Source organism: Xenopus tropicalis, chromosome 6, assembly GCF_000004195.4.
Source record: "Xenopus tropicalis strain Nigerian chromosome 6, UCB_Xtro_10.0, whole genome shotgun sequence".
Taxonomy (NCBI): Eukaryota; Metazoa; Chordata; class Amphibia; order Anura; family Pipidae; genus Xenopus; species Xenopus tropicalis.
Genome location: NC_030682.2, coordinates 129,302,436 through 129,363,383, shown reverse-complemented (window position 1 = coordinate 129,363,383; position 60,948 = coordinate 129,302,436). Strand labels below are relative to the sequence as shown.

The 60,948-nt window shown below is 41.8% G+C and overlaps 3 protein-coding genes across 6 annotated transcripts; 2 read left to right on the top strand and 1 right to left on the bottom strand.

Moving 5' to 3' along the window:
- The first annotated feature begins 358 nt into the window (after nt 1-358).
- Nucleotides 359-19,014, top strand: grp5l (glutamate-rich protein 5-like [provisional]). Of its 2 annotated transcripts, none has more exons than XM_004915124.4 (4): nt 359-849; nt 13,796-14,071; nt 14,840-14,996; nt 17,976-19,014. In XM_004915124.4, exons 1-3 carry the CDS (start codon nt 765-767, stop codon nt 14,971-14,973), a joined length of 495 nt encoding a protein of 164 aa, XP_004915181.1. In that variant the 5' UTR covers nt 359-764; the 3' UTR covers nt 14,974-14,996; nt 17,976-19,014. The 2 variants fall into 2 exon arrangements, with proteins under 2 accessions (XP_004915181.1, XP_004915180.1); XM_004915123.4 differs by having other exon boundaries at nt 362-849; nt 14,840-14,953.
- A 2,833-nt stretch (nt 19,015-21,847) lies between these two features.
- Nucleotides 21,848-32,602, bottom strand: rida (reactive intermediate imine deaminase A homolog). The gene is made up of 6 exons (NM_001278745.1): nt 32,459-32,602; nt 25,811-25,916; nt 24,590-24,644; nt 23,924-23,992; nt 23,234-23,289; nt 21,848-22,096 (listed from the first exon to the last, which is right to left on the bottom strand). Exons 1-6 carry the CDS (start codon nt 32,521-32,523, stop codon nt 22,028-22,030), a joined length of 420 nt encoding a protein of 139 aa, NP_001265674.1. The 5' UTR covers nt 32,524-32,602; the 3' UTR covers nt 21,848-22,027.
- An 86-nt stretch (nt 32,603-32,688) lies between these two features.
- On the top strand, nt 32,689-48,033 carry pop1 (POP1 homolog, ribonuclease P/MRP subunit). 3 transcript variants are annotated; one of them, XM_031903652.1, is made up of 17 exons: nt 32,689-32,798; nt 35,172-35,315; nt 35,637-35,768; nt 36,295-36,470; nt 37,296-37,544; nt 37,927-38,014; nt 39,687-39,874; nt 40,036-40,289; nt 40,790-40,883; nt 41,244-41,352; nt 42,740-42,859; nt 43,151-43,266; nt 43,964-44,155; nt 44,644-44,798; nt 45,419-45,712; nt 45,944-46,918; nt 47,002-48,033. In XM_031903652.1, exons 2-16 carry the CDS (start codon nt 35,174-35,176, stop codon nt 46,596-46,598), a joined length of 2,964 nt encoding a protein of 987 aa, XP_031759512.1. In that variant the 5' UTR covers nt 32,689-32,798; nt 35,172-35,173; the 3' UTR covers nt 46,599-46,918; nt 47,002-48,033. The 3 variants fall into 3 exon arrangements, with proteins under 3 accessions (XP_031759512.1, XP_004915184.1, XP_004915183.1); XM_004915127.4 differs by lacking the exon at nt 45,944-46,918 and having other exon boundaries at nt 47,714-48,033; XM_004915126.4 differs by lacking the exon at nt 47,002-48,033 and having other exon boundaries at nt 42,743-42,859; nt 45,944-46,876.
- The last annotated feature ends 12,915 nt before the right edge of the window (nt 48,034-60,948 follow it).

The window sequence follows — 60,948 nt, the reverse complement described above, 5'->3', positions numbered from 1 at the left end:
TTCTTTGGGATAGTGGCATGTATTGCACTCTGTACTTACCTACTACTGAAGGTATCAGATCATGTGACAAATAAAGGACACCTCTAAAAAATAGTAGGTAGAAGGGCTTTAAAGCCATAGGGGTTTGTTTTATTGTCATTAATTATTGATGATGATGTTTTTCTAATTTGTCACATGATGTGGTACCTTCAGTAGTAGGTAAGTAGAGAGTACAAGGCGTAAATAAATCCAAAGAAAACATAGTAACAGCGCCCTGAGCCTGCGCTATCAGTTTCCAAACAAAGCAAACTCTATAGCGGACAGTGTGTGGGGAAAGAGCGGACATGCGCAGTGCGGCCCCTTGCCATCCTCTCCCAGTAGCGGCGGCTCAGTGTTACAGGCAGGGCGGCTCAGTGTTACAGGCAGGGCGGCTCAGTGTTACAGGCAGCCCCGGCAGCTGCAGGACTCGGATCTCGGCTGCTGTTCTTATGGCAACCGCTGTGTGCCAGTAAACATTCATCTCTCTCCCAACTTCACTGCAACTCCGAGGGGCAGCGCTTAGGGGACCAGTGGGCACTTGGTACTTGCCTTTCACTGTGTCCCTAGCAGGACTGCCTGTAGGGCAGTGTATATCTAACCAGCTCTGCCTGTGTACATTGCTCCCTGTGCAGCAGCCCATTCAAGTTCCCATCGCTTGGGATGTGAAGGTTTCTCTACTGTTCCGAAGAGTTTTTTAGAACTGCGCTTGCTATCGGCCGATTCCCTCGCTTTGCTCGGAGGGAGCGATGGGCTGTTCGAGCAGTACTCAGACTCAGCCCCAGGGGGGGAACAGACCAAAGTCTCTGGAAACCAATGGACCCAAGAAAAGCGGTGAGTGACCTCTTACAGCAACTTGTTCTAGCCCCCATTATAACTCTTTTTTATCTGCAATTATCATAGCACCCCAGTAATGAGAGCACCCATCATGGGCACCACCAGGGCAATGTAGGGAGGGCATTAGCATGGGCCCCTAGTCTCTAAGTTTATTTTGTGCATATTGTATTGGTATTAACATCAGTTATATATTAGCCCCTTTGTTAAGATACAAACCATATAACACTTTAAACAAAACTAGTGGAGTCTGTGGGAATTGTAGTTTAAACTGATTGTACAGCAACTCTCTCCCTGACAAGCCTGTTTCCCTATACATGGATGTAATGAGTATAATGCTGGGAATTGTAGTTTAAACTGATTGTACAACAACTCTCTCCCTGACAAGCCTGTTTCCCTATACATGGATGTAATGAGTATAATGCTGGGAATTGTAGTTTAAACTGATTGTACAACAACTCTCTCCCTGACTAGCCTGTTTCCCTATACATGGATGTAATGAGTATAATGCTGGGACTTGTAGTTTAAACTGATTGTACAACAACTCTCTCCCTGACAAGCCTGTTTCCCTATACATGGATGTAATGAGTATAATGCTGGGAATTGTAGTTTAAACTGATTGTACAACAACTCTCTCCCAGACAAGCCTGTTTCCCTATACATGGATGTAATGAGTATAATGCTGGGAATTGTAGTTTAAACTGATTGTACAGCAACTCTCTCCCAGACAAGCCTGTTTCCCTAAACATGGATGGAATGAGTATAATGCTGGGAATTGTAGTTTAAACTGATTGTACAGCAACTCTCTCCCAGACAAGCCTGTTTCCCTATACATGGATGGAATGAGTATAATGCTGGGAATTGTAGTTTAAACTGATTGTACAGCAACTCTCTCCCTGACAAGCCTGTTTCCCTATACATGGATGGAATGAGTATAATGCTGGGACTTGTAGTTTAAACTGATTGTACAGCAACTCTCTCCCTGACAAGCCTGTTTCCCTATACATGGATGTAATGAGTATAATGCTGGGAATTGTAGTTTAAACTGATTGTACAGCAACTCTCTCCCAGACAAGCCTGTTTCCCTATACATGGATGGAATGAGTATAATGCTGGGAATTGTAGTTTAAACTGATTGTACAGCAACTCTCTCCCTGACAAGCCTGTTTCCCTATACATGGATGTAATGAGTATAATGCTGGGACTTGTAGTTTAAACTGATTGTACAGCAACTCTCTCCCTGACAAGCCTGTTTCCCTATACATGGATGTAATGAGTATAATGCTGGGACTTGTAGTTTAAACTGATTGTACAACAACTCTCTCCCTGACAAGCCTGTTTCCCTATACATGGATGGAATGAGTATAATGCTGGGAATTGTAGTTTAAACTGATTGTACAGCAACTCTCTCCCAGACAAGCCTGTTTCCCTATACATGGATGTAATGAGTATAATGCTGGGACTTGTAGTTTAAACTGATTGTACAACAACTCTCTCCCTGACAAGCCTGTTTCCCTATACATGGATGGAATGAGTATAATGCTGGGACTTGTAGTTTAAACTGATTGTACAGCAACTCTCTCCCTGACTAGCCTGTTTCCCTATACATGGATGTAATGATTGGATTAACACAGTAACTCATAAAATAGTCATGACTCCATTTGTGTGTAATTAAAAGTTAGCCCAGCATCAGGATATTAGGTCAGGTCATTGTATCTGCACTAACATCATTTTCTCCAACAAGCCTATAATAGGTGTGCAGTGTGCTTGAGAGGAGTCTCCCTGACCGGTACTGCCTGACCTGAGTGTCTCTCCAAAGCTTCTCTTATTATATTAATACTAACACTTATATATAACAATGCGTCCAAAGCTCAGAGACCATTCAGTACTATGGAATAAAAGCTTTTTTTATGGAAGCTCAGCCACATATTTAGCACATGAGATGCTTTAATTAAACTCAAGTATGATGCTCAGTGCCTTCCTTTCATTGCCTGACCTGCCAGGCTACTGCAAAAAAAGGGAAAGTTGTGCTCACCACTAAATGTTAAAGCATTAAGCTGCCCATACACGTGAAGATCTGCTCACTTGGCGAGGTCGCCAAGCAAGCGGATCTTCTCCCGATATCCCCACCTAAGGGTGGGCGTTATCAGGGAACATGTCACATCAACGAGCCAATGCGGTCCCCGATCCGACTAAATATTTTAACCTGCCCAATTTCAGGCCAGATATCAGACGGGCATGCCCCTTTTCCTGGCCCTGCATGGGCCGATAAGCTGCCGAATCGGTCCAAGGGACAGATATTGGCAGCTACAATCGGTCCATGTATGGCCACCTTTAGGCAGAAGATGCAGTAAGGAAAAAAAAAAAGGGATTGTTTGTCCACATATTGCAATGCACTCCAAGCTGGCCAACTGTGTTAAAGTTATCCCTGGTCCTGCCAATCCTACACTCACTTGCATCTGATTCATTAAAGGGGTTGTTCACCTTTGAGTTAACTTTAAGTATGTTGTAGAGTGTAACATTCTAAGACAAATTGCAGTTAGTCTTAATTTTTTATTATTTGTTTATTTTTACTTATTTCACTTTTTTTTAGGAACTCTACCGTTTGAATATCAGTAGTCAACTGGTTGCTAGGGTTCAAATTACCTTAGCAACCAATGAGTGGTTTGAATGAGACAGGTATATAATGATGACAGGTATATAAACAGGAGAAGACCTGAATAGAAAAATAAGTAAGAAAAAGTAAGAATAACAATAAAACTGTAGCCACACAGAGCAATAGTGTTTTGGCTGCTGGGGTCAGTGACCCCCTGTTGAAAGCTGGATAGAGTCAGAAGAAGAATAATTAAATAATAAAAAAACTATAAAACATAAATAATAAAGACCAATAAAAAAGTTGCCTAGAATTGGTCATTCTGTAACATACTACAAGTAAACATAAAGGTGAACCACCCTTTAAGAATTCTACATTTTATAGAGGGACTGAGTTTTTCCTGTAACTTGCTTTCCAAGGTTGAAACTGACCAGGTTACTGGCCAGTACTCTACGCCATACTCAGGAGAGACAGCTTAGTATTGCCTCAGTGTGGTCTTATGTAGCTGCCAAGCGGTGAGAATGGTGGAAATACCAACATTAAGGGGCACATTTACAAAGGCACGAATGCTCGAGTGTATTTTCGCCGATTTTTCCGGGCGTCCGGACGACTTTTTCGTACACCGCACGACTTTTTCGGACGCCGCACGACTTTTTCGGACGCTTGCGCGAAAAAATCGGAAAGGTTTTACCACTGTTTACAATGGTTTGGTACGAAAATTTTGTGACTTTTGGATCGCCAATACGATATTTTCGTGACTAATACGATTTTTTCGTAAGCATTTTCGTGATATTTGCGATCTTCAGAAATTTTCGTTTCCCATCCGATTTTTTCCCATTCGTGATTCGGATTCGTGGATTAGTAAATGTGCCCCTTAGTTGACATTTGTACTGATAGGGTTAAAGTCCCCTGACTAGTCAAAAAATCAATAACTCAGTCCTGAGAATGTGCTGGCAGTGCTTGGGAAACAGCCCTGACTTGTTCCGATCCTGACCCCAGGCTGTGTATTTTAGAGGGCAAGTTCACCTTTACTTTAATGATACATTAATTAAAAAAGTGGGTCTTTGCCCAGTTTGGTGACTAGTGACTAGGGCCTAATCCGGCTGCTTCTAATACAAGTCTGTGCAGACCCTGGGCCCTGACAGGATTTAGAACCCTGCCTGAAAGGTACCTGGGCAATAGTCTGCTTGATAGCTATCAGGTACGCCATCAATTTCCCCCATACATGTGGCAGTAAGCTGCCCACTCGTCCTGGTGGTCCATTTCAGTTGCAGATTATTCTTTGTGAGCCTGTGGGCAACAGTGCAAACAAAACCAGTTACAATCATTTTATCTGAAAATGATGAAATGTATTTAGGTTTATTATATAAATTAAGTAGCAACGCTACTAGAATTTTTTTACATAATTGACAACAATGCTGTTTGATAAACATTTCCAGCTTTCAAATGGGAGTCACTGACCCCAGCAATCAAAAAACTATTGCTCTGTGAGGCTACAGGTATATAGTTATTGTTCTTTCTTTTTGCTAGGGTCACATTTGACCCTAGCAACCTGATAGCTGCTGAAATTCCAAACTGGAGAGTTGCAGAGCTAAAAAATTGAAATGCCACAAATAATAAAAAATGGAGACTAATTGCAAATTGTCTCTACAAAATTGTGGGGTTTTCGTTAAGATTTGTATCTTGGCATAGAACTTTCGTACAGCTCAAAAATGTACATAATCCTCTTTCCTTTTATTTACAGTTAATCTGAACCCCATGATGAGTTTAACAATTAATTGGGGCCTGGTAGTAAGTACAACACAATGCAATGTATTCACTGGAGTGACTGCTCCTGGCTATCCATTGCACAGCATGCAGGGCAGTTATGACCATAAATCCTACCAGCCAGCTGTAGTGAACTGTACTGTGATTGTACCTGGGACTGTTAGCATGGATGCACAAAATAGCAAGTTGTAGAGCAATATCACCTGCAGGGCCACAATCAGATGGGTACTTTGCTTAGGCCCCATGGTAGAAGGGGCCCCAAGAGTCATAAATGTGCAATTCACGGGATGCCCATGGGAGTGGGGCTTGTGTGGAATTGGTGGTGGTGGGAGGATCAAAAGTGGAGTTTTTATATAAAGGGGCTTGGTTGGGGGAGATTATGAATGTGGCCATGTATGTGCAGGGCATTTTTTTTCATTGGGACACCATTCTACTCCATTGGCAGGGCTCACCACAATGGGCCCAGGTGGCTAATAGGCTAATAATTGGAGTGCTTTGAGAGAGGGCCCTACTATTAACTTGCATGGGGCCCTATGATTTCTGATGTGTCAGCGACACCCGCTAGCTTCATGGAATGTTTCTTATAGGATTTTGACCTCATCCATTGTGTTGGGCATGTTGGTCAGTCCCATGGGGTTTCTGTATTATGCACTATATCTAGCCCCAGAGTGTACCAGCAATAAGGATTTATTCCCTGTTCCACTGTGTAACACTACAATGCAATATTGGAGAGCTGGGTCTTTTGTTTCTGCAGTGCAAACAATTCAAAACTCATCGGCATTGGCATCCACTACAAGAAGCATCACTTAAATCACATCTGAAATGTTATACAGAGCATTTAGAATGAGGATCTGGGGACCTGAATAATTGAGATGGTGGCTGAAGGTTTTAAAATATTTAGTTTACATCTTGAACTGGTAACTGAATGGTACTGAATAGTAGACCACAAGGAGTAATTATTTACAGAAGTGCATGCCAGTGTAACCAAGTGCACAACACCCAGAGACATTGATATATATATCTCTCCCTGATGAAAGTTCCTATTTGGAACTGAAATGTCGGACGAATACAAAACCATGCTTCATCATTTGCTTTAAAATCTTTATTTTTTGTATTTCTTAAAGTCCTGTGAGTGCTGGCCTTCTTTGCAGTATTTTGTATTTCTATTTGCATTAGCACCCGGGCATTTAACTTTTTGTAAGTGGTGTGCTACCTTCTGCTTGGACTGTATATATATATATATATATATATATATGTGTGTGTGTGTGTGTTTCAATGTGCTTATGGCCCGTTACTTTTTTTTAAAACACGTGTTTTTTAAACACGTGAAATGAGCCCAGTGATACACTTAATTTTCAGCTCTGACAGCACAAACCTGTTATACAATGCTGAACATGAAATGAACCGAAAGTAATGGAAGTTGAATGTTCGGTAGTGTGACATGAAGTGTAGTTATGTAACTAAAATTAGCAGGTAAATAAGCTTTGGGCCCCAATTGTTCATGGAAAGAAGAGGCCTAACTGCAGTAATGGTGATAATTATGATATCTCTTGTGGGAGTTATAGCACTTTTTGTTATTAAAAAGGTATGTTGTTGAGCTCTACATTTTTAGGGCAGTGGTACATTTATTGGCATTGTTCAGGTGGCTCTCTACATTTGTCCTTTATTACCTGCCAGTTTCAATACAGACGTAAACTGCGGACTTGCTTAGCGTATAATTTTAAGACTACGGGGTGGATTTCGGTATACTCGCGCATTCTAGCACCAAAATCTGCTCCATGCAAACACAGTGGCTCCAGGCACATCCAAAAGCTGATCAGAACGTAGGGGCTGTATCTCGGCCTTTGTTGATCCGCAGGCCGAGAATCAGCCCTATGTTACTTAGGCCTAAAGAGTAGTTCAAGTCTCCCGCATCCATACACAAGTGAGTTTGCCACCTTTTTGTGAAAAATATTCTGGCTTTAATTAATCAATCCTCATTAATAATATTGGTATCAAGTACTTTTTTAACAGCCTGGCCATAGAATACAGGCCATGAGACAACCCTAGTGCTGGTAGGGTTGGTAGGGTTGCCACTAAGCTAGTATTTCACCGGCCAAGCTGGCAAATCACCAGCTAGGGCGGTTGGCAATAATCCAGTTTTACTGGAAATATATTTGCTGGTAAATTTGTAAGGGTAGAAACTCTTCCTATAGATTCCCTCCCTTCCCTGACCCTCTTCATGATGATCACCAGAAAAACATGGTGTAATATCCGGTAAAATGTTACATAATGGTGTAAAAAAAAAAAAACAGTGTAAAATGAGGGAAAACCTAAAATTATAGTACAGGTATAGGACCCATTATCCAGAATGCACGGGACCAAGGGTATTCCGGATAAGGGGTCTTTCCGTAATTTGGATCTCAATACCTTAAGTCTACTAAAAAATCAATAAAACATTAATTAAACCCAATAGGATTGTTTTGCATCCAATAAGGATTATTTATATCTTAGTTGGAATCAATTACAAGGTTCTGGTTTTTTTCTACATAGAAAAAGGAAATCAGTTTTAAAATTCTGAATTATTTGATTAAAATGGAGTCTATGGGAGACTGGCGTTCCGTAATTCGGAGCTTTCTGGATAACGGGTTTCCGGATAAGGGGTCCGATACCTGTACAGGTATCGGACCCGTTATCCAGAATGCTCAGGACCTGGGGTTTTCCGGATAAGGGGTCTTAAACCTAATAGGATTGTTTTGGCTCCAATAAAGACTAATTATATCTTAGTTGGGATCAAGTACAAGATACAGTTGTATAATTACAGAAAAAAAGGAAATCATTTTTAAAAATGTGAAGTATTTGATTAAAATGGAGTCTATGGCAGATGGCCTTTCCGTAATTCAGAACTTTCTGGATAATGGGTTTCCGGATAAGGGGTCCGATACCTGGATGTAAAATTAAGGTATTTCTGTACTTATGATATAGCTTAATCTTTGACATTTCAGTTAGAAGGATTTGTAAGAAAAAGACTGGTGACATTCTTCTCTTAATCACACCTCGAGCCATTAATACTCTCACATTTATGATGACAAATACTAAATATGGAGGTGTTGTTGTGTTACGTTCATTGTATTTGCAGTGTAAAATATCTGGAAAAATAGAAACCAATAATGCAAATTGCAAAAGTGCTCAGATTTGTTTTGAAGGTTTACATTTCCTTTAAAAGAGAATGCTACGTAGTAACATAGTAGATTAATGTGGTTGTTCACCTTTGCGTTTACTTTTAGTATGATAGAGAGTAATATTCCGAGACCATTTTCCAATTGGTCTTGATTTTTTATTATTTGTAGTTTTTTAATTATTTTAATCATTAATTGACTGATATATGAACAGGAGAGGGACAGAATAGAAAAAAAAATAACAATTACGCTGTAGCCAAACAGAGCAATCGTTTTTTGGCAGCTGAAAAATTGTAGCAGAGGAAATAATTAAAAAACTATAAGAAATAAAAAAGATAGACCAATTGAAAATTTGCTTAGAATTGTTCATTCTATAATATACTAAGTTAAATTAAAGGTGAACCATCCCTTTCAGTTAAAAAAGACATATGTCAATCAAGTTCAACCTTTTTGCCTAAGTGAAACCGCTTAAGTGCTATTTGATCCAGAGGTCGTGTGTACATTTATTACACTTGTAATTTAGTAACATTAGGGGAATGTAAATGAAATGAAAAAATGCCGGGCTGGTAATGACTGGTAATAAAAAATAATTCCACTTTTACCTCCAGTAGCTTGTTATGCTTTCAAAGTGAGACTGGAATCTGGGTTAGGAAGGCAATTAGACAAATGGCCGCCACCATGGGAATTCTCATTTAAGCAGCAGTTGCTTCATTAGTTTAATGTTTGTTGACTTCTTGGAATTATGACGTCAAATATATTGATGCTGCATTGCCTGTATTTCAGCTGGGAAACAATCTATTTATATATAGACATAAATGATGCAGTTTATTAATAGCTGCATAGGGAGCAGCAAATGTAAAGCAGCAAAGAGCTAAGCATTGCCATTGTTCTGGGGGTAATTGTTGTTGATATAAGTATAAAGCAGTAATAGGTGTAAATGGCATAAAAAAACCCTTGATCTCCAAAAACTGCTTTTTGCATATTTGAAAAAAATGAAATTCTAACTTTCCATTATACTATTAATTAAACATTTTAAGTGGTTTTAAGGTTGTTTGTAAATGCAAATGCTATTGAAACCAGTATCTGTCGAACTTTTTATATATTCTGCTCTAATGGCTATGACTCTTGAAACAATTTAGCAGAAGGCTGGCGATTAACAGACCAGGAGCTAGTCTGTTTCAAGATTCAGAACCAAAAACCAAAAGCAAAATCTGGGTTTAGGGCTGAATCGTCAGGTGGAGGTAGAATCCATATTGTTTCTGCCTCCATATCTGACGATTCAGCCCTGAACATCAGTGAAGGGAGCAAACAATCTTTCAGGAAATATCGAAATTCATACGTGTATGGCCACCTTAAAGCACCATCTCAAAGAGTTTGTTTGTGTTTTTAAGGGTTTTTCTATCACCCTCCAAATATGCAGGCAGGTAAATAAATTTCTGATAAAACTGACCATGATGTGTGTATGTGATAGGGATCCCAGATTGCAGGCTCCACTGGGGCAGAGATTGATGTGTATTATGCATTATATTATATTATTATAATGATAAGAGCCTATAAAGAGTGATAATAATAATAAGAGCCTGCTTCTAGTTCTCACAGATGGGCCGTCTCATTGTTCAATGGGAAAACATCAACAATAAAAAGCAGTGAATCTAGGAATTTGTTCCAGGGTGTGAGCGACAGTCTGTCAGCTTTCATGAGGCAGTCATCTGCAGATTGATATGAACAAGTGGAATTACTTATTATGATTATTTCTGCTCATGATTGGATGCCTGGGGACTTTCAGCATGAATGCACTTAGATGCCTCCGGAGCCTGGGTGCTGCCGTATTGCTCACTGATCTGCATGAAATCATTTAACTATTAAGAACAACTAAACCAAAAATACAGGTTGCTTGGCATGAAATCTCTGCGGCAACACTCACACAACTATAGATACACTGAGGGATTTAATAAGGGAATGGCTCTATAGGACTTGAGCTTCCTAAAACAGCCTCATGGGAATTTATTTGTTCATTTGGAGTTTTTCATTTTGCCTTTCTCTAGATCAGTCATTTTTGGATCATAACTTTTTTTAAACTTTGGAAACTATGTTGATGTGCAATTTTTAAGATTTGTTATCAAATCATGGACCCCAAAAGGGCAGTGCTTGCAAAAAGAATGGATGGGGTTTTTGGTGGACCAAGGACATGGCTGAGCATAACTGGGCATTAGTGATGTGCTGGGTGGCCCAAAACACACAGGACTCACAGGTTGGTTGGGTTCGTGCCGACTCGCACCACATATTTGGCTCGTGGACTGGTTCGGGCCAAGCTCTTCCTGCCACCCTCCCTGCCCGCTACCTAACTGTACCCCCACTTCCACTCCTGGCAGAGTCTATTTATTGGCATGCCCTGCCCCACCCTCTCCGTGACATCAGGCTGGGGCAGGTCAGGTGGGGGTATATACTGTAAGAGGGCAGGTTAGGGTCGGGTGCAGGTTGACTGTCAACTCGCGCACCACTACTGGGCATGGTCAGGGTCCTCGCAATACCACTTTTTTTTTATCTCAACTACCCTCAGTAGATAGGCTTGCCACATCACCCCTTTAATACCGGCCAAATAATGAATCCACATCCTGCATGGCTAGTTAGCAATCAGTTTAGATGCATGCTGTGTGGCTGCACATAAATCAGTTCAGTCTGCAGCATGCATCTAAAATAATTGCTAATAAGCCATGCAGGATGTGGATTAAATATGTGGTCTGTATTGAAGGTTGCATTCCTATGTGAGTAGACAATGGAAATATGCAAGACGGGGTGAACACAGGTCACAACTTTATTAACAAATATGTTAGGGATTATATAAATAAATTGTACAATGTTGAATAACATCAGTCATATCCAAACACCAGGAATGCTATCCAAGTCCAAAGGCCACCAGATGGGCTATCCACTTTCCAGAAAATTTTGGCAACCATAATACCTCCATCCTGACTGAAGATACCACAATTCACCAATAGCCCCCTGGTGATTAAAAATGGGGCATATGCACCACACCTGTGGCAAGCATTCCACCGCAAGCTGTGGCAATGACACCCTAATAGCCCTTAACCCCCACATATAAAAATAGGGTGGGTAAAATGCAACCTGGCTTCTTATTCATCCAACACCTTGTCCACCCTGCCCCTTAGAATCCTTGAAGGATTTTTCTGAGAGAGGAAATCAGGTACCAAAGAACATGTTTACAAAACATGTTTCTTTTGCAGCATTTCTGTGAGTGCTTATGGCTGTATTTACATAGACCTTTCCGATAAAGCTTACTTAGTTTTTACCTTTCCTTAAGCCATCAGTTAAGTTATCATGAGATTAATTACAAATATCATGAGATTAATTACAACTATCAAGAATATTGATATCCCATAGCTAATTATCTAAACATATATGGTTTATGAAATAATTTCCCAATGCAATTTATACTTATTATTTTATAATATAAAACCCAAACAAGCCCTGTGTTTATATTTGGCTCACTGTTTAATATATGTTACAGAGTCCAGGGTTATCAGTTGTGGCTTTAGTTCTGACTGTAGCCATGGCATACATAAACTCAGCCTCATGTACCTATAATCCGAGTTGGTACTTTATAGGTGATTTATTTAGGACATGGAGAAATCAGGATTTCGTTAATGTTTTATCATTTGTCAGTGATTACATCATGGGGAACAGCTATGGAATTTGTTTAACAAACAGAATTTTCACTTAGTAAATCGTTAACATGAGTATAAGCTCAAAAAGTTGGGTTTTCAGTAGAAAATGAGGCTGACTAGAGAATGCTGTGAGCAGCCATTACCCAGCAACACTTGCTAGTTGCTAGGGAAACACCAAGCTTCCTGTGCGCATTGCTGGCTATAGTCACCACTACTGAAAGGGGCACAAATCCACAGATGGATTCTCACCAGATTTGTTGCCGAATATAGGCAAATATGTTGGCAATTTTTATCGCTGCTACCCAGAAATTGTATAGTCTATAAAGTCAGCTTTTTAACAAGAACAGAGAAAATTAGTGACTGCACTAGTGAAGAATGATATCTTATAAATATCTATTATTAGTAAATGAATTTAGAATTTATAATATAATGTGAAAACAATTGATTCCTGATATTACTTCATTGTCCAGAATTATATTTAATAATACATCTATAAATTGCTAATAAATACTATTTTATATTAACTTTTCATTAGTGAGGCCATTGGCAGTGGCGCCAAAAGACGTACAGCAGAATATATAGTTAGGCTACAACCACATTGGGCTTTTTCTCATCCTACTGTAAATACAGTATAAGCACAGACAGGAGAGAGAGGTCCACGGAGCAGTTGATTCTTGTGTGGCTTTAGCGTTAACCTAAACAAGCACCAAATAACTTGCAACTTACAAGCAATAGCACTAACTGGTATGCTGAGGGTCAGACTGGGGTGTGAAGGGCCATCTGAGTTATAGACTATTTTTGTGAGCTTTAATAATTGAACACCTACGTGGGCTTATTGGTCCCTGCCAGATGCACAGTAGAAGTGGGATGGGATAGCCAATCACAGCACTCACACAAGCAAAGACAGGCTTCAGTTCCCTATCAGGCCCTCCTAGCTGGTGATTGGTTTCTATCCTACAGTGCAGTGTGTTGAGTGCCGCCGGCCCCCTGCACAGCGTGAGAAAGGACAAGGACAGAAGTTGAACAGAAGAGTGGGACTAGTAGGCTTTTGGAGGAATTCTCAATAAATCAGCTCAAAAAACATCCTTCTATATTTAGGGGCTGATTTACTAACCCACGAATCCGACCCGAATTGGAAAAGTTCCGACTTGAAAACGAATATTTTGCGACTTTTTCGTATGTTTTGCGATTTTTTCGGATTCTTTACGAATTTTTCGGATCCAATACGATTTTTGCGTAAAAACGCGAGTTTTTCGTATCCATTACGAAAGTTGCGTAAAAAGTTGCGCATTTTGCGTAGCGTTAAAACTTACGCGAAAAGTTGCGCATTTTTCGCGTAAGTTTTAACGCTACGCAAAATGCGCAACTTTTTACGCAACTTTCGTATTGGATCCGAAAAATTCGTAAAGAATCCGAAAAAATCGCAAAACATACGAAAAAATCGCAAAGTACCGATCATTACGAAAAAAACGCAATCGGACTCCATTCGACCCGTTCGTGGGTAAGTAAATCAGCCCCTTAGAGTTATAATGTATTGGCACAATCTTATTTTCACCCAATATGTCTCCCTTAAGGCAATGGTTTAGAAATGGTTATTATTGCATGTAGTAGTCATCATGTAGTTATTATGGCAAGTATATATAGGACAGCAAAAAACTGCTCACTCAAAATCTCACTCTAACTGTCCATCCTAGAAGGGTCAGCCCCACAATATACATTTGTTTGTTTTCTTGCCCTTTCAGCCTCCTCAGATATAAGTGATCAGATTGTTGATGACATTGAAACGATCCCAGACCAGACCAAATTGGAACCATTAACAGAGAATGAAGCATCAATAAATGAAGATCCCCCTGTGGAGGATGAAGTGGAAGCCATAGACACCGCAGAGTTAGAAGCAGCAGAAAGCTTGGCACCAGCTGAAGAGGAAAATGGTGCCACAAGTGAAACAGAAGATAAAGTAGAAGATGCAGAGGAGCCTACAGCAGACCAACCAAATGAGGAGGATGTAATGGCAGAAGGTAATACAATGCAATTGTATTGTTAGTTTCCCTAGACCTGTTGCATTGGGCTATCTGAGAGCTGTAGTTCAGCACTGTCTGGAGGGTCTGAAGTAGGGGGGATAATTTGAAATATTTGTGGGGCCTGTAATCCCTTTTATTATAAATGGCGGTTAGTGTGGCAGCCCCATAGAAGCACCACCTGAAGAAAACCCTTTTGCTCATAGCTTCTATTGAGAAATGCCATAAAGTTTGACACAATTATGGGCTAACTGCCCTTCCATAGAGTTGGCAATGCCTATTGTTTTGGGATAATGTTAATTTTAGGGCTGTATAACATTATTTCAGGTCAAAGAGACTACATTGTGTACATTGCCTATAGTTGTCTATAGTTTTTGTCTGCAATGTAATGTCAGGTCATACTCGCAGTTTTATATTCACTAGTTTAAACAGAGCTTTTGGACCTCGGTGATGATGAATCGCACACGAGCAGTTATATATAGCAACTAATTAGCCTTTTTTGCTTTCATTTTCACATTTGTATTAAACTGATCAGAATTAATTGCTGATTGGTTGCTATGAATTTGCTCCACTCTGCCGTTGCCCTCAGATGATCAGTTCGTTTCCCGTACAGTGCATTAGCTTGATGAGTTTTTCGGAAGGCAGAATTACAAGTATTGGAACAGCCCGATACGGATCACTGTACAGAGTAATGTCACACAGCACCCCCCACCCCCCTAGTGCCCAAACTAACTGCGCTGCTTTTATTTCTATGGTGACTGTGTCCAGGTGAGACCGAAGACTCTGAGGAAGTCAAGACGCTTGAAGAGATACCAAGTGAGGAGGCAGAAACAAAGGAGGAAGAAACAGGACACCTGCTGGACGAAGCAGAACCAGAGATTAGTATGTTGATAGCAGAGTGAATGACCTCCTCATTATCACTCAGGTGACACAAACATTGTAGGGCACCTAATGAGCAGATCTGTCAGTAGGAGTCTCCCGTTGCCTCGGTTAGGAGTGAAGGAAAGAGATAAACAGACTTAAACATATGCTCAACATTTTGCAGGTGAACGGAGTTCTTTGTACAGTGGACAGCGTATATAATTACTTTGTATAGAAGAGCATTCACAGCAAGGTCACATAGTTCCACTTGAAATACCATTTTTATATTCTTAATAATGGAATCATGATACCTATGGCCAAATAAAAGCCTAGTGTTTATTCTTTTGTCTTGCAAACAAAAGACATTCAGTTTAATCTGCATTCAGTATATATTTATGAGGGGATCCTGACTGCCTCTGCCTATATTGTACCTGAAAGCAGGCAATTGGCTTTCAAAGCTGGAATATATACAGAACTAGCCATAGGTATCCTGGGCAAAGCTACTAGCAGTATGCCCTGGCAGGCCTGGACTGGCAATCTGTGGGTTCTGGCAAATGCCAGAGGGGCTGCTGTAAGATCCCATAGACAGTGACTATTTATTGGGCATGTTGGGGGGCTGTCTCTGTGTACTTGAAAAACCAGAGCACTATTTAATCTCTATTGGAGCCTGTCCTCTGGAAATTGTCTGTTGTGACAATTGTCAATGGCCATAGGGGAACTTTGCCTGCATGAAAGGAAAAACTATACCTCAAAACAATGTAAGTCTCTGTAAAAATACCTCATATAATACAGCTAATGTGTAACACCCTACTTCATTTAATTAAACCATTTTCATAAAAACATACTTTTAAGTAGTATGTGCCATTGGGTAATCATAAATAGAAAATTGGCATTTCAAACACTAACCCCTTGGGATCATACGATTCACGATGCACACAACAAACCAAGAGCACACATATATGTTAGGTTACATCAGCCAATTTATGGAATGAAAGTCTGTCTTTTACTCCCACTACAGTTAGAGCTGCATTATTTCCTGAGGGAGCACACAGCCCATCACTAAATGGCGGCTCAAGCTAAACGATGTTTAGGCAATATTTACTGACAGATATATTTCAGTTTGGTAAGATTCTTTAATTGGCGCCTTAATATGCTATAAACTATCTGTTGGTTCAGTATTCATTCTAAAGGTATAGTTTTCCTTTACTTGCAGTAGGGCTTTGACAGTGGAATAGCTCCTAACCACCTTTTCCCACCTGACATTGGTTGCCTCCAATTCCAGGTATTTTGTCAGTGATAAGCAAATTGAGGCAGGCACTCCGGAACTCCAGGGTGCCTATGATTAAGTACCCAGTAAGGTACAAAACGCGTAAGGCTCTTTAGCATTTATGTGTATATGTTAATAAAACAATTTTGATTTTACTATACACCTGAGCTTTATATCTACTTTTTTTGGAGTTCTGGAGTGCCTGCCTACTTCAATTTGCTTGTTCCGTTTGGGCTCCCCCATGCTGAGGGTCTTGGGCATGAGCACCCGGACCACCTTGTACTATGGGTAAGATTCTTTTACTTCATCTGCTTAGACCTATATATCCATCGTAAACTCACTTTTGACAGTGATATTCCCCTTTCTTTCAGATTTTGGTTATATAGCAGTTTTAGGCCATAGAATCAATGGGAAGCACTGTGCCAGAGGTGCGAGATGGACCTCTGCTCAAAAAAGCAATGCTTTGGTATTTCTGAGGAGAAATCCGACTGTCATAGCTATGTACTTTACGAGGGGTCAAAAACCCCGTCTGACAATAGCCTAACTAAACACAGACAGCTACTGCAAAACAATAAACATTAAGTTGGCATATAATTAGAAGCACTATTGAGAAGCACATAATAAATTAAAACCTTATTTTTAAAGTGGGTCAATTTGCAACCAAAACAAATGAAAAGGAATTTGAAATTGAGAGCAATTTTCATTTTACTAAATGTAAAATAATGTCCTTAAGGACAAGCCCTAAGGCCAGTGCTATAAATAAGTGGCTCGAGGGAAGCTTTTGTGTGGTTAGGTGTGTGGGTAACTGGTAACCTGTGTATATGATACCAGCTACTAGCACAAGTGCCTGCCATGTTGACCTCCCAACACATCATTGGACATCTATCAAATCCGCATCCTTCAATTATTAGCAATTAGTTTGAAACCAGGGCAGCTGGCAGCATGCACCTAATTTAACTGCTAATTAGCCAGGCTGCATGCTGATATGATGTGTCAGGTTTTATAAGATTAAAATGGCAACTTTTTCGCCAAGGCCAATGCTCTTTTACATTTGAACAAGTGAGAAGATGCTGGTGTTGATTGACCCTAGAGGGCATATGTTATTATTGTTCCATACTCCATAGAGGTGTCCTCTCAGAATGTTCCTAGCAGCAGCCAATAACAAATGGACTTGTTTATCAATTCCTACCATTACAGATGGCCATACACAGACAGATTTTGGCTGATTCTGCAGCTTGTCTCTGTGAATGGGGCCCTCCGACAGGCCTCACTGACTGATATCTGGCTGAAAATCGCCCAGATGTTGATTGGGAAGGATTTATTTTCCTGACGAATTGAAGACCACATCGGCTTGTTGATGTGACCCTCACTCTGAAGGCTCCTATTCCCGTCCCCTAGGGGCAAACAATCAAATAAGCTGATATTGCCCACCTTATGTGGGCATATCAGGTGAAAGATCCACTCATATGGTGACCTCACCAAACAAGCGGATCTTATGGTGTATGGCCACCTTAAGTTATTTTTAGCTAAACTGCGCTCCAGAGTACTAAGACCTCTAGTGACTGCTCCAACATAACACATTACTGCATGGCAGTTACTTCATTTCTCACCATTGGGGTCACACCTCCTTATCAAATTGAAACACTTGCATTGTTGCACTGTTACTTGCATTTACACTAGTGGTCTGTCCAACATAAAAGACAAGAGCCCATGTCCATCTAATACCTACTTCTGTAACTCTGTGTGATTAACCTTCTTTTTTTCTCCATGTCCTAGCTGAAAGCAATGTAGAAGAGTGAAGCCTTGCACATTTGAGACATCCAACTGATGATGGGAAGGTGGACTATGCTTTTGCTTCGGGTTGGTTAGCAGCGCAGAAATGTGTGCACTGGGTGACATGGCAGGTCTTAAACCTTCTTCCAAAGCCACATTGCCAAGACTACAGCAAGAGAACTGCTGCTGCACTACAATGTTGTGCCGTATCTCTGAACTGAATGTGGGGTAGGGATGGGGGTATCATTTTTTAAAGTTCCCTTTAAATATATGGCACAATTGTGATATCTGCTTCTCTGTATCTCTTGGTAACACAAAAATTATTTAATGGGTTGAGCCCAGTTTGTAATCTGCGTGATTGTAAATAAATGGATTGTCTTTCAGGGTCCCATTTAGGCCAGCCTGACTATAACACAATGGCCCTCCACTTTGTAAATAAATAGGGCCCCTTTACTTGCTTTTCTTTGCTATACGTCATTACATGGTGTGTCCATTGTTGCAGGGTCTCGCTCCTTATTGTTACATGGAAAAAAGCTGAATAGTTTTTATGGCATTGTGTAGAGATTATTGGCGTCATAAAATCTTAGACCTACTAACAGCCAGTGAAAGCCAACAGATTAATAAAACCCCTTGCCTGCATTCACTAACTGTGTATTACTGGCCTGCGGTGTCAGACTGCGCTGTCGGGCCCCCCACATAGCGAAATGCACTTCTTCACCCCTTTCTTCCATCCTCTACTCTTGGTTTTATGTTTTCTCTTCCTTTTTCTCCACTATCCCTTTTTTCTGCCTTTTTTCTCTGTTTCCAATCTTCTTTAACTCTGTTTTCACTTCTGCTATCTGTTTATTCATTCTTATGCTATAAGGGGCCATGATACTGGTGTAGAAGTCCAAATGGGCTGGCAAACAGGTTGGGCCCACTGGGAATGGTTCTGGAGCCCTGGTGCATTTTTTGTGACTAATGAATTATTCTTGAAAATCCCTACTGCTGAAAATAAATATAACTATACTAAATTAAACTGTGTTACTGTGCCAATTATAAATTTATTACTAAAGTGTGTTTTTTTTCTTTAATGAACTGTTTAAAGAAAAAATAAACCCTCAAAACAAATTAATGTAAAATCACCCAGAAAACTCTTCTAAATAGCTGTTAAAATGCTACATTTGAAACAATATAAATATATAATAAAATATATACAGGTATAGGACCCATTATCCAGAAACCCATTATCCAGAAAGTGCCATCTCCCATAGGTTCCATTATAAGCAGATGATTCTAATAATTGAAACTGATTTCCTTTTTCTCTGTAATAATAAAACAGTACCTTATACTTGATCCCAACTAAGATATAATCAATCCGTATTGAAGGCAAAACAAGCTTATTGGGTTTATTCAATATTTAAGTGATTTTTAGCAGACTTAAGGTATGGAGATCCAAATTATGGAAAGATCCCTTATCTAGAAAGCACCAGGTCCTGAGCATTCTGGATAACAGGTTCCATAACTGTAAAAGTTAAACACACAACAGCACCACCTGCTGTTCATTATAGCGATCTGGCTTTATTCAGCTGAAAATGAATGTGAATCTTGTGATGTTGCATGGCTTAAGGTGACCATACAAGTTACAAAAATGATCTTTCCTGCGCCAACTGGCTGCCTTTTTTTCCCACCCTGCCCAATCGACCAGATGACCAATATTCAAGGCGTTATTAGTCACCTTGTCAACCCACCTTATATGCAACAAATATAGCCAATTTCATATAACAATATCAGTGCATGTATGGGCACCTTTAGAAATGAGGTTAATGACCATAGAAGAGCCCTCTGCCATTTCTCTGGACAGTTCTAAGCAGAAGAAAAATTCCAATAATTTGCCGTAACATTGACCTATGTCTAGGCAGACAATAATACCTTCTGGTTGGACTGAGGCAATCACTGTTTTGTGCAACCAGCCATTGGTCTTAGGTATGCAGATACTTATACAAGAACTGAACCCACCAATTCTGATGTGTATTTTTTTTATTAGGGGGTATTAAACCACAACAGCCAGCATCATCCGCAGCCAGTTGTTGGACTGTTTAGGTGCACAAGCTTCAGTTATTGTATGACTTTATATATATTAACGTAGTATTAATTTTATCTACAATATGCTGAGTCATATCAGAATTGTGACTTCTAGAGGATGCTAAAAGTTTCAGAAGCTGGGAGAATGTAATAGTCATACTTGGGTTTTACATTAACCCTATCTTTACTTGAACTCTCATTTGGTTGGCCATGTATAGCTGATCTGATCATTTGACCAACAACCAGATCATATAGGAGACCATTGTTGTTTTGGCTCCATGTAATATTTGTTGTGTAGCAGCTGTAGAGTAAATGTATAATAAATCCCTATATCAGTTGCATGTATTCAGTTTTTACTTTAAATATACAAAATCAGCAATGGGCCATCTCTGCCGTTTACCTGAGAAGGATAGCCTTAATATCTAATGTCAAACAGTAGTAGGTTGTACTATGTTTCCACTCAGATGCTCTGTTCTTAGACTGCGGAGCTTCTCTTTTAATGTCTGCAATCTTGGCTTTGACCACTAGAGGGAACTTTTTCTATCAAATAGGTTTCATTCTCTGGCACAGGCCTTTCCAGTACAGCGTAATTCTGGGCTCTGCTGTGCACAAGTGCAAAGTCTGTGTCAACATTTACGGTACATTACCTTTTCTCTGATTTTGTAATTGCATGAATTCTGTATAAAAACTAAGATTAAAATGTGATACCACCACCAAGTGGAAAAAGGCAGGGGTTTGTATTGCTGACCCCATTCACCAACTTCATATTTATTCCATTCATTTAATATAATGGCTTGTGAAACTTAAATATTCAAAAGGGAGGAGGAAAGTGAGAGCAGAAGAGAGAATAAACTAATAATAGAATAGCTAAGCAGGAAAGTGTGCATTGTACATCTGAGATGTAAATTGTTGTAAGCCTGAGCCATGGCCTATAACAGCCCTGGGTTTTACCTACCCACAACCAACACTTCAAGATTTTACACCCAGGCCATATGTAATGATCATAATCAGCAGCCAGGCTTCTCCCATTTAAGGTACTATTAATGAAAAAAAAAAAAGGTTTCACAAAATCACAAAATTTTGACCAGGTTCAGTGTTTAAAAGAACCCCAGTCATAGGGTATGTAATTGTTAGTCATACAAAGGATTATGAGAGCCTAATAATAACTAAAGCAATCAGTAGTTGCAAAAAATGAAATCTCTTTTATTAGGATGTGATAAAAACGCATTTCATGCTTGATGGGGCACTTACTCATAGCCTAGCACACACCCCTGTACATTTCCCTTTCAAGCGGCTATGACCAAGAAAATCATGCCACAAAACCAATCAAAACTGTACAAACAATAAAGTCCAAAAGTAGGGGGGACATTGCAGTATGCATAGGGCCCTGTGGGGAGATATCCTGCAGCCTTGCAATTATTGCTAGAGATCAAACACCCTTGATATCTATTAACCATAACAATATAATCTGTCTATAAAACTGGCCCTGACTTTTACAATGCAACCACAAAATAAAAAATAACCAAAACCACTGGAAAGCACTGCTTGGTACTCTAGGTTCTATTGAGTAGCAGCACCTCCCACTATCTATAAAAAGGAAGGAGCTCATTTGTGCCTCATCAGAGATCCAAGTATTGATTGGCCTCAAACTGATGGCATTAGTGCCCAAGCCCATAGCTGTTGCAGTTACAGAATACTCAGTGAGTTTCAGCCTATGGACCTAGGGATGTTGCTGAACTACATCTGAGATGCAAGCAGTTTAATCCAGCACCCTCCGCAGGGCAACCAAGAACAAATGTGAGGCATGTAAGAACATAGATAACCGTTTTATTTTATCAGTAAGACAGTAGTAATGTAGCAAAATGCCCTTAGTGGTAGCCTACAGAACCAGAAAACATCTCGCAGGCAATGTAAGGCCAGTACAGAGTAACATTTAGACCATCAGAGAATGTAGAGAAAATAGGGAAGAGGAATGGAGTAATGGGAGTCACTTATAACGATGGGGAAGTTTCCATTATTGGTCCCAGCACTGCGACGGCTTCAATCTCCACTCTTCCTCCCTATGAAAGGCATAGTACAAAATAAGTTATAGGAAAACTCTGCATTAATGTGTTCCGGTGCCCAGACATGTACTCACATCCAGGGGGAACATAACATATATATTATGTGCATATGCATTTAGCTTTAAGCAACAGAAGTTGGCATTGCACCCATTCCGGTGTGTCATATTGTGCTAGGGGAGCCTTATACAATAAGCACCAAGTACAGGGTCATTTCTGTTGGCTCTTAATGTAATGCTGCCACTTTTGGGAAGAAAATCTCATCAGATTTGCCATGGGAAACCATCTTGTTTCAATGTCCCGTTGGCTGCAGCCGCCTTTAACCCTTTCCCTTATACTCCGGGAGCAACTCATTGCTAGCCTACATACTCTTCCCATGCTGCAACTGAAAATCTAGGCACTGTCCTGCCTACAGAAAATAAATCACCCCCCACAAAAGGCCTCATTCCCTTAAGAGCAGTGGCAATTAATAATAAACTAGAACACAAGATGGTGACAGGGCTTTAAAGGGGTTGTTCACCTTTAAATTAACTCTTAATATGATGTAGAGAATGCTATTCCGAGACAATTTGCAATCTGGTTGCTAGGGACCAGGAAGTGATTGAGAGAGCGACTGATATATGAATTGTAGATGGCTGATTAGAAAAATAAGTAATAAAAAGTAACAATAACAATAAAACTGTAGCCTCACAGAGCAATAGTTTTTTTGCCTGCTGGGGTCAGTAACCCCTACTTGAAAAGTGGAAAGAGGCAGAAAAAGACAAAAATGAAAAAAACAAAACGATAAAGGTAAAAAAAAAAAAAAAAAAGAGGACCAATTGAAAAGTTGCTTAGAATCAGCCATTCTATAAGTTAATTTACCCTTTAATTATAGGGGCAGAAGCTGCAATTGTTGGGGACTAAGGATGTATGGGGAACCCAGTGGGGCACTGACTGATCTGCAGTTTCTCTGTGGGGCCCCATTAACCTCTAGTAATGCCACTAGTCACATATATGTGAGATATACTCACAATTCACTAATACAACCCCCTCGCACCCCCCTAGAGGAAAAAAAAATAAAAAAAAATCAGAAAATGAGTGCAGCTTCCGATGCTGAAAATCCATGAGTTCATATAAATGAAGGAAGAAAGTTCTCACCCTCGGCAATGCTGCAACCTGATACGCCGCTCTTGCTGGGAAGTTACACCGGAAAACTGAACGCAAAATGAACAGAATTAGAACGAAAATGTTAGTGTACTGTTTTTAGTTTCAGTTAAAATTCATAATGTAGAGTAATTTCAGTAACTTTATAAAATAGTAACATAGTAAGTTAGGTTGAAAAAAAGACGTACATCCATCACGTTCAACCATAATGCCTATATATAACCTGCCTAACTGCTAGTTGATCCAGAGGAAGGCAAAAAACCCCATCTGAAGCCTCTCTAATTTGCCGGAGGGGAAAAAATTCCTTCCTGAGTCCAAGATGCCAATCGGACAGATGTACTAACAATCCTATAAACCAATCAGAGCTTTGCTTTCATGTTTTTAACTTGCAGTAGATTGATCAAAACAAACAGCTGATGGGTTGGTTGATATGGGAACTGCACTGGTACAATTAAGCTCCTATATTAGTAAATGAGCCTCATACGTCTTTATTTCCAATTCGAGTACACATGCTAAAGCTAACCAACGAGACAGAAGACGGGCCCTGTAAGAACCAATCAGGTTGCTCACACCCAAACAAATATGTACGGCATTGTGTGTGTGCGCAGGGGAATTGTGGGTAGCATACATAGTAGGGGGTGTGGCCTAGAAATATTGAAACCGCAGTTTCTTGGCAGTACTTACATTGCTTGTAAACTTCGTTAACATCATTAAAGTCACCGATGTCAGCCAACAGAACTGTTGTTTTCACAACTGAAATGAAATAATTTGAAACTACAAATAAATTTGTTAAAAAAAATAAATATTAAAGAATAAAGAATATTAAATGGAGATATGGTTCCCTGAACATTATATTTTGGTGGATTTTTAATCACTGTGACAATCCAATTTCAAGGGCAACTGCAAAGCTCCAACCAAACTTGCTACAGACAGCAGACCTAAGGTGGCCATACAGGGGCAGATTTAAGCTACCGGTTTGAGTCCTTTAGACTGATTCGGCAGCTTATCTGCCTGTGTATGGGCCCCCAACGGGCCTCCCCAAACGATATCTGGCCTAAAATTGGCCAGGTCTCCATTGGGTAAGTTTGATTTTCTCATCGGATCAGGGACCGCATCGGCTCGTACGGTACACTGACCGATGGTGCCTATGCCCTTATCAGTTTTTCCAGTTTGAATGGAGTAAAAAGGCATTTTCCCCAGGGGTGTGAGCTACTAAGTGAGGCGGGAGCTGCCATACCGAGGCACTGCCAGGCCCAGACTGGCATTCTGTGGATTCTGCCAAATACCAGAGTGGACCTGTGGAAGGCTGTTTGGGAAACTGGAATGAACTGCAAGCTTACAGCTCCTTACCATTGCTATAATCACACCCTGCAGCTTTCAGGATCTCTCCCATATTCACCAAGGCCTGCAAATACATGTATGGGGGGGGGGAGAAAGCACAGTTAATAGCTGATGTACAAAGCAGAAGAACCGATCCAAAGGTCACAATGATGAATTTCCAACCTCATGTCTAGTTTTATATTAAAGACAAACACATGCTCATTACTGCTGCAGTATTTTCCTACTCTGTTCCATGAGTTTTCCCTAGCAAAGCTATGGGCATCCAGACCAAAGGCCAAAGGTTGTCCAATGGTTCACTAAGATTTCATATAAACCTACAAGATGCCCTATACAATTCTTGCTCACTACTTACTTGCTTTGCCTTACAGAAGCAGCAAGTCAGCCCTATCCCAACTGCATGGGGGAAGCTATAACCAAAGTTGTCATGGATAATTTTATCTTATTGGTACAGGGGTGCACTGAATGCAATACAATCTTAATGCAATAACTGTGTAATTAAAATGATGACACTGCAAAATCAAATTGTAATTTTTTAATTGTGCACATTTTGATTCCAGTAACGTTCCCCACAAGCACATGCTCTCACATGTTCAACAGAACAGACTGCCAAAGGTAATTTTGTACTCTCTGCCCTATTCACGGGCGGCCAAGCTGACCCAGCGTGTGCGCGGGCCTGTGCAATGCCTTTGTGTGGGTGGGGGGGGAAGCTGTTGTCCCAGCCGCTCAATGACAAGTGGCAGGGGCAATTATTATGAAGCACAGACTAGGGGTTGGCAGGAGAGGTACCTTCCTGGTGCCCCCTCATCGGTGCTCCCTAGGCAGGCATCTCTTCTGCCAACCCCTAGTTCCGGCCCTGGCTCTATTCACTTGCACAGCTGTGCTTATTCAGTCAGTGGTAACAGCAATGATTGCACAAGGTAACCTTGCCCACAGGGCCCACTAAGTGGGCTGAAGGCGCAAACTGCAAAATATCAGGTGCAAAGTGGCTTCTTTTTTGCCCAGAAAGCAGTGACAATGGATCTGTAAGCAGTGGTGCTTCGGTCGGCAGCCATGCATTATGTAAGGAGCTGAATATATGTGGTGGGGGGGGGGTACACTCTCTCCTATACAACATGCTGCTCCTTAGCCAACTCCCTTTTCTAACACCTTTATAATTCTTACAGAGCCAGATCTACCACATTGCATTATTAAACATGTTAGTAAGTTAGCAGATATCTTCCGTGCCCTTACTTGTTTGGCTTCATTCTTGACTCCGCCTGCCACAAGCTGCCCACTTGAGGGGTCCATGCCCAACTGCCCAGACACATACATGGTCTTATCCACCACCACAGCTTGGCTGAAAAAGTACAAACAGGAGTACAAACAGGTCATCATGTAGTGAAAAAGTTATCTTAAGGCACAATAAACTTATAATCCATAAACATGGCAACTTGGAGGAACGTTAGGCTGGTGTCCTATGTGGTGTCTTCTCCCCCGGCGTATGTGATCCACACATTGTGCCATCAAAACACGAAAACATGGATTTTTGTGCTGTGCAAGTCTGCAAATTTTAATTCTGAAAAGAATAGAAGCTGCTTGTGGCAATATCGAACTGATCAAACGAATGGATCATGTTGATGGGATGCAGGCCATCAGGGGAGGGCGGCATGAATGCGCGATGCACTCCTTGCCCTGATGGGATTTTTAAATCTGCCTGATCAACATCTGCCCGAGTTTCAGCTAGATATTGGCTGGGCAGTCCTGTTCAAGGGCCCTATAAACGGGCAGATAAGCGGTCAACTTAAGCTGGCAGTTTTTATTGGCCAATGTATACCTTTACAATAATTAGTGACCAATATATAAGCAGGGTTGAGGAATCATAACTTTAAACTTGGTACATTAGTAGATAACGTGCCAAGTTAGTTTTTTTAGTTATTTCAATTTTTGTTGAGCAGCTCTCCAGGTCAGAGTTTCAACAGCTATCTGGTTGCTAGGGTCCAAATTACCTTAGCAACCAGGGAGTGGTTTTAACGAGACTGATATATAAATAAGAAAGGGGGTCAGTGACCACCATTTGAAAGCTACAAAGAATTTGAAAAAGAAGGCAAATAATTAAAAAAACTTTAAGAAATAAATAAATGAAGACCAAATGAAAAGTTGCTTAGAATTGGAAACTCTATAACATACTAAAAATTAAATCAAAGGTGAATCACCCCTTTAATCCAAGATTAGGATCTATAAAGGACTGACATTGCTTGAATATTCTTTAAGCACCGCTGCTGTATGTGCAAACATGCCTATACCAGTAGGAAAATAAATCAGATTAATTGCTTTTCTCTAATTTACAGCATTTATAATTTCATTTCTGGCAGGCACAACTGCCAATGAGAACACGAGGATTGTTATTCTTAGCATTCATTAACCCTGCAGATAGATATTTTTGGGAATGCTACAGTGACAATTTTGGAACAGACCAGCCAGCACATGTATAGATTACCAGCGGGAGGGACGAGAAACCCCAGTCAGGCTCAGATCCGATTGGACGGAAAGGACAACACCCCGTGTTTCTATATATTTAGAGAACAACAGGTCAGGAGACTTTTGTGTAACCCAACTAGACGTGAATGTGACACGCCATTAGCATTTGCATCATGCACGGAATACGTGGTTACACAACTCCTGGTTAATATAAAGACACAACAGCTGAACTGCAACCCACAGCAACACCTCCTTGTAACTTGGCTAAATGCATCACACACAGCAATGCTTTCAGACACTGTGCTTTAATGGGTAAACTAAAGTAATTAAATATGTTTTGCTTTTACAGAACACACATATGTAATGCAGGTATGGGACCAATTATCCAGAATGCTCAGGACCTTGGGTTTTCCGGATAAGGGATCTTTCCATACCTTAAGTCTACTAAAAGATTATTTAAACATTAAATAAACCCAATAGGCTTGTTTTGCTTCCAATAAGGATTAATTATATCTTAGTTGGGATCAAGTACAGGCACTGTTTTATTATTACAGAGAAAAGGGAATCATTTAACCATTAAATAAACCCAATAGGGCTGTTCTGCCCCCAATAAGGGGTAATTATATCTTAGTTGGGATCAAGTACAGGTACTGTTTTATTATTAGAGAAAAAGGAAATCATTTTTAAAAATTAGAATTATTTGCTTATAATGGAGTCAATGGGGGATGGCCTTCCCATAATTTGGAACTTTCTGCATAATGGGTTTCCGGATAACAGATCCCATACCTGTACCAGCATATGGCAATTAGAAATATACCTGTACATACAGTGTTCACATGGAGATTATCAAAGTTGCTAATAAATAAAAAAACTGCCATTATCGCTTAATTTTAGGGCAACCTACTTGAAAATGATATGAACACTGTCAGTACACTATCGGACCCCTTATCTGGAAACCCATTATCCAGAAAGTTCTGAACAACGGAAAGGCCATCTCCCATAGACCCCATTATAAGCAAATCATTCCAATTTCTTTTTTCTCTGTAATAATAAAACAGTACCTCATACTTGATCCCAACTAAGATATAATTAATTGTTATATAAGCCAAAACAATCCTACTGGGTTTAATTACAGTTTAAATAATTTTTTAGCAGACTTAAGGTAGGAGATCCGCATTACAGATCTTTTATCCCAGGTCCCGAACATTCTGGATAATGGTTCCTATACCTGTATTAGTAAATAATAGATTTTTATATGACCCATCAAACACTCAATACCCTCTATACCTATAGGCAGGCAACCTCTCAGCACAGGGAGGCAAATGTCAGTCACACACGACCTATCAGGGAACTGTGCGGCTCTAGCCATGTCTGACACTGATATAAAGTGTTATTACTGATATCATCACACCTCCCTATATCTGCTACCCCACCCTTCCTACTGCTGTCAGTACACTTTGCTCCTTTACTTCTATGGGACCCAGGGCAGGTTCCTTTGCTTTGAGCCTTTTAGCTGTAGCTCCGGCAGCTCCTACTTATATATCTAATTACACCCTGAGTAGGATTTCACGGACTATTTGGAGATTTCCTACCTGTACACATCCCTCCGAACGGGTGCTTTGGGCGTATACACAATGCGCCTCAGTGTGAAAGACATGATCTTCCTGGAAGCTTCTGCTTGCAAATCCTGGATATGGGATTCGGGCAGGAGCTGTAACCTTTGAAACTTACTGAGTGAAGGAGTTAACCTGTGCGCCGAGCAGAGGCCCCGGCCTATCACTGGATCCCGGTGTTGAGTGCAAATAAACTCGACGCTTATTTCTTTGTTTCTGGTAAACACACTTCTACTCTTTCCATTGTTTTAAATGCAATAGTAATAATAATTTAGAGCTTTAGAGGATTAACCATTTCTCTCTCTGTGGCAACACAGCGCTGCTTAGTATGACTCGGGTAAACTCCTGAACATTTTAAGTGCAAATAACACACACAAAAAAAATCCAAGGGCCTCACGTTGTTATGGGGCAAATGTATCAATACGTAAGAATAGAGCCCACAACAGAAACATTCACCCACCTTCTATTTATTCCTATGGGATTTTTAGCTTTTTTATCAAATAATGAACTATAAAGGTGGCCATACAGGGGCAGATTTCAGCTGACCGATTCAGCAGCTTACCTGCCTGTGTATGCCCCACCCCCCAACAGGCCTACCTGACCAATGTCTGGCCAGATTTCAATCGGGATGATTTGATTTTCCCGTCAGATCGGGGATCCTCGGTCCAACTGCCAAATACCCGCCGAGGGTATGAATAGAAAGTTGGTAAATTTTTCTCTTGTGAGCTCCGATCTTACATTATGATAAATCTGCCCCTTAAAGGAGAAGGAAAGGCATTTTACTGCCAATAGAACACTACATTTATTCTGCAGAAAGCTTTACCATAACTGAATAAAGAGCCCTAGAAGGTTTCTCTGTTTGCTTAAGATAGCAGCTGCCATTTTAAGTAGCTTCCTGCCTGCAGTCTAGCCGTTATAGCTCAGATCACACATTCCTAAGGGAGGGGGGAGGGAGTTCTTAGCATTCTGGTGGGAGGGGGAGCAGGAGAGGGGAGAAAGGAGAGAACTGCACAGACTCTGGCCACGGGAATTAAGGATGTTTCCGAGAGAGGAAGTCAGACACTGGAACATCATGTTTACAAAAAAAAGATACAAGAAAGCTTGTGTTTCTTTTGATGGAGGACTCAGTGCAGCGTTTCTGTGAGTGCTTATGGCTGTATTTACATAGACCTTTCTGAGAAAGCTTACTTAGTTTTTACCTTCCTTCTCCTTTAAGGTGGTCATACACAGGCCGATTTTAGCTGATTATTGGTCTTTTAAATCGATTCAACAACTTTTCGGCCCGTGTATGGGCACCACCCATGGGCCTCCCCAACCGACATTTGGCCTGAAATTGGCCAGATCTGACGGCGCCTATGCCCACAGTTTTAATTTGACTGCTTGGCCCTAAAGGCAAACAATCGAATTAGCCTGATATCGCTCACCAGAAGGTGGGCATATCAGAAAATCTGCTCACTTGGCGACCTTGCTAAATGGAGGAAATTTTTGAATAGCACATGAAGGGAATTTTTAAAGAAAAAAAAAAATCCCCCAAATCTCCCCATGTGCCACGGACCTTGAAATATATTTGGCGTAATAATTAAGGGATGATAAAAAAGGATAGTTGGAACCCTTGGCTGATTATGGCAAATAAATGGCACTACAATAGCAGAACACATACTCCTATATGTAATAAAAGGCACTTAATTTGCCCAGGTGCAGTTACCTATAGCAACCAATAAGATGTTTGCATGTAAACAGGTGACCAGTAAATGCTACTTGCTGATTGGTTACTTCACTTAGGCATATTTAGTAACTTTTATTACATCACCCCCAAAGAATCCTATAACGTAACTGGCCATGAAAGGGACAACAAGAAGCCCATGGCTGGCAACAGAAAAAGGCAAAACAGGCCAGTAAACACAGCTCTGGATAATCAGAATGGCAACCCACCTTCTTTGTAGCAGTACTCATAAAGTCTCTCATGTGTCACAGCCCTTATAATATTATAGGACTGATGGGCTCAGAAACGGTTCATTTTGCAGGAGCAAAATGTAGTTAAGTATTTTTTATACTACTGGCCCTTTAACAAGAAAATAAAGGTGTTGGGAAAGGATGAGTGCATAACAAAAGCAGTGCAAAATGTATTGTTGTAACAGCAAAACGTTTCCTACAGGTCCAGTACCCCATAGCAACCAAATGCTTGCGTTCAAACTGCAGAACAATAAAAGCTATCTTATGATTGGCTGCTTTGGGCACTACAACTGATGCAAACTTTACAATTGTTAGTGTTATCTAGAATCTCCAACTGGTATGTGTGCAGGAAGCTCCTTATTCCACCCTGTGCAATAGCGGCTGCAAGGCTACTGTTTGCCCATCCCTGGTCTGAATCAAAACTCTAATATCCTGCAACATGTAACATATGTGCATTCCACGTTTCATTCCATTCTTACATGCGGTTATTAAATTATAATTATTGGGGTTTTTTGTTTTTTTTTAAAGTTATGGGGCAGAGATATTCCCATTTAAATGCTCTCTCAATGGGGCTGATTGACTACTGACAAATGGGCATTCCACCTGCATTCTGATAAATTCCACTTGCGTTCCGCGTTTGCCTGGGCTCCAGTGAGTAAAAACTAATAGAACACACTGGGCTATGTTTCTTCCTGGGTGGAACGTATTAAAGATCCACTTGTGGGAAACGCAGTGAAGAACGCCCATGTATATGAGCCCTAAAAGTGATCAATTGCGCCAGTGTAGTTACCTATAGCAATTAGTCAGAGCTGATCCTACTACCTTATCCGGAAACCAGTTATCCAGAAAGTTCTGAGTTACAGAAAGGCCATCTCCCATAGACTACATTATAAGCAAATAATTCTAATTTTTAAAACTGGTTTCCATTTTCTCTGTAATAATAAAACAGTACCTGTACTTGATCCCAACTAAGATATAATTACCCCTTATTGAGGGCAGAACAGTCCTATTGGGTTTATTTAATGGTTAAATGATTCCCTTTTCTCTGTAATAATAAAACAGTACCTGTACTTGATCCCAACTAAGATATAATTACCCCTTATTGGGGCAGAACAGCCCTATTGGGTTTATTTAATGGTTAAATGATTCCCTTTTATCTGTAATAATAAAACAGTACCTGTACTTGATCCCAACTAAGATATAATTACCCCTTATTGGGGGCAGAACAGCCCTATTGGGTTTATTTAATGGTTAAATGATTCCCTTTTCTCTGTAATAATAAAACAGTACCTGTACTTGATCCCAACTAAGATCTAATGAATTCTTATTGGGGGCAGAACAGCCCTATTGGGTTTATTCAATATTTAAATGATTTTTAGCAGACTTAAGATATGGAGATCCAAATTACGGAAAGACCCATTATCCGGAAAACCCCAGGTCCCAAGCATTCTGGATAACAGGTCCCATACCTGTACTTGTAAAGAAGGCGCACACCAATGATATCCTTGAATCCCCAGCTAGCTCCAGGAACGCGTAACCATATAACAAATAATTTGCAAAGCTGCTAATGATTAGGGTACCAGATGGTTAGTAATATACCTGCTAGTTACTTCTGAAAAATATCAGAAAATATGTCTATGAAATAGATGTGGCTCTCCAGCTGCTACTGAACTGTAACTCACAAATGCCGATAAGCTGCAGTGCAAATAGATCGCTAGCCATAGGAAAGTGAAAATGCCATAAACAATTCCGTGCGAGTCGTTAGATACAGGCGCCAGGCTGCTCTGGGACAAAAGGAAGACATGTCAGAGTTAGACAAGAGTTGAACACTGTCAGTCTGCACACATGAGGGTACCTGTAGGGTCCGATAGCGGCAGGAGCCTTGGCAGTGCTGATGATTCTCCTCACAACTGAAGCCATCCCTACAGCCCTAGCGCTCGGCTAAACTAAACGCACTTCAGCTAAACTCCTAGCTCCACATGGGAGAGACCCCTTAACGCATGCGCAAAAATTGCAGGCGCTGTCAAGCTGGACACACCCCTGAAATCCGCTAATCAGATCCGCCAATCAGAACAAGGGGAGCCAACTCTAGACTGAGGCTTGGCACGCATCGTCTTCCGCCCGCGTGTAATGCCCAGGAACAGATCCAGGCTGAGAATTTGTATTCTGCTCTCTTGGCGAGTTACTCGGCTCAGGTACCGTGTGTTCCCCTCACTCTCATTCTCTCTGGGTAACGAGCTGCAGGCCGAACAGTGCTGCCCTTGGGCCTACTGCAATCAATATGCTGCGGCTTCCCATATTACCAAGTTCAGATCTGAAGAGTCACACGTTTTAGTGGCCTGTGGGCATTAGGGTTGTCTGGTTATGTCCCTTTATAGCACATTAAGGCCGGATACTTAGTTCTATCTTTTTAAAACTGCAACTGACCCATGATTTTGTACTTTAGGTTGCAGAATTCCAGCTCTGTATATATTGGTTTGCAATCTGCTGCAGTGATGGGTGGCATGCAAGGTTTCAGGACTGCACTTGTGGTCCATTGTTACTCAAAAAGGGCCACAGCATAAAGTATTTCATATTGACTGCATGTTCACAAGCAAGAATTACATTAAAGGAGAGCTTAACTAAAGGAGTAGCCCAAGGCAACCTCAGCCCTTTAGCAGGGAAGATCTGTGCCCCCAAAGATGCCCCAGTAGCCCCCCATCTTCTTCTCCGTCACATACCTGAGCTTAGGGGCCCACACACGATTTACTTTATATAAAGAATATAAATATCATGATATAAGACTGATTAGCCATACAGATAAGTACTACATGGCAGCTCTGAAACCAATGTAATTATCATTTAGTCAGCTCTGAAGCATCAGCTTATTTGACTGGCCAGCTTCATTTTCTGCTTCATAATTTGTGGCAACCCCTAAGCTTAGCTTCCCAGCAGCTGCCCAGAGCATACTGAGCATGTGCAGTGTCACTGACACTTCCTGGATCATTACTACTATAGAGATGCTAAAATTTAAGGCTTGTGCAGTAATTTCAATATATACAATATGGCATTTCTGGCTATGTTCATTTTTAGGGTTTAGTTTTCCTTTAAATCTGTGCGGAAAGCAGACATTGTTGCTAAGCCTTATGCAGTGGTTGTCTTGTCTTTTTTAGTTCGACCCCCTTGAAAGACAAACTTCCCAATATACTAGTACTCTATCCACAGATTTCCAGAGGCAGCATACATGTAGTTAAAGAAGCATCAGCACTCTCCGTGAAACACATTATAAGATTATATGATTATGAGAGACCTTTCTCAAGGAAATAGGGCAAAATACACATTCACTAAGTCTCACTCTAACTGACCCTCAACCTGGGCTTTTAGCTACATCTAGGCCCTAGATTCTAGGGGAACCATCATCGGTCCAAGCGCTTAATTGAACTAATGCCAAAGCATATGGGTAGGAGTGACCTAGAGGGGCGTCCTGTTGGGTATCGTGTTTAAATCAATGCAATGTGAATCAAGCACAAATTGACTAAATATATATTGTAAATCCCAATTCCTAGTACATTTTATGAATTCTGTTTAGAAGTTTTTTTTAACTTCTGCCCTTAAGCCATTTACCCGGTGTTGTGTATAGTTTAATCAGTTCTCATCTGGACTCTGGATTCTGTTTGTCTGATAAACCTTTGCCTTAATTAACCATCCATATTGAAAACTGGACTAATCCAGTGTGTGGGTCTGGTCGTCGGCCAACCCAGAGTACACCGGCTCCACTTCCTTACATGATGCAGCTAGTCTGTTGGGTACATTACATTATGAGCCATCATAATGTCTAGCTATTGATATGGTCCTACAGTATAGTGAGGTAGGTGTCCCTCACCTCTGTTTGCATGCTGGGCTATAGGAGCCTTAAAGGTATAATTTACCTACACTACTATACATCACTGTCCACCTGCTAGTAATGTTGAAAACCAAACTTTATGCATTAGCCGATTATATGTTAGGGGGGATGCAGACTGGATTTATTTCTGCACTGCATATTGCCATGGACAGACCTTTTTGCTAAATGTGTACACTTTGCATACAGTTATATATTGTAAAAGACCACAGTAATTTTTTTTAACATTTTTTCATGGATTAGTCTAATGGCGTTAAAGCCCAAAAACATGTGGTAAAGCACAAGTATACTGATATATTTAGTGGGGGAGTGCTAATGTGTTCGGTGCATCCTAGCACAATATTATATAGCCACACATATTGACACCCCCAGTAAATATCAATGGTTTTAAATGTTATTTGTAATTGGTATTGAAAAGTGTTTGTTTATAGCTGACTCTTAAATCAATGCAGGAAAAAGCCAGTTTCCCTCCAGCTGGATTCTGCTAAATATTGTTTCAATAGTCAGAACCAGAATTGTAAAGAATGTAAAATTATGGAACTTTTATTATTTAGGCTTAAATTCCTATATGCACTCCATTGGCTGCCTATAGACTGCTCCAGTGGTATAATTGCCAGTCAGTAAGTAAATCACTGCCAACGCTTAGGACACAGGAAATAATAGGGAAGGACTTTTTTTGTTATTTTAGAAATGTCGAACGCAAAAGAGAAGAAGTATGCAAAAAGGATGCGGAATCAGCCATCTAATGTGAGTCTGTCATCAGACATCGGCACTGAACAGGGTCATCGGCCTCGTCACAATGAGAGACAGGAAAACTTTCAGCAACACAGAGGTAAGTGCACAATATGAATCACACATGCAACTGTAGGACCTCATATCTATATCCACCTTTATCATCTGCTAACTTGAGGGTGAAGGAGCAGGTCTGAAGTGAGATTTCAAGTATAGAGAGGAGAGTCCAGTATGATCACTAAAGAGTTAAATCCTAATAATGTAAATAATGCATGTATAGTCAAGAGTAGATGATTGTAAGGGTCTGGGTTTATTTTTAGAAGTATACATTATAATAATTATAAGTACACAATATTAAAATGGATTCCACTCTGATGAGTTCAATAATGACAGCACATGGCCTCTATTGTTCTTGGTCTAGACAGCCACCCTGGCCCCTCCGGACAGCACCAGCGACACCCCTATCAATCACATGGGACCCACTTCCATGGTAGAGGTGGTAAAGGAAGGGGTGCACCCAGTGAAGTGCCTCTTGTTCCTAAATACATAACAGGTATGTTTTCTGTTCATATGTTTAAAGGGTGCCATATCACTTGTTTCTTGCAAAATAAATCAGAATGTATTTAAGAGCCAGTTTGTGTCTCCCGCTGTTCTGGCAGTAGAAAGGACTGGCTGTAGGCCCAGCAGGTGAGAGTTGGTACTGCATGTGACAAAACTGGCTTTCAAAAGAAATAACATTTCATTTCAGATAAAGATCAAGGGTCATTTTTAGTTATAGGGAAGCCTGGGAAAAAACAGACTTTATACTGGAAACAGAATCTATGGCTTTGGTGTCCTGGTACCTTTCTTGTCAGTGCTAAAGGTTCTACAAAACACGGTAGACCATTCTGCCATTTCTTGGGATCTTAGTACCCCACTAACAGTTGAAATTCCAAAATAAAGAATAAATCAAAAGCAGTAAAGATTATTTGAAAATTGTCTTAAATTACCATTGACCTATTTCAAGTTATTTCATGGGGGAAGCTTTCAGCACAACATCTGATATATATGATTGTTCTGTTCTGCTTTTGCAATTACAGCCACAATGTTTGCCCAGGCGAGGGCTGCAGAGATCAATGCAATGGTTAAGGCTGTTTCCCAGAAGTCTTCCAACACCTTGGTGTTCCAGTCGCTACCCAGGCATATGCGCAGGCGGGCTATGGGTCACGACATAAAGCGCTTACCCAGAAGGCTCCGGGAGGTTGCTAAAAAGGAGGTGAACCTTACCCTTCCCACTGTTCTTAGTATATGGTTATATGTACAATGAATACTGCAATACTTGCTTTTCATTTAATATGCCATGAATCCATTTGAAGTCTCCTTCATGTTTAATCCAAAACAAACCATGTATACAAGGTGCCTTCCACCTAAAATAGAGTTATTATCCATTGCCTCATCAGACCTTGTCATTACACAAAGCACCCCCCCAAATTGTTGATAGAAGTTTTGGGCAGTCTCACCTTTAATGTAAGGTAATGGCTGAAAAATACTTTTGTAATGACAATAGTGGTAACATGTGATTACTACTCATAAACACTCTGTGACGGATTTCCTAATGATAATGAGCAGTTGGTAAAGTAGATGGTAGATGGTAAAACGCTTACTGTGCCTTTACTTTTAAATTTGTTAGAACCCCACACAACAGATACCACTAATATACCTTTCGCTGCAAAACAGTTTCTCTTTCTGCGTCATTTAAAATCCTTGCAGGGAAGGAGGGACTAAAACATTGTTACAAATTGTAACAACTTCTCCACAGCTTACAGACAGCATGCAGGAACTACATAACCCATAATGCATTGCACTGTGATGTTGTTTTCCTTATTGACATCATGTGTGCTGGGAATTGTGGGATTGGGAGAAGGCAGGCTGAGGACAGTTGCTTGAAACTATATTTACTTTTCAAAAAGCTTAAGTTGTGTTTGGAGGGATTTCTTTTTTTTTTTTAATGAAAGTGCAGTAAATAATTGTATTTTATTTAATTAGATTTTTTTATTCATAATGTTTATGGACTGGCAAACTGAGAATAGTCTCATTACAGATGGAAAAATCTGCCCACTTGAAGAAAGAAGTGTCGAAGAACAAGTGTCGGAAAGCTCGAAGGCGCCACGGCAACCTTCAGCTAGAGTTCAACCGCAGGCAGAGGAAGAACATTTGGTTGGAAACACACATTTGGCATGCAAAGCGCTTTCACATGGTGAAAAAGTGGGGTTACTGTCTGGGACATAGACCTACAATGAAGAGTTATAGGGCTTGTTACCGAGCCATGAGCAGTAACTGCCTTCTGCAGGTAGGGGATAGTAGGAATCTGCTTTTCTGCCATTGATTTAAAACTATTGCAGCAGCCATCATTAGTTAAATTGAATAACCTGCTGACCTGACATATGTGACATCTCAGGAGTCACAAGAAGCTGACATTAGCATGTCCTTGAATTTCAGCCCTTTCCAAAGAACCCAGCAGTTTGTCAACTCTGTTAGTACTCTGTTGTGAGTGACACTGGGCAACTGGCTGAGGCTTTTGGCAAGGCTGCTTAATTTGTAGGTCTGTTTCATGAAAATAAATCAGAACTATCCTGGTTATATACATTGTCTGCAAAAATTGTGATCTAAGGTAGCTTAACTTGTGTATCACTAAACCAAACCTTTTTTGTACATGTTTTGTTTCTTTGTAGGATTTGTCTTACTACTGTTGCCTGCAGTTGATGGGAGAAGAAGCTGCTCTGCTGAACGCTCTGTCAAGACTCACAAGCACAGAAACTGGTAACCCCAATTTAAAGCTTGTATTTAATTGCTGGAGGGGGCAAGCAGTGGTGACTTCCGTGTAATAATGTAAGGTGCTAGTTGTATGTGGGAAGAGTGTGGGAAAGCACCACATATTTACCTAGGGAGAGATGTGGGGGGTAATAGCCTCTGGGAAGGACTGTGGCTGTGGGACAGCAGGTATAGTAGGGAGAGATGGTGCCTTTAGTAGCAGTGGGGGGATAATAGCCTCTGGGAAGGGGCTGTGGCTGTGGGACAGCAGGTATAGTAGGGAGAGATGGTGCCTATAGTAGCAGTGGGGTAATAGCCTCTGGGAAGGACTGTGGCTGTGGGACAGCAGGTATAGTAGGGAGAGATGGTGCCTTTAGTAGCAGTGGGGGGATAATAGCCTCTGGGAAGGGGCTGTGGCTGTGGGACAGCAGGTATAGTAGGGAGAGATGGTGCCTTTAGTAGCAGTGGGGGGATAATAGCCTCTGGGAAGGGGCTGTGGCTGTGGGACAGCAGGTATAGTAGGGAGAGATGGTGCCTATAGTAGCAGTGGGGTAATAGCCTCTGGGAAGGACTGTGGCTGTGGGACAGCAGGTATAGTAGGGAGAGATGGTGCCTTTAGTAGCAGTGGGGGGATAATAGCCTCTGGGAAGGGGCTGTGGCTGTGGGACAGCAGGTATAGTAGGGAGAGATGGTGCCTTTAGTAGCAGTGGGGGGATAATAGCCTCTGGGAAGGGGCTGTGGCTGTGGGACAGCAGGTATAGTAGGGAGAGATGGTGCCTATAGTAGCAGTGGGGTAATAGCCTCTGGGAAGGACTGTGGCTGTGGGACAGCAGGTATAGTAGGGAGAGATGGTGCCTTTAGTAGCAGTGGGGGGATAATAGCCTCTGGGAAGGACTGTGGCTGTGGGACAGCAGGTATAGTAGGGAGAGATGGTGCCTTTAGTAGCAGTGGGGGGATAATAGCCTCTGGGAAGGGGCTGTGGCTGTGGGACAGCAGGTATAGTAGGGAGAGATGGTGCCTTTAGTAGCAGTGGGGGGATAATAGCCTCTGGGAAGGGGCTGTGGCTGTGGGACAGCAGGTATAGTAGGGAGAGATGGTGCCTATAGTAGCAGTGGGGTAATAGCCTCTGGGAAGGACTGTGGCTGTGGGACAGCAGGTATAGTAGGGAGAGATGGTGCCTTTAGTAGCAGTGGGGGGATAATAGCCTCTGGGAAGGGGCTGTGGCTGTGGGACAGCAGGTATAGTAGGGAGAGATGGTGCCTATAGTAGCAGTGGGGTAATAGCCTCTGGGAAGGACTGTGGCTGTGGGACAGCAGGTATAGTAGGGAGAGATGGTGCCTTTAGTAGCAGTGGGGGGATAATAGCCTCTGGGAAGGGGCTGTGGCTGTGGGATAGCAGGTATAGTAGGGAGAGATGGTGCCTATAGTAGCAGTGGGGGGATAATAGCCTCTGGGAAGGGACTGTGGCTGTGGGATAGCAGGTATAGTAGGGAGAGATTGTGCCTATAGTAGCAGTGGGGGGATAATAGCCTCTGGGAAGGGACTGTAGCTGTGGGATAGCAGTTATAGTAGGGAGAGATGGTGCCTGACCATTCATTTATAGATTATAACTGTGGGAAATTGTAGGATATATCAGTCTCGATCTATGTAGCCCAGATGTACTCTATAATTTTGATCCTCAGGCCCATCTTTTGCTGCTGCCTTGTGTCTCTCTGGAAAGCGCCAAGGATCCTTGGTCCTGTATAGAGCTGATAAATACCCCAAAGAAGCTCTCGGTTCTGTTACATTTCTCTGGAAACCAGCCTGTGTCCCTGATTCTCCATCTGAAAAAAGGCAGTTGTGGATATGGTGTCACCCTACTCTCAAACAGGTAAGTGACCGTTTCATTATTTTATACTGGCAAATCTCAATTTGAACCTGGGCTTAGGCTAAATTACTGCTATTGATTTTAGTTTCTTACTGCAGTTTTTTTGTTTAAGCCTGCCATGTTTTTTATGAAATTGGAATAAACTCCATATACATGTCTGATAGGACATACTGAGAGAATTAAGACAAGTTTGTCAGTGTGAGGAAGCTCCTGACATTGCTGTCTGCAAGCCCGAGCCTGTTATTGCTCCACAACCTGCAAAACCACAAACTACCCCTAAAACTACAGCGAAAAAGCGGAAGCGGAAAGATCAGGAAGGGGAACAGGCAGTACCTGTGAAAAGAATCATTGGCGATGGGACTAGGGATTCTCTGGATCCATATTACTGGACATCAAAGCATACAGCCATCAGAATTAGGTATGTATAAGGCTTGTGGCATATGCCTGTTCTTTCTGCTGCTCTGAAATGTTAGACAGTGGCATATGGACTGTGGGTCTGTGGGTTCTGGCAAATGCCAGAGGGGCTGCTGTAAGATGCCATAGACAGTCACTATTTATTGGGCTGGTGGGGCTGTTTGGGCCTCTGTGTCCTTGCAAAGCCAGGGACTATTTTAAATCCAAGTTGAGGCCAGCACATGAATAGTATAAGCCCTAAACAAATGTGCTTTAAAAGGTGATTACTATGGCCAAAATGGTGATTGTAAGATCACCTTCCAAACACTTTTTCAGGTTTCCCTTTTACAACTTCTGCATTCTAATGTTGCATGTTCTTCAGGTCCTTCTGTAGTCCATACTTTGCAACAGTGAATTGGCCAATGTATATTTGTTTGCAGCAGAGACTTTTCATAGCACCAATGCATGTGGTGTATTTGAGTTATCCTATTCATTACATAAAATCGGCTTAATCTCTTCTCCTAGTGATCTGACTATGGAATTTGTGCGCTATCGACTGACTGGCCCTCTCTCTCACAGTGTGCTGACTGAAGCTTTGCGTTCTGCTCCACTTCATAAGGCAAGCTGAGGATTTCTTATTTGTTTTGTATGTGACAGGGTTACCTAACTACTATGCTTCCATAATGTGGCAGCTAAAAGAATGGTACTTTGATTAACTTTGATATATAATTTTACTTTTATACAGGTTTATTATATTTAGTTGCCTCCAGGAATACCTGGAGCTCTAAAGCTGTACATGCTGTACGACTCTGCTTTGTACAGCAGAAAAATGTTAACTTTCCATAAACTGTCCCACTGCACCACCTAGTTCCTTAAAGTTATTGCCACTTAAACAGAGGCTGTAAAATTGGCCAATCCTGTTAAAGTTAACCTGTATTTTCCTGTTGAAATCAAGTCTAATGTACAGCCTTATTCCTAGGAAACTGAAAGTGATGCAGGGCCTCATACCTGGTGGGCAGATTACTGCAGTAACCCTGAGAATGTCAGACTCCATACCCTTCAGGAATCCATGTTTCAGCTGCTGCAAGGTACCCTCTCAGCTTCTCTGTTATAGGATTTCTTGTATCAGCCAACTATTTCTCTGTGCTACAAAGCAGAGTGGGATAAGCTGGAATACCTATCATACTGAAGCAAAATATAGGTCTCTGCAAAACAACACAAGCATCTGTGAGTGAGCTATTTGCTACTCAACAAATAAATGCAGGGGAGCTCTGTTTAGCCTTCAACTTACTTCTAATACCGGATATTTTCAGCTTGGATAATTGAAAGCCCCATTATAAAATAGGGCTGCTCCCATTGTTTGCCCTTAACCCCCCACCAGATTTTACATACAGCTTTATTAATAACTACATATGAGAGAGCTACATTTTTACCCCTTTTTATCTGTTGGCAAAAATTGTGGGTTCATGCCCCTTTTGTGGTTCACCCCCTTAGCTTAAAGCAAGGTTATAGCTATATTTGCAAACTTAAGATCGGCAAGGAGTATTTGCTCTCCCCTAGCACACCCATCCGCTGCTTTGAGACCCTTTATGAGGCCATTCCTCTGCTTTAAAGGGGTTGTATTCACCTTTCAGTTACATTTTAGTATGTTATAGAATGGTTATTTCTAAGGAACTTTTCAGTTGGTCTTCATTAATTATTTTTTTTATACATATAAATTAGGTGTCGCTGCCTTTAGACATTTTCCAACTTTCAAATGGGGGTCACTGACCCCAGCAGCCAAAATTATAAGACTACAATTTTATTGTTATTGTTAATTTTTCTATTCAGGCCCTCTTCTATAAATGTCAGTCTCTCATTCAAACCACTGCCTGGTTGCTAAAGAAATGTAAACCCTAGCAACAAGATAACTGCAAAAATATCATGCTATAGAGCTGCTGAGCAAAAAGTGAAATCATTAGAAAAATAAATAAATAAAATCCTATTACAAATTGTCTCAGAATATCACTCTTTAGTATAATGTAAACTCAAAGGTGAACTACCCATTTAAAGATATCAGTAAACAGGTTTTCTGCAGAGTAAAGCTGGCCATACACGTGGCGATCTGACGATGTTTCGTTCGACCATAGGTCGCACGAAACATCGTCAGATCCGCCACACACCGTCAGGGCTGAAACAGCAGATAAGGAGGTAGAAACAATAGGATTTCTACCTCCTTCTGCCGATTCAGCCCTGACGGCAGATTTTGGTCAGGCGCCTTCTATGGCGCCCGATCAAAATTTTCTAACCTGGCCGATCGGCAAGTCGTCCGATATCAGCAGCTTCCTGCGATATCGGTCGACTCGCCAACATGCCATACACGCACCGAATATCATACGAAACGAGGTTTCGTATGATAGTATCGGTGCGTGTATTGCCAGCATAAGGATAATTTTGTCTAATATGCATGCTGAATCCAACCTCCCCTATGTCTAGCAGTAGGATCTCCAGCAGAATTTCCCCCTGGCACCATATTGGGACTCACAGTGGGAGATCCAAGACTAAACTTGCCAAAGCAGAAGACTAAAGCTGTGCCGAGTGTAGAGAAGTACGAAGGTGAGTGTGTATATGTATGTGTATCGGAGAGTGTAATATGCTGTATGTTGGATGTAGAGTGGAAATCAGGCTGTTTCTACTGCTGGCCTTGTGCTCATTGGGAGCCTCTGTCTTGCCATACAGATGACCCAGGTTCGAATCCTGGCAAGGTCAACGTGAAACAGTATTGCTGTTGTGGTGCCTGAGAGAGTTGCTGATGATGCACCTTCCCCCCTTTCCTTGGTAATGTCCGTGCTGTTGCCGTGTGGCGAATATTATCACTAGTCTGTTGATTTTCCTTTGCTTCTGCAGACAGAGACCAAGTGAAATCTATAAAACTGAATGGTTTTCCTCTGGAATGTGCTCAGAGCTTTATCTGGGCTTCTGATATCTGCTCCAAAGTTACCGAGAATAAAGTTTCAGAACAGGTAAAGGGCATTCCTCCAGCTTGCATTATTGCTCCTGGTACCCATGCTGATGCTGGGTACCAGGAACTGTTCCTCCAGTTCCGGAGCGTTGCATAGCGACTGCTAGACAGTAAGGGGTATAGTTATCATGCTGTGTAAAAAATGGAGAGAAGCATTACCGGTGATGTTGCCCAGGGCAACCAATCAGCAATTAGATTTCAACAGTTAGAAAACCAAATCAAAGCATCTGATTGGCTGCTATGAACAACACTACCGGTGATGTTTTACTCTGCATTTTTACACAGCATGATAAATATACCCCTTATTCTTTTCACTGAATCAAACTGAAACCCCCATAGCTTGGCATTTTAAATGCCTATACTTGCTCCATTACATAAGGATGTTTTGGATTGGCATTAATGGGGTTCTATCACATCACCTTATTATTTGTAATTAACCTTAACATTATTCCTAAAATGACTGTAAAACATCACAATATGTACATATAATTAACCCTTTAAGTGCCACAGAAGATGGAATCTGTGAAGTTAACACACCTGTGTACCAATGATATGTTCTAGCCTATGGCAAAAAAAGGCATTGGTTCTGAAGCAAATACACAATTTGTACAGTAGTGACCTTTTACTCCTGTCAGTATGCTGTCTATTCTGTGACTGCATTTCCAAATATCTCTTGCCCATTGTACCAAATATTGCAGGAGATAAACCGCATGAGGAGTGAGCTGCTTGTCCCAGGCTCTCGGCTGGATTTGGGCAATAGTGAATCCAAGATCCCTGTCCTGCTGATTCAGCACCCTGGGAAACGCACTGGAACTGATCGGCCTGGCTGGGGAAGTGGCTGGGACATCTGCCTGCCTAAGGGATGGGGAATGGCTTTCTGGATTCCTTTTGTGAGTTGTGCTTTCAGTATGATTCATTCTGCCGTAGGTTCGATTTGGTGAGGCTGGGCCACCTTCATGTGTGCCGTGTTATACAAAATAAGAATCCTGGGTGGTACTTACACACAGTTTCAGTAGGGTTGAGTTTTAATCTGACCCTTTACCATAAAATATTCATGGAACAGATTAGGCAATTGTTAACAGTTTAGGGATTTTGTTAGATGTTAGAAATATTGCATGTATGTGCACAGACACATTTGGTACCAGGGTTTTCTAGATAAGAGATCTTTTTGTATTGTGGAGCACACTGACTTTTTCCAGCATCTTTCATCAAAAATTGTTCCCCCGTTCTAGGTGCTGGCTGATAGAGTCTTCACTCCAGTAGTGATAATGGCTGCCATACTGTAGTAGTGATAATAGCTGCCTATAGAGAGAGCTGTGAACACAGTATCTGTCCAAAATGAATTAATATCTGTTCTCCCCTCTTGCTAAATTTACAGATATACAGAGGTGTGCGTGTTGGGGGTTTGCAGCAAGCGCTGCAGCACTCTCAGTATATGGGAATTCCAGATGCCCCCGGTGACTTTCCTGACTGCCCAGCTGGTGTTCAGTCTGCAAAGGAAACTGAGGATAGTCTGCTAGAGGCTTATAAAAGGTAACACTTTAATACCTCAGCATCATATATGATACGATTCAGTATGCTGTCCAACCTTCTCCATTTTATTGTCCATTGTTGTGGCCCTCTAACTGTTCTAGAACAGCACATACCTCCAGCCTAGGGTGCTAGTGGAGAAAGCACAATTCTGCCCAATGTTCTGTGATCATTGGACCTGCAAGTGCCTGTCAGTGCTCACACTAGGTGATTTTTGGCCTGAAAATGCCTAGTCTGACATTAGCCTTTGGCAAGGATGAGCAGCATTTAAATATAAAAAAAAGTTGGGGAACGCTAGCATGACAAAAGTTCTGAAGGGGACTGTTAAGGGCTTTGGTAGCCCAGTGTGGACTGGCAGACTACAGGAGACTCTGTTTGACAGTACACATAGCCTTTTTGCCTCTAAATCTTGCCTCCATGTCAGAAATGAGCACCTTCTTTTGAGTGCCCTAGGTCCAAACGATCAAATTAAAACAGCAGGTATAGGCGCCGTTGGTTCGGGGACTGCATCAATGAGCAAATACAGTCCCCGATCAGATGGAAAAATTAAACCTGCCCGATACATAGACATATATTTCATGATCTAAAGACATATTTGTTAATATGGAGATTTGCTTTGGTAGGCGCCCACCTGCAAAGAGAGCCAACTTTATCAAGCACGGAGTCCTTGCACCCTTCCGATGTCCCTGGGAGCAACTGACTGCAGAATGGGATCAGAGGGCTGGAACAGTAACTAAAGTCCCTGCAGCTGAAAAGGAGGAAGAAACAACAATGGACACAAATCAAGAGGGGGAGGTACCTCAAGGAACTGTAACAGAGGCACAGGAGGACGTGAGAATGGAACCTGGTTCCCAAGGCACCATGGGAAATGAGCTGGATATGGAAAAAGCAGGTGGAGCCGGTGTGTGTGTGTTGAGGTAGGCTGGCTTATTTACTTACACATCCACATTATGCAAATAAATACCTGTCTGTGGGGAATTGCCCTGCAAAGGCAAACAGTATAGCACCTCCCGCAGCCCTGTAAATGCAAATGCACCACCTCTTACAATTTTAGTTTGCTTTTTAATGAATAACTGCTCTGAGTATTGGCCTGAGATATAAGCCAGGGGTCTGTTCTTATGCCTTTATCTATTTTCATTAAATGCCAGGAACAAAAGAATTCTGAAGGAGCTTTGTACACTGTGTAGTCTGTGTAATCAGAGAGGCCCAAGATCCAAGCAAATTCCCAGTCCTGCTCCACACGGACCATCCGACATGCTACTGCAGGTTCTGCACACTTTCCCTCGCTCCCTGGTATGGGTCAGGCTGACCATGCTGACAAAGGGTACCCCAGAACTCCATGCCATGATCTGTATACCTTCTGAGCAGGACTTGGTGCAACTTGCTACTGACAAATCATTCGCTGGCCCTCAGGAGCCTAAGCATGGAGATCCCATCAAGAAGAAAGTACTGAAACATCAAAAGGAGACAAAGAAGAAGAAAGCAAAAGCTAAAATGGAGAAGGAAGCACCACAACAAAAGGAAGAGATGTCCAGGGATGATGACAGTGATCAGCTTACCCTCGGCTTGTGGCCTAATCCTCTACCTCCGGTCATCAGTCACTGCTGTAGAACCCTGCTCGGATTCGTCACCCATGGGGACTTTTCTATGGCCGCCGGCTGTGGGGAGTCATTAGGGTTTGTCAGCTTAACTGGCCTTATAGACATGCTGTCTGGTCATCCTGTGAACAGGACTGGGTTTGTGCTGGTTAGAAACCCGTCCTCTTTGCAGTACAGGTTTGCCAAAATAATGGTTGCTGCATAGACACAACTGTAACTCAATCCTCTGCATGTCTGCTCCAGATACAGCGCCTGTGACAAACTCATTTACTATAGTTACTGAGCAGTAATAAAAGGTTTCAGTTATATGGGTTGCTCAACTCAATAGCTGCATGAAAGACCGACTGGAAAATGAATCCAAAGACAAGTAATACCTCATAGAAAGGGGAGTTTCCAGCTCCTCCTTGTATTCAGAATTCAATTCAGCAGTAGGGATTTGTGTGCATTGTAACATAGACCCAGATCGCTCAGGTGGGACCAGCATGCACATAATAGTTCCAGTTTAGCTTGGATATAATGTGTTGTACACCCAGGATGGGCGTGGGGGGTGGGGGGAGGGGGAGGAGTGAATTGTGGAAGCATTACAGAATACTAACACCTATAGGTCAAGTGGGTCTGCATGAAGTTAGTCACCTATACAAGACCAATAGAGGGTGCGGCCCTGCCCCATACATTTAAAAGGTGACATCAACTCTATGTGTCACATAATGTACATGAATTTTATACATTGCGAATATCAAGAATGTGTAACTGGAGCTGTTCAACCTGGACTCTCCTTCAGTAGTTCTACTGCTCAGTTTGGCATGATTTATAGACGTGAGCAGAGAAGTGACACTCCTTGCTTCACTAAATCAAGCTTTTGATGTTATTTCCTGCCCTTGCCCAGGTTAAACAGCAGGGGGCTGTATTTGTGTATATCATAGCCCAGTTAATGCACTGGGGGATCAATATCTATGTCCTGTCAAGAGTCCCTTGACTGCCTTTCTGGATGAATTTGCCTGCATGTGGGCTCATGGGCCCATATGCTACTGTAGGGTCTCTAAGTAACATAAGGAAGCGCTTATGTGTGACAGCTTCCCTTGGCCTTGTCCCTTCATCTCCACCAAAGCTATAGATGAGAGTGCTGAAATGAGAGTGAGGAGTTGGCAGTGGGCCCATCATTTCATTATCCTGTGCCCTTCTCTGCATCCTCCACTCCTTCCTTGCCATTTAGCAGCCTTTGTGATTAATGGGTCTCACATCTCAGCATAAAGAATAGAATTCAGTATTCTTTATTGTGAACTGAGCAACATTAATAGGCTTTTTTTTTTTCTTTTTTAGCAAAGGACGCCTGTACAATGTGCGCTGTTCTTTATATTTGGAGAAGGATACTCCTGCTGCTTTATTTAACCATTATGTAGCCTTTCCTTTGTGCATAAGTTATGTATATTTATTTTCTGTTTTTCCTTAATAAAAGCAAATGTTTATGTTGCAATGCATTAAGGAGTTCAGATGTATGAAAAATGCCTTAAGGAGTCCCGGACGCAGGGTGCTAGGCTGGGCACAGCCATTTGCACTGTACACAAAGAAATAAAGAACTGCACAACAAAATGTGGATTTTGGCATCTGGTTACTTCAAATAAATGAACAGGTTGACTTCCTTTCCTCCTTTTATTTAATATTCATTTATTGAACGAACATTGGTAGTTGCTTAGAACAACATTGTCTTTAATTATGCAAAATGTTATATTTGGCATTAAATGATAACATGGGATTAGGGTCAGGCAAGATGGACATTTGTTATGAGTTTCCAGCCTTTAGAAGGGCAACCTCTTTGGTAAAATCATAAATAGATTATATGATACTGTGTGATGATTGTAAGCACCCCCGTCCCCTGCTTCTCTTGCATTGTGTATTGGTTATACATTGGGAAGTTCAAAGCATTAAACACAATCAGCCACAAGATGGCGATATTGAAACACAGTCTTTGCTCTGCATTCTCCCTTGCAGTAATTTAATATCAATTTATCCCTTTATTCCAGTCTATAGGCAGTCATTCCAAACATGTTGATAGGAGAGCAATGAGAAATGCTGATGTTGGTGAAACTATTTTCCTTGTGATTGTAGGGTTAACTCCTTGGCTGCCCAAAATGTTAAACTTCAATTCCACCAGGGACTTACCTGGCACCCAACATGTTACACTAACATGTCATGTAAGCCTGTGTGTGCATGTAATGTAAACAAGACTCCGCTCCTGCGCACCCATACCTACATACCTCATCCACTTTCCATATCATGTTTAAATTGCTGCCTTTTCAAAAATAAATAAACCTAATAACTGCGTCATGCTCCCAAAGAAATAACGGCTACAGTGAGCCAATAGGTCAGGCCTATAAATAATGCGTGGCGCAACCATTGCATCAATACCTTCTGAGTGTTTGTATTATGTCATTCTGGCCAATTAGCTGGCGCGCACATCAAGGCCCTCGCAATGATATCATAACATGGGAGGGATTGGATTATCCATGAACTGAGCTGAGCTTAGCCTGAGCTTCCCTTCCCCAGTGGGGAGAGAAAATGAGCAGCTTGTTTTCCAACTCAACACTGGGCTCCTGTTGTTTCTAATGGCTTTGTTCTGTGCCCTCAGGCTACCCACAGGCTGGGTGGTAGGAAGGTCTCTAGCCCAGGAGCTCTTGTTAGACTGGGAATCCTAAGGCTCTGTCTAGGTTCTAGTTCAGCAACATATGTATGGATAGAGGTGGGGTATCTGTAATACAATGGCTGACTGGTCGGAGCTGACTTTAGCATGGAATGACAGCAGGGGCAACTGCCCACCACTGGTTGCTATGGTGCCACATAGTAGCAGCTGTAGGTACAGAGAAAGTAGGGAAACTCCCAGTAGAAGGTTATTGGCAGGACTGAAACTTACTTATAAAGGAAGGCAGGGGCGTACTAGACACCTTTTGCCCCTGATGGTGACCCTGTCCACAGGCACAATGGACCCTGTATTTAAAGTAGCAGTTCAGTATAAAAATGGACAAAATAGACTACAGAAAAAGAAAACTATTTTCAATATAGTTAGCCAAGAATGTCATCTACAGTATAAAGGCTGGAATGAGCAGATGTCTAACATAATAGCCAGAACCCTACTTCCTGAATAAACTTTGTTACAACAGCACCACTTGCTGGTCAGTTTCTGACTGTAATCTAGTTGAGGAAATTTTCAGGAGATCGAACCCTAGATAACATTTTTCACTTCCTTTCTAACCAGAACATCACACACCAGCCCACTTTCTTTTCCCAGCTACAGTCGGAACCTGACCAGCAGGTGGCGCTGTTGTGACAAAGTTCATTCCTATTAACAGTACCTGTATTCCTTAATATCTTGAAATTAAAGGAATGTAAATTCCAAAAGAGCTTAGAATAGCACTCTCATTCATTTTACATTCACTTATTTTCAAGGTTTACTTATCCTTTAACAGGGCAAAGGAAGAGCCAATATAAAGTCTGTACTTTTGGCTGTTAAAGTTGCTTAGCAACACAAAGTATTTGTCCAGCATTCACTCTAATATGGATTATAGTAATATTAATGTTCTGTAAAAAAAAAAAAAAAAAAAAAAAAAAAAGAATTTAATTTTTGAAAGAAAATTAAATGATGTAAAAATCTTACAGGGTATTACTTATGAGTTCTGAGCTGAGCAAAGCTATGGCAGGAATACATTTTTTACTTTCCCTACTATTCCCACTGCTACTATAGGCACCATCTCTCCCTACTATACCTGCTATCCTACAGCCCCAGTCCCTTCCCAGAGGCTATTATCCCCCACTGCTACTATAGGCACCATCTCTCCCTACTATACCTACTATCCCACAGCCCCAGTCCCTTCCCAGAGGCTATTATCCAACTGCTACTATAGGCACCATCTCTCCCTACTATACCTGCTATCCCACAGCCCCAGTCCCTTCCCAGAGGCTATTATCCCCCCACTGCTACTATAGGCACCATCTCTCCCTACTATACCTGCTATCCCACAGCCACAGTCCCTTCCCAGAGGCTATTATCCCCCCACTGCTACTATAGGCACCATCTCTCCCTACTATACCTGCTATCCCACAGCCACAGTCCCTTCCCAGAGGCTATTATCCCCCCACTGCTACTATAGGCACCATCTCTCCCTACTATACCTGCTATCCCACAGCCCCAGTCCCTTCCCAGAGGCTATTATCCCCCCACTGCTACAATAGGCACCATCTCTCCCTACTATACCTGCTATCCCACAGCCACAGTCCCTTCCCAGAGGTTATTATCCCACTGCTACTATAGGCACCATCTCTCTCTACTATACCTGCTATCCCACAGCCCCAGTCCCTTCCCAGAGGCTATTATCCCCCCACTGCTACTATAGGCACCATCTCTCCCTACTATACCTGCTATCCCACAGCCCCAGTCCCTTCCCAGAGGCTATTATCCCCCCACTGCTACTATAGGCACCATCTCTCTCTACTATACCTGCTATCCCACAGCCCTTCCCAGAGGCTATTATCCCCCCACTGTTACTATAGGCACCATCTCTCCCTACTATACCTGCTATCCCACAGCCCCACTCCCTTCCCAGAGGCTATTATCCCCCCACTGCTACTATAGGCACCATCTCTCCCTACTATACCTGCTATCCCACAGCCCCAGTCCCTTCCCAGAGGCTATTATCCCACTGCTACTATAGGAACCATCTCTCCCTACTATACCTGCAATCCCACAGCCACAGTCCCTTCCCAGAGGCTATTATCCCCCCACTGCTACTATAGGCACCATCTCTCCCTACTATACCTGCTATCCCACAGCCACAGTTCCTTCCCAGAGGCTATTATCCCCCCACTGCTACTATAGGCACCATCTCTCCCTACTATACCTGCTATCCCACAGCCACATCCCTTCCCAGAGGCTATTATCCCCCCACTGCTACTATAGGCACCATCTCCCCCTACTATACCTGCTATCCCACAGCCCCAGTCCCTTCCCAGAGGCTATTATCCCACTGCTACTATAGGCACCATCTCTCCCTACTATACCTGCTATCCCACAGCCCCAGTCCCTTCCCAGAGGCTATTATCCCCCCACTGCTACTATAGGCACCATCTCTCCCTACTATACCTGCTATCCCACAGCCACAGTCCCTTCCCAGAGGCTATTATCCCCCCACTGCTACTATAGGCACCATCTCTCCCTACTATACCTGCTATCCCACAGCCACATCCCTTCCCAGAGGCTATTATCCACCCACTGCTACTATAGTCACCAGAAAAGCTGACAAATTTCCCCAAGCTATACCAGTTTACCAATGTGTATTCAATATGTAACCTGTGTCCCTTTTAGCAAAACTGGTCTCCATGAGTGGAAAGTGGCAATCGAAATACCCACTGCGCTGCTGCCCTTTGCCCGATGAGGCCTTTTATTAACAATAATTACACAATCCATTTAAAATCCTTGTTTGACGCAGTATTATAATTAACATAGGTTTTATTTGCTCTCAGGCTGAATGCGTATGAGCAGGAGATGGGGTCTGTTACAAATTGTTTGCCACGCATTACTGAGAAGAATCGCATCACAGCATATTAACTGGCTGAACTTCAACCTTTCCTAATGAGCACCACACTCGGAGCTTTGTACATGGCCATGAAGTCATACCTCCAGTAAGCACAGTAATTGCTAAAGTATGTTCGGCAAGTGTCAAGGCGAGGGCTTTCATAATTTATTAATTACGTGTATTTCAGTGGGAAGAGAAGCCTTTGAAGTCCCTATAAGTCAGGAACAAAAAAGAAACAAAGATCAGTGTTTGCATAATGTAAGGTCTAGGACAAAAGTGAATGTCATTTCCCCAAATGTCTGTAATAATTAGGGAATAATGTGCCCGTGTCAAAATGTACCCCCCAAATAGCTTTTATTGTAGGTATAAAAATAAATAGCTTTTGTTTCCATGTATAAAGTGCATATTCGGATAACAGGAATCAGAGGTGAGCTGTGTGTGGGGGATAACAGGACGGCTCATTTATAATCACAGAGCACGGCATTAGGCTTTGTAATGTGCTCAGAATTTCTTCTGTACAATAGGCCAATGATCTGATCTGTCCCAGGATGCCATCCTTATGGGCCAATTTAATCATTGGTTCTTTGGATGATAAATTGCACATCAGACAGAAGGACTGTGCAGATTTGTCACACCTACATAGAATTATATATATAATATCTCATAGGAGAATCATTTCTGGGCCTTGTTGATCCCAGGCTCCTTGGAACACATCCACCTCTTTCCATTGAGGGAAGCCAAAGAAGAAGTTTCCACTAAACACTAATTTACAGTGTGCAGGAAGTGGTCATCAGACCTAAGGACCAATAATCATACATATGCTATACAGCAAAAATAGCAACATATATTTCCGCCTGGTAACAATAGGAACTAAGACATATAGGGATTAAAGCCATAAGGGCTATTAACCCTGTGGGTCCCTACATATACAGTATATATACCATGATTATGTCACTATTAAATAATTTTGCCATCAAAAGTTGAAACCACTTGTCATTTAGTTAAGGACTAATTAAGGACTGGATTATTATCTTGATTTCAGTTTCATAATAAAAAAAGACTGGGGAAGTACACTCTTGAGTTTTTTCTAAGCCGCACATCACCGCTAGGCGCATACCTCTGCTGCCTCCCCTAACTCCGGCCCTGCTGTCTAGCATAGAGTGTAGGTGACAGAGAAGAGTATAGGGGAGAGTAGAGGAGGTGAAGGAGCATAAAACCAAGGACTTGTCTTGGGTGTTGTTATGGGTTGGCCTTGTTCTGTCTGATATATATATATACATACTCTATATATATACATATATATATATCGATCCAAATGGTCTCCGCACTCCAAGGCTCAATATTCTGCGGGGTGCATAGCCAAAATTATGTATATACAGAAAATAATAATCATCCGTGGCCAGCACACCCTTCAATGCTTTATAAAAAATTTATTGAAAATATATTGTATATATAAAATATATATATATAAATATAAAATAGCCCCATTTGGGTGTTGACTTGGGAGAGAATGGCTTTTCTAAAGTGTTCTAATCACCAGCCAATATCTGCCTGTGTACAGTCATTTTAAGGCAGTGGTTCCCCAGTTGTGGCAGAGGGGGCTCAGTCTGAGGTGAATGTGTATTAGATACCCTAGATACTCTTGAAACTAAATGATTGATACATCAATATTTTCCTACATCTGTACCCAAGGGCCTAACCAAGAGTGGGACCTTCAAGGAGGTCTTGAACTAAAAAGGTTTGACAACTGCTGTCTTAAGGCTTCTTTCATCTCAGAACAGAACTACTCAGTAGGTCCATAAAGTCTTAATTAAAATACACACACATATTCACACATTGAACTGACCGGGTTACTACTACAAAGCAAACCAAGCCACAGAGAGTTGCTTATTCATCTACAGCCTCCTCAATTTAGCTGTGTCCCAGCATTTAGGCCAAAATTCCTGGCAAGATTGGTGGACGTCTGTATAAAAGTTTAGCAACCAGTGGTTCACAAGCAACATGTTGCTCACCATCTCAAAGTAGGTGGCGTTTTTACGTTTGGAAGCACAGACACAGTTTTACTCCAAGCAGAGCCTCCTGCAGGCCAGCAGTCCACATGGGGCTACCAAATAGCCAATCACAGCCCTTATTTGGCATCCCCAAATTACTTTTTTTCATGCTTTTGTGGCTCATCAACACTTTTTACATTTGAATGTGGCTCACAAGTAAAAAAGGTTGGGGATCCCTGTTCTATGACGAGTCCTATCGTTACTGCCAAAACCAAGGATCAGTGATTTGGAGTCCAGAAGCAACAAAGACTATTAGATTGCGCAGAACGTAAACATGAAACCTATCTCCTGCTACTGGAAGCGCTGCCATATGTCTCTCTTGTCATTTCCTTTCCCGATGAATTTTTTTGCCATTTGTTTCTCTCAAACTGTGATAACTTTTCACAATCGATTTAGATCAATAAACAAAGTCGTGCCATGCATCTTATAGATCATTATCGGACGCACAGACCGGGAGACTCGGATTACAAATACAGCCTGGTGTTTGAAAGCATTCTCATAGAGAGACGTTGCTTTCAATTATGAATGTTAAGCGTCCCACTTTGCCTTGCTTTTGTGCTATTTGGAGAACTCCTGGGTTCTATTACTGAAACCCCCCGGTGCGGATTAGCAATAGTTACAAATTTCCATCACATCTTGTTCTTTTCATCATGTAGGAAGAACTTGTTATTCTTTGTGATGTGGTATCTGCATACCTGGGAGTTTCCAAGGTCTGACCAAGAGATAAAGGACTAATGCCACAAAAAAGTCAAATAATCCATAGAAGTTTTTTAGCAGTAAGTATCTACTTAAGACCTGTTTGAAACAAATCTTATTGGTTGGTATAAGATACTACACCTGGTGCAAAAACTTATAGAACATTAGGCTTGCAGGAGTTTCGTTTGGCCCTTTAGTGTTATGTGTTTTCCAATTAATAAGAAGTGGGCCAATGTCCCTATGACATTAACCTTATGGGGTTATGTGATAAAAGGCAAGTTTGCCCAGGAGCAGTGACCCATAGCAACCGATCAGCAGGTAGTATTTACTGGTCACCTGTTTAAAAACAAACATCTTATTGGTTGCTATGTGTTACTGCTCCTGGGCAACTTAGTGCCTTTTATTATATACAGGGCCGCCATCATGGGGCCCGGGTGTTTTTTTAAAGGGGGCCCAGGTGTGCTAGAGTTTTCTTAGCTCGGGCCCCCTTTAAACAACTCCGGGCCCTGCAAATGTCATTGCTGGCCTCCTCCGCTATGTCCTGCTACATCTGCGCTTTTATAAGGTTGCGCCCTTTGCGTATTGATGTCACACAGATGGGGCTCAAACTTAGAAAAGCGCAGATGTAGCGGGGAACCACAGGACATAGCGAAGGAGGCCCCAGAAGCCAGAGGACACAGGGGCGAACATGCAGGGGAGGAGATGCAGGAGGACACTGGGGTGGGGGGGAGCTGGAGGATGCTTGGGGGCCCTGGAGGAAGCAGGAGGATGTTTGGGGGGGCCTGGAGGAAGCAGGAGGATACTTGGGGGGAGCTGGAGGATGCTTGGGGGGCCCTGGAGGAAGCAGCAGGATTATGTGGGGGGGGCCCTGGGAGAAGCAGCAGGATGCTGGGGGGAGCAGGAGGATCCTTGTGGGGGCCCTGGAGGAACTGAGGGGGAGCTGGAGGATGCTGGGGGGGAGCTGGAGGATGCTTGGGGGGCCCTGGAGGAAGTAGGAGGGAGTATGCTTGGGGGGAGCCAAAGGATGCTGGAGGAAGCAGTAAGGAAGCAGCGGGGAGCGGGCCATACTATGAGAACACTGGTGAAGGACCACCAATGTTTTAGGGGGCCCTGGGCTGGCTAGCAATATTTTAGGGGGTCCCTGCACTGGCACCAATGCAAAATGTAACCCCCTGGCCACCAATGTTTTAGGGATCCCTGGCTACCAATGTCTGTGTGTCCTTTGTATTGATGGGAGGAGCCATTGGGGGCGTGGGAGGTGGGGGCCCAAGAAAATTTTGTTGTGAGGGGCCCCGTGATTTCTGATGGCGGCCCTTATTGCATATGGGGGTTAGTCAGCTCTGAGACCAGATTCTCCTGTATCTTGCAAGTTCTTTTAATTTGCAAAAGATAAAATCACTTTGTAGCACTAATTAGCATTTGCCTAAGATCACCGACCAAGTGCATCTGCTAAGCTCATTAGGACCCAGTAAACATAACGGAAAAGAATGCAAAGTTTGTTTTTTCCCCTGTTAGAGGTTTGGATGAGGTTCTTTGCTGAATAAAAACATCTTTGAGCTGGATACGGATAGGAAACAGGAGGTTTTCTTACACAAGTCATGTGCGTAATGTCAAGCGACAGACGACCATGTCCAAAAATTTGCACATGTGTTGTGGAGCAAATCAGAGCAGAACTGTCTCTTGTCCTGTTCCAAAATGCTCTTGTGAAAACTTAGTCTGAGGTGGCAAAATACAGCCTGAACTTTAGCTCTCAGAATTCCAACCCTCTTCTTGACTTTCCTCCAGGTTTTAAGTGTTTCATTGGCCTTTTAAAAAGTAAATGGAATTAGAATTGCCACCACATATTATCCGCTCCCTCTGTCTCCAGCCATGCAATTTCTATACTTTATACCAAGGGTCCCCAACCTTTTTTTACCCATGAGAAGCATTTAAATATAAAAAAGTTAAGGGAGCAACGCAAGCATGAAAAAAAATTCCTAGGGGGTGATCAGTAAGAGCCGTGATTGGTTATCGGGTAGTTCATTGTGGATTGGCAGACTACAGTAGGCTCTGATTGGTACTACATATGGTCTTTATGCCTCCATAACATGCCTCTAAGTCAGAAAATTAAAAAATAAGCACCTGCTCTGAGGCCACTGGGAGCAACAACAAAATGGTTGGTGAGCAACATGTTGCCCTGAGCCACTGGTTGGGGATCCCTGCTTTACACTGTCTACTCTGCAGCTGCAATGATATTCAGGTCATGTGTTTCATCAATAGAAGGGCTAACACTAGCGGAGTAGAGGTTATGGAATCACATGAAAGCCATGAAATGTCTTGCTAAGAAATGCTGATAATAAAAGATAAATGAATGGGCTTTGGATGGACTGGAGTTTTCCTTTCAAAACTAGAGTGTGCGTAAAGTCCTGGGATACTTGCAACTGTTTTTATAGGAGGGCAGAGACAAAGTCGTCTTAATATGGGTGCCATCAGCAGCAACCAACCCAATACCCCAAATTTTGTGGGAATGTTAAAACTCTCTCCACAGATTAATATTAAGGCAGTTGGACCTGCAGACCTCAGCTGTTATTAAACTCCCAAAAGTATTTGGCAGCAAACAGGGTTCAACAGAAGATCCATCCTGGGATCCTGCAGACCCTTTGAATACCCTGATGAGTTTTCCAGTGTATGGCCCATCTTAAATGAAGTCAACTACCTGTGCTGATATGAAGGGGGGTTCTAATGGTTTCCCATGTGTGTGCATTGTAGTTTATTTCCCAGTTGGACCAAGTTTGTGTATCTCTGTACGCAGAATGGTGATTTGTCACCATGTGTAAAATGAAGCTGAGGACCTGGACTCAATGCCTGATTATGGGCCTAGAAAGTTCCTGGGTGCTTTCTTAATTCATTACTATTGATGATTTCACAATTTCTTGACTGCTGGCCTGTTCCTGACTTCCCTTCTTGCTGCCTGCCTCGACCAATTGGTTGTTTTTTGACAATAAACTGCTTAACCCTCTTGATACTGCGTTATTGGACTTTTGACCCGTTCCTCTGTTACAAGTTTCCTTCTTGGTCCTCCCTGGTCCTTACTTCTGCTCACTAGGTTGAGAGGCTCTAACAGCTCTAAGCTGAGTAGTACCATGCATTTCCCTCCATCTCCATACTGGTCCTATTCATAGCATTACACAGGTAAAAGCTGACATTCAATTTTATTTTATTTTTGATAATTTGGCTCTTAATGAAAACAAGATTTGCTGAGATACCCCCCTCGTTAGCCTCAACTAAATCATGCCCTGCATTTATTTTCCTCGCCTGAGTGGCAGCTGTCATCATGGGGAGAGTTCTGCCGGGAAATTCCAGCTTCGGGGCTGATGACATTCGAGAATTTTAGTACAGTTATAAGTAGCTAACTCTGTTTCTCATAATAATATTTTGATTGCAGTGATTGCTTACCTACAACTTGTCAGGCATGAAAATGGTCCAAGACAAGGGATCCCTTGTTCCATCAGAAATTCATTAAAATAAAATGTAAATAATGATTTCTTAGCCCTGTGGCTGCACTAGTGGTTTAGTCCTTCCCACCCCAGCACAGAATCCTATGTCACAGAGCAGACTAATGGCACTAAGCACTGCTCTCTATATTCAGCACTTATTTTTATCCCAGTGAATCTAGTACAGCGGGAAAGCCGGAGGCATCGAAAGTGATACGGCCTAATGATGCTCTTATCTTGCCGGCCAAGCATATCAAGCAAAAAAACTGCAAAGCCCAGGGGATATTATATATTATAATTGATGAACTTTATACATTTTAGAAGATGAAATTAAAAGTATTGATAGATCATTTCTTTCCCTGAATATCTTTCCTGTTTACAGCTATTTTGTATTAATTTAATCCATTACTTATAAGTATGTTAACATACTTATGTTTTTTTTTTGGAGAGAAAACTCTTGGGATTTTTAAAAATGCATAGCTGCAAAGATTCTGTATGAATGGAAATGAGTGCTTTGTGTCCATGTTGTAGAGCAGTGATCCCCAACCAGTGGCTCAGGTACAACATGTTGCTCACCACCCCCCTTGGATGTTGCTCCCAGTGGCCTCAGAGTAGGTGCTTATTTTTTATTACAGGCTTGAAGACATATTTTTCCTCCAAGTAGAGCCTCCAGCAGGCCAGCAGTCCACATGGGGCTACCAAATAGCCAATCACAGCTCTTATTTGGCATCCCCCAAATAACTTCTTTCATGCTTTTTTGGCTCACCAACACTTTCTACTTATGTGTGGCTCACAAGTAAACAAGGTTGCGGTTCCCTGTTCTAGAGGGACTTGTACCTAGCTAAATGCAACATTTGGTACCAATTTGCATGAGGCGCCAATATTCAGGAAACTGCATTATTGGAACAAAAAATGGTGGGTGGCACTTTATGCTTTGCACATTACAAAATAAAGCCTACAATTTATGTGACCACAGAGCCGTGACCCTTAGCAGCCAATAAAATATTCAGGTAGCATTTAGTGGCTGCCTCTTTAAAAACAAACATCTTATTGGCTGGTATGGGTTGCCCTTAGGCAAACTGAATCTCTTTTATTAAACATGGGGGTTTGCAGTTTCCCCCCAGAATTCTAGCATTCTACTTGCATCTTCTATGACATAACCCTAAAAGACACAAAGTGCTACTTTTTTGCACTTTGCTTGTTGCACTTCTGTACCTATAGGCACCACACTTTGCACTTGCAAAATGGAGCACCTGTTTATTATGCAAAGGCTACAGTACCCGTCGGTGTTGCATAATATACGGGTGGCCCACGGGCAGGGCTGGCACACCCTTTGGCATACCCCTTGTACGTCATTAGGGAATCACAAGGCAGAGCACCATTAGACACTAGGCACAAAGGCAGGAATTAAAGAGGCGGTTCACCTTTAGACAACTGCATTTCAGATTTAAAAATATTTGCAATGTGTATATGTTAAAAAATTCCAATAGTTTGCCACAGATTACCTTCAAAGTTTGCGACTGGCTCATTGCTAGGTGCTGTTACTATGTGGGCAGTAACTGACTCATTTACTGTACTTTCACATTCATTTACATGCGTATGCTCTTAAGGTGTGTTAAGACATACAAGTAACCAATGGGATTTTTATAAGGGTAAGCAATTGGTGGTGATGTCAGTATGAACCCATGTGATCTGGAAATGTTGCTCCTCCCACAGATCAGCTTCTTGAGAAGCCTGGCTGTGATCACTCACTGATTTATGAAATTATTAGTGTAAGAATATGTATTAAGGGTTTCAGGACATGGTGAATAGTGATAATTACTGTGCAGAGGTGACCAACCCCTTTAAGCATTGTGCTCGCTTGAGCCTGTGCAAATGTGCTCGGATTTGTAAAGAGGCACATTTATTATACATTAAGCAGTGAGAGAAACACACCGACGTACAGTTATAATGAGAAAAGTTTGGACAACTATGCAAAATGCACGAGAAGGAAGAGTGACACGGAGATATATTATCTGCCAGTAAAAGGGCGCTGGGAAAGGTTTTGAACTTTTCCAGTTGTCAGCTGAGGATTTCACAGTATTCACCAGAAAGGCTTCTGAAAAGGGAAAAAGCAGAAAATGTGCTAATTATAATGAAATGTTCCACTGAGCAAATCATTCTGAGAACGGAATAACGAAAGACTTGCACTAAAACTACTCCAGATAGGGACACAATGAACTTTAAGCATTTTTTGCGGAAAATAACCGTAATCATTTTCATTTTAATCTAATTACAGAACATTACTTTCTGGACCCTCAGAATTAGTATTTGTATAGGGTGTTCTGGTACAAAATTATCTGAAAGCCATCGGTTTGGTTTCAGCCCCTCTAAAGGGAAGCTTTCTATTTGGGTGAAAAACAAGAATTTCAGGATTTTTTATTTTTTTTGCAAGATTGGCATTTGTCTAAATCCACAGGGCTGCTTTATGGCACCAATGGGCACAGGACAAATATTTCCATAGGGAGCCCCCAGTGGCCACCCAAAGAAATGTATGATAGTACTACCCAAAGGAATATAAATGTCTCTATAACAAGTTGGGCAATAAAGATATAATACTGGTAAGTACTTACCAAAGTAGAAGTGTGGTCCAGATGTACTGCGCTGGTCCAATAGCCATGGGAGTAGATAAACCATAATCACACACAAAAGAAAATAGAAACCTTTTCTGCTTCCCGACCCAAGCAGCATTTCCACACACAGCTCTCTTGCAAACCCTTCCCTTTGTAACT

Coding starts and splice junctions, on each gene's coding strand:
- grp5l (XM_004915123.4), top strand. CDS start 765: ATGGGCTGTTCGAGCAGTACTCAGACTCAGCCCCAGGGGGGGAACAGA. Junction 850..13,795: donor CAATGGACCCAAGAAAAGCG/GTGAGTGACCTC, acceptor TTGCCCTTTCAG/CCTCCTCAGATATAAGTGAT. Junction 14,954..17,975: donor CGAAGCAGAACCAGAGATTA/GTATGTTGATAG, acceptor TCCATGTCCTAG/CTGAAAGCAATGTAGAAGAG.
- rida (NM_001278745.1), bottom strand. CDS start 32,523: ATGGCTTCAGTTGTGAGGAGAATCATCAGCACTGCCAAGGCTCCTGCC. Junction 25,917..32,458: donor GCCGCTATCGGACCCTACAG/GTACCCTCATGT, acceptor GTACTTTTTCAG/CCAAGCTGTGGTGGTGGATA. Junction 23,993..24,589: donor AGGGTGTGATTATAGCAATG/GTAAGGAGCTGT, acceptor ATTTCATTTCAG/TTGTGAAAACAACAGTTCTG.
- pop1 (XM_031903652.1), top strand. CDS start 35,174: ATGTCGAACGCAAAAGAGAAGAAGTATGCAAAAAGGATGCGGAATCAG. Junction 37,545..37,926: donor GCAGTAACTGCCTTCTGCAG/GTAGGGGATAGT, acceptor GTTTCTTTGTAG/GATTTGTCTTACTACTGTTG. Junction 41,353..42,739: donor CATGTTTCAGCTGCTGCAAG/GTACCCTCTCAG, acceptor CCCTATGTCTAG/CAGTAGGATCTCCAGCAGAA.